General features: G+C 41.1%; 4 protein-coding genes across 7 annotated transcripts; 2 read left to right on the top strand and 2 right to left on the bottom strand.

The window, feature by feature from the left end:
* The first annotated feature begins 2,485 nt into the window (after nt 1-2,485).
* pofut1 (protein O-fucosyltransferase 1) lies at nt 2,486-9,667 on the top strand. The gene is made up of 7 exons (XM_062427381.1): nt 2,486-2,624; nt 3,074-3,195; nt 4,568-4,750; nt 5,276-5,388; nt 5,560-5,752; nt 7,117-7,359; nt 8,518-9,667. The coding sequence occupies exons 1-7, from the start codon at nt 2,486-2,488 to the stop codon at nt 8,710-8,712; spliced, it is 1,188 nt and encodes a 395-aa protein (XP_062283365.1). The 3' UTR covers nt 8,713-9,667.
* Nucleotides 9,668-9,998: 331 nt separating this feature from the next.
* kif3b (kinesin family member 3B) lies at nt 9,999-20,211 on the top strand. 3 transcript variants are annotated; one of them, XM_062426713.1, is made up of 9 exons: nt 9,999-10,122; nt 10,893-12,400; nt 12,524-12,625; nt 14,291-14,413; nt 14,751-14,869; nt 15,390-15,506; nt 16,610-16,715; nt 16,960-17,171; nt 17,318-20,211. In XM_062426713.1, the coding sequence occupies exons 2-9, from the start codon at nt 10,997-10,999 to the stop codon at nt 17,421-17,423; spliced, it is 2,289 nt and encodes a 762-aa protein (XP_062282697.1). In that variant the 5' UTR covers nt 9,999-10,122; nt 10,893-10,996; the 3' UTR covers nt 17,424-20,211. The 3 variants fall into 3 exon arrangements, with proteins under 3 accessions (XP_062282697.1, XP_062282695.1, XP_062282696.1); XM_062426711.1 differs by having other exon boundaries at nt 10,890-12,400; XM_062426712.1 differs by having other exon boundaries at nt 9,999-10,208.
* Nucleotides 20,212-24,451: 4,240 nt separating this feature from the next.
* On the bottom strand, nt 24,452-30,570 carry LOC133987371 (protein-L-isoaspartate O-methyltransferase domain-containing protein 2). Of its 2 annotated transcripts, none has more exons than XM_062426709.1 (7): nt 30,466-30,570; nt 28,083-28,243; nt 27,836-27,986; nt 26,991-27,093; nt 26,734-26,905; nt 26,379-26,502; nt 24,452-25,221 (listed from the first exon to the last, which is right to left on the bottom strand). In XM_062426709.1, exons 2-7 carry the CDS (start codon nt 28,236-28,238, stop codon nt 24,668-24,670), a joined length of 1,260 nt encoding a protein of 419 aa, XP_062282693.1. In that variant the 5' UTR covers nt 28,239-28,243; nt 30,466-30,570; the 3' UTR covers nt 24,452-24,667. The 2 variants fall into 2 exon arrangements, with proteins under 2 accessions (XP_062282693.1, XP_062282694.1); XM_062426710.1 differs by having other exon boundaries at nt 28,083-28,246; nt 30,466-30,498.
* Nucleotides 30,571-41,177: 10,607 nt separating this feature from the next.
* myt1b (myelin transcription factor 1b) lies at nt 41,178-66,397 on the bottom strand. The gene is made up of 21 exons (XM_062426899.1): nt 66,343-66,397; nt 63,654-63,684; nt 62,351-62,413; nt 60,929-61,329; nt 58,832-60,022; nt 56,152-56,286; nt 55,094-55,184; nt 54,734-54,850; nt 52,477-52,691; nt 52,169-52,356; nt 49,580-49,837; nt 48,836-48,993; nt 47,161-47,223; nt 46,671-46,739; nt 45,651-45,713; nt 45,133-45,213; nt 44,253-44,477; nt 43,460-43,551; nt 42,827-42,930; nt 41,466-41,609; nt 41,178-41,321 (listed from the first exon to the last, which is right to left on the bottom strand). Exons 1-21 carry the CDS (start codon nt 66,395-66,397, stop codon nt 41,178-41,180), a joined length of 3,888 nt encoding a protein of 1,295 aa, XP_062282883.1.
* Between the last annotated feature and the right edge of the window lie 3,500 nt (nt 66,398-69,897).

The raw sequence follows: 69,897 nt of genomic DNA, 5'->3' as shown, positions 1-69,897 counted from the left end.
AAGCAAAGGATAAGATGTTTCACTCATTCACTGATTGTGTTTTTAGTGCGTCCTTACATCCATCATTACTCATCTTTGAAGACTTTTGGTTAGTTCAGTGTATCACGTACATATAACATCAGTTTCATTTATGTATGTGCATTGCATTTAATTAAAAGCCTTAATTGTAATGAACTTGTGAGGCACTTGTAAGAGTTTTGTTCCTGCTGTCACGTTGCAGAAAATAAACGCAACACTCTACAGTCATTAAAAAAAAAACAATTTTAGTTCTCACATCCTCATTTTACTAAAGTTGTGTCAAGTTTTTCAACTGTGTGTGTCTCAGTTTGAATTGAAACACTGATGAAAAGTCACAAAATGACTCACATGATTTGAAAGAGTGTTTGTTTAGAAATCAATAATGTATTCATGAAGGTTTAGAATTCAAATGCAGCGTTTGTATCCCTGTATAATTTATTATAGGATTATTTTAGTTATGGTTATTCAAAGCAGGGCAAGTGATACCTTAAAGGAGAGTTTTTGTGTGTGTGTGTGTGTGTGTGTGTGTGTGTGTGTGTGTGTGTGTGTGTGTGTGTGTGTGTGTGTGTGTGTGTGTGTGTGTGTGTGTGTGTGGGTGGCCACTGAAGAGAGAAACAGTCAACTGATCAGAGGTTTGTATGAGTGTTAATGAATCAGGACATCTTCCTACATAACTAGCTACCAACCTTGCAACATCATTTATAAATAGTGAAAGAAAAGTGGTGATACGCGTGTAAGAGATTGACATAGCTGTGCAAGTCGTTGTTATAGTTGACTTACATATTCTTCTGATTAATGTGAAACTTCTCGGAAATCACATCCGCAGGACAGATCTGTCGCTCATTATTTCTGATTGGTTATTATGAACACAATGTGGGGCTGAATGAAAGGAGATGAAACCACACCCACGCAGTCCTGATGAGCGTGAGGCTTCAATCTGTAGTAACTGATCGGGGGCAGCTGTGAACACAACACTGACATGTTATCATCACTTAAGATGACAAAGTTGTAAACAAAAAGTTGCCTGTTTACATATCCTTGACCGAATTATCAACACATTGATTATAACTTCCAATAACTTCCAGGAAATAGCACCCTCACTATAACTTTAATCACAGCTTACTTAATCACTATTTAGACAATATTGGCATAGAGAAATAGTTAAAGCCCACCCGTCTCAGAAATATGTTTTTCTTCTTGTTCCTACAGTTGAATGTTTAAGCCCCAAAAAACGATAGAATACTAAAAAAATATATATATATATATTTTGAAATTAAGTCTAATGTGGATGGTTTGTGACATCACAACCAGTTTTAGAGTCAATCCTGGTCCAGTATTCAACTTACACAAGTGTGATGTGGAAACTTGAAGCTTCCAGTGCACAAACACTGAGAATGGACTTCACAGTGAAGCAGGAGACATCTTGTGTCGAGCAGTTCAAATTCTGAAATGAAAAAAACAACATAGTTAAGTTTATGGGATTTTTTTTTAATAAGGCAGAAGGAGTAGATGCAATTTTAAGGATTTGAACAATATAAAATTGAACTTTTTTATGGGAATGACCATATCAAACACACAGGCGGTTGTGGCTCAGGAGGAAGAGCGGTTGTCCACCAATTGGAAGATTGGTGGTTTGATTCCCAGCTCCTCTAGTCCACATGTCCATGTGTCCTTTGGGAAGATGCTTAACCCCAAATTGCTCCCGTTGCTGTGCCAACGGTGTATGAATGTGTATGAATGGTTAGTTTCCTCCTGATGAGCAGGTTGGCACCCTGTGTGGTAGCTCCTGCCATCAGTGAATGAATGTGTGTGAATGGGTGATTGAGACATAGTGTAAAAGTGCTTTGAGTGGTCAAAAGACTAGAAAAGCACTTTATAAGTATAGTCCATTTACCGTATAATCCATTTACATTATTCAAAATATTAAAAGTAGAGTATTTTATGTACATCTTAAAACATGGAGGAACCTCAAGATTACAAAATCATATCCAGTCTGCTTATATTTAGAGCATATATATATAGATATATATAAAACTATTTGAAATGTGTGGACATGTCTTCAGGAAATGATTCCTATCAAAAAAAATCTTCTGTAAGTTAGTTAGACTTGTTTATATGTAGTTTATATTTACTGTATGACAAATACTGTGCTTGTAATGGAGCTTAAAGACACATTACAACAAGAGCAAGTACACAGCTTTGGAAATAGTAAAAGCCAGTAGTAAAAGTTGAATAAATAATATTAAGTAAGCTTTAGTGTTCTTTAAACGACAAAATATTTAAAGTTTTGATAAAGAAAGGGAATGAATGTGACTTCTAATGTTACATCCACAAAGCAGCGAGCACATACCTCCAGCACTGCAGGCGGAGGTAGACGGTGTAAACGCGGGCTTCATGTCTTCTAGAGGGGAAGAAGAAGAAGGACACGGGCGGAAAGCCGGTTCATGCTGATGTCACATGAACCACAATGGCGGCTAAACAACAAACCGTCCCCTCTCTCACACTGACATGTTTACTCTCAACTCTTCTGCTACAAACTTGTCGGACTTTTGCAGGGGAGCTGAAGTGGGACGAGAATGGCTACGTGTTGTACTGCCCGTGTATGGGTAAATGAACCTACCGACATGAACGCTTCACATTGTGTCGTATGAAGAGAGCAGAGCTAGCGACTCCAAACTTTCACTCGTTCATTAGTAGAGAGTGCTGTTTTATATTCATACGTGGTTCATATTGTCTGTTCTTGAGTTAAGACCTGTCTGACAGCATGTTATATTCGGCAGTGAAAACGCTTTCGTCAATACTAATAAAAACTTAGAGAATACTTGAAAACTCACGCTAGAGGAGAAGCAACAGAAGCTAGCAGCTAGTGGAGTTTAGAAGCAACTGGGGTTAATAATAAAAGTGTAATAGCTTAAGCTATATGCTACACTGTTAGCAAGTCACTCGTTACTCTTTATCTCAAATTCCCGCCATTCACGCAAGTTCTCATTGATTGGTTATAAGTAGGAGTGTAATCTTTACTCAAAAGTGCCTGTTGCCTTCTGTTGTTGTTCAGGTCGCTTCGGAAACCAGGCAGACCACTTCTTGGGATCTTTGGCCTTTGCGAAGATGTTGAACCGAACCCTGGCAGTCCCTCCCTGGATTGTGTATCGCCACCACACACCCCCTTACACTAATGTAAGTACAGTCAGTGAGCCAGGTCCAAGCAGCTGCCACTGACTGCAGTGTATGATGATCACACACATCAATAAGATAAGATATTCCTTTATTAGTCCCACAATGGGGAAATTTGCAGTAATACAGCAGCAAGTGGGCAGTAAAAAAATAGAAGAGCATCAGAATCAGCATAAGAAGTAATGATCAATAAATAAGTACGAAAAACAATAATAGTAGAGTATATAATAAAAAATAATAATAATTGTGACATTTACAGCACAACAGTAATATTGGTATTGACTGGTAATGTACCAGAGATGATATTGTTAATGCACATATTAAAGTGAAACAAAGAGAAAAAAAGTATATTTTATATATATATATATATATATATATATATATATATATATATATATTGCGCAGTTGAATTGAAATTGGTGTTATACATGAAATACTTATATTGCACAACATTTGACATTAAAAGTGCAGTGTGTCAAATTGTCCAGGATGGGGGTTTGAGGTTTACTGGGAACAGTGCTGATTGTACAGTCTGACAGCTGCAGGGAGGAAGGACCTGCGATATCGCTCCTTCACACAAGAAATAAAGTGCTTCATTAAACTCAAAGGAAAATAACAGCGTTACAGCAGCCAAGTCATAAATATGTTAAAGGAAGTGTTTACAAGTTTTGAGGTTTCTCTTAAAACAATATTCATGAGACTAAATTAACAGTGAAAGCTGTTTTTCTTGCTGTAGTCCATCTTCCTATTCATACTGACCATTAGAAGATCCCCTCATAATGCACTTACAATGTAAGTGATGGAGGACAAAATCCACTGTATGCAGAAATATTCAGATACACCATTTTGTAGTGAAAATAGCACATTTATACTGCATGCAAATAACTGCATGTGTTTTTGCTCAAAACTGTATGCGATTAACTTAGGTGGGCATCTGTGTAAAGGGGAGACTTGTGGGTACCAATAGAACCCCTTTTCATTCAGATATTTTGAAGTGAGAGTTCAAGGGACCCCTGTAAAATGGCTATGCCAGTATTTCCTTGCCAAAGTTTAGCCTAACTTTGGAGCATTATTTAGCCCCCTACCTGACAAGCTATCAAGACATGGCTCTTAGGTCTTCTAGCTTCATAATATACAAGAATCTTCACATTCAAACTGAGCCCAGTACAGCCTCTGAAAGACAGTAATTGGGGAGTATAAAGAGGTTATGGGTATATCTGATGATATTCTATATTTTTCTTATTTGCAACATATTCCATGAAAAAGGATAAAACTCTTGTTCAAAATATAATTATTGGCTCTTTTTGCCAATAAAAAAAAACCTGAATTGGACAGTTATTTTCATTCCAATCTTTTCTATTCTATTTCTATTCAGGTCCATGTTTCCTACAGTGAGTTCTTCCAGCTGGAGCCCTTGTCAGCCTACCACCGTGTGGTCAGTTTGGAGGACTTCATGGAGAAGCTGGCTCCTAAACACTGGCCCACAGGACAGAGGAAAGCCTACTGCTTTGAGACTGCAGCACAGCGGAGTGCAGACAAGAAGTCCTGCCCCATGAAGGTGAGTGTCCAATGCAGCAGAACCTGGACTACAACGGATTGTGTTTATCTGCTTGTATTGATACATAAGCTGCTTTCAGATACAAATGTGTCAACTAACATTCCTAAAAGATGTGGTATAGTGAGCTTTATTTGAAAGCCAATATGCATGCATTGCTCAGTGTGTACATAAATGATGAGGAATAAGGGTGAAAGGCTGCCATCTGGTGGCCGATAGACCACCAATTGCACTGTGTAACAAATATTTACTTATTTATTTGTAGCTGTGTAGTAAATGTTATTTCCTAATTGCTTGTGTCTAAAAAGTACAGAAAATAGCACTTATTCCCTTCAAACTATGCTTTTGTGACAAGGACAGTGACTTTTTTTTATTATTATTTCTTTTACACATTATAGCCTATGCACTTAAGAAGTAACACTTAATACCCAGGAACAAAAATGATGTTACATAGTGTTATGAACCACAAGCTCACAGGGATCAGGCTTCTTTTTTTATTGTTGTGACATGGTTCTGGTTCACTTTCAGGATGGGAACCCGTTTGGTCCATTCTGGAACTACGCTGGTGTGGAATTTGACGAGTCTGTCTTGTTCGGTGGTATTTCCTTTAGTGCCTACTATCAGCCTCAGTGGATGATGAAGTGAGTACCTGTTTGAGGGTCACATACATGTAGGAACAGAAGACCATGTTGTTTAGCTCAGTGTTCTAAACTTCATAAGCCTTCAACATGATGATTAATTATACATTTATTTTTATGACAAAGGTAGTGCCTCCTCTGAAGATTTCCCTCATGCTTCCTCTAATGGAACAGGTTCCCTCCCTCTGAGCATCCAGTTTTAGCCATGCCCGGAGCTCCCGCACAGTTCCCAGTGATAGAGGAACACGTGGGCCTGCAGCGCTACATGGTGTGGTCCCACAAGATGGTGAAGGAGGGAGAAGAACTCATCTCCACCCTGCTGACCAGGCCTTATGTGGGCATTCACCTGAGGATCGGCATCGACTGGGTGAGTCTGTGATGCTCATATGGATACATATGGATGAATGCATCCATATGTTCAAATACAGACACTCCCATCTTTCCTGCATATTACCAAACACAATCATTATCTACAAGTTTGACCAGTTGTATTTTATAATGTGGAGTATAAATCATTGCGTCATGAGCATGTAGCTCTGACAAATCTTTAACTTTCACTACTACTAATAATAATATTTTTTATTTCTATAGCACCTTTCCAAACCAAGGTTACAAGGTGCTTCACATAATACAATACACACTATTTAAGCAAAATAAAATGAACAGAATATCATAACTAAAAACAGAACAAAAACCATAGTCAAGCATAGATAGATGAAACAAATATCAAATTGACACATTAAACAATTAAAAAACAATTATACAATATTACAGAAATGTCAGTCTGTACAGGGGAGTCTTTAAATGCTTTTTAAAATGAGGCGCTGACTCAGCTGATCTAAAACTACAGCGTTGGAGCTACAACGGTAATCTAACCACACTTCACGTTAGCAGCTAAGAGACTATTCATGTCACATTGGCTAAGTGAGTAGTGTCCTCCATTCCTCACTGTGTACGTCGAGTACGAGTGGAGACTGCAGAAGAATTACAGGTAAATAACTCTGTCCCCAACCATAATGACAGTCTGTGTTTTTACTGAAGTGAAGCAACCACTCTCCAATCCCACCCCTCCACCCCCCTTTACATTATTATGCTATTGTATTATCATTATATCAGTGGTAGAAAATGATCTTCAAATGACAATAATATTGTTTATCGTGATTATTTCTGGGACAATATATCGTCTGACAAAAGTAGTTATCGTCACAGGCCTACTTCATAGTTGGTTTTGGTCTTTTTATGGGATTGCAAACATTAAAACCACAAATCACACTAGAAATTTTGGTGTAGTAATAATCTCAGGCCTAAATTTGAATAGCCACATTAAGACGATCATAAAATGAACCTACTATCACCTTAAGAATATATTGAGGATTAAAGGACTTACATCTCAGCAGGATTTAGAAACACTTGTCCATGTGTTTATCTTTAGCCCACTTGACTACTGTGACAGAGTCTTTACAGGTCTCTCTAAAGAGTCAATCAGACAGCTGCTGCTCAAGTCCTCACTAAGACCAGGAGAGTACAGATCACATCACTGCACTTCTCGGGTCTTCACACTGACTTCCTGTCTGTCAAAGAACTGACTTTAAAATACTGCAGTCAATTTAATAAGCACTGATCTATTTACTACCACAAACCTTAAAGTCTGCTTTATGTTTATATGTTTTTTTTTTAACATATATATGTTGCATTGTGTTTAAACTCTCCTTGTCTAATCTACCCTTACAGCAAAATGCCTGCAAATTACTAAAGAGTGGTGACGCAGGCCCTCACTTCATGGCCTCTCCTCAGTGCGTCGGCTACAACCGCCAAACAACACTGCCCCTCACCATGACCATGTGCCTCCCCGACCTTTCCGAAATCCGCAGGGCCGTCAAGCTGTGGGTGAAGAAGACTTCGGCCCGCTCCATCTACATCGCCACCGACTCTGAGTCCCACAGCAGGGATATTGAAAAGCTATTCAAGGGCAAGGTGGGTTTGTCTGGCCTCTCGTATTGCATTCAAGAGAAAGTAATAAGATACTTAAGCTTTAAGGGGGTATATTACACCTCCACACAAGTTAACTCAGCCAGATTGAGTAATCCAGCTACCAAGGCAACTGTTGAGCATGAACTCTTGAGAAACAGGGCTGCTGGAGGAAACGTAGCAATGCAGAAAACACACCAAACACCTTGCATGACTGTATGATCATTTCCATGTATTCACATTACTTGTAAGAATTTCCCCACATGGTCTTTTTGTATTTATTTGCCTGAAACAGCCAGCGAGCAACAGCAGGCACCGACTAGTCCCCAAACAGTCTAGTGATGTTACTGAAGCCTGAGTAAAGGCAAAATAAATAAATATGATATATTTGCAGTAAACAGATGCTGAAATAAATACATTGTCAAGCTGATTTGTTAAAAGTCTAAACTTTTTCAAATAATTCTTTTTTGTAATGGAATTCAGACCAATTAGAGCTAAACTAACATTCTAGTTGCTCCATCCACACTTAAAATATCGCCATCTAAAGATATTAGTACATTTTATTTTTATTTTTATTTATCCTTTATTTAACCAGGCGAAGTCCCATTGAGATACTAAAATCTCTTTTACAAAGGAGCCCTGGGGCTCAGAGACCCAATATATACACAATATTTTTACACCCTGACCAGAATTACAATTCTCTGAAAAAACACTGAATACATATAGTAGTCATATTTAAACCATTCATATACTGAACATTATGCTAAATGTTGTCAATTAAGAAGCTTCTGTGCAAAATAATCTGAAAAAACAGACATAATATTGTTGAATTCTCACTTATTTTTCTTAAGTAAAAAATATGGTTTATTATAGTAAAGTTATCATATATAAATATTATATTATTTGTAGGTTATTATGTAATGGTTTTACTGGTCCAGCCCACTTGAGATCTAATTGGCCTATATGTGGCCCTTGAACTAAAATGAGTTTGACACCCCTGATGTAGCACATGGAATATGTCTGATATGGAAATTAGTGTTTTCCACACCAGCCATCTTTAGAATTGTCATGTCCATTGTCATGGATTGAAGTACAATAGCAGAGGAATACACCTTCTCATTTGTTAAAATATTATATTTCCCACCCTGGTTGTTTATTTTACAGGTAAAAGTGATCAGCCTCCAACCCGACTCAGCCCAAATGGACCTGTATATATTAGGCCGGGCCGACCACTTCATCGGCAACTGCGTCTCCTCCTTCTCCGCATTTGTGAAGAGGGAGCGGGACGTCCAACGGCTCCCATCCTCCTTTTTTGGCATGGACAAGCCCGGGAAAGTAAATGACAAAGAAGAACTCTGAATGTCACACGGTCACCCCTCTGGATGCTACTGCTGCTGCATGACTGTCATGAGGAGCCGAGAAAAGCAGACGTGGAAAGCAGAGAACACCATATGTGACGTGATGGTTAAATTAAGGCGCAGGCTGGTCCAATTTTAAAATGGGTTTGAATCTGTGAAACAGAGCTCATTGGAGAGGATATAGCAGGTCTGTAGTGATGATGTTCCTCAATGTTATAACGCTGCTGCTACCAAGAAACACTTTATTTTTGTCTGCTCCCTTCTTGAAACTCTATCAACATTAAAAGTATTTTATATGTTCCTTCTTTTTCCTACCTGATTGTTGTTCACCATAACTGAAACCAACTTTCCTTTCCAACAGGGAAGCATAATCATTTCCTTCAGCTGCAGTCATATTCTCTAGCTGCAGCCATGTCAGCAACACCTCCCTGGTTGACCTCAGTGAACCAGGGGAAAAGACTGATTGCAATGTCAGCGATCATGTTCTCCCTCTCCCTCTCACTTTTGCCCTTTTCCTCCTCTCTTTCTCTACCTACCTTTCCTCTCCCTTTCCTTTCACTCCCCTCATCTCTCTCCAGCTTGTTCTTTCCTTTCCTCTTTGCCCTCCATTCCAAGGAGAGCACAGTAACCGATCCTCACGTACATACTAATTATAGGGAGGAAAAAGCAGACAGTCTTTCCACCTCTCAATTTACCCAGGACCAAAAAACTGACATAATGTGTGGAACCCTGGACTGAATGTTTTGCGAACAGTATTTGTTACTCAGTGAATGTATGCAAATGTTTCAAGGGATGATTTAGAGGATACTAGAGACTATTTGCACTGGATGATTAAATGCTAGTCAAAAGTATTCCTTTGTGTGAAAGCAGTGAATGCGTTTTTGTAATTTGTATTTTTTAAGTTGAATGTTTTCCTATTATATTTTACACCAATAAAGTGATGCACACTAATTTTTCAAAAGAACCGACTGACTCTTGCCTGTTTACCTCCCTCTGTGGAAGCTCAGCTGTGAGTACAGTTGAATCAGCTGATATACTAAACTATGCTGGACAAGCGTATAGACTGGGTTGCCAGATATGCGGGAATACTTTGAATGAATATTGCTTATAATGTATGTACGCGAGCCACATCCTTACTCACAACTTAAGTATATAGTCGCAACGAAATGTTAGTATTTATTAATTGTATATACCTCTCTCTTAATGAAGTCTTTTATTTGAGTTAACGTGTTTTCCCACGTACCTCTTTTGCGGTCGGTTGTGCTCAAACCTGGCAACCCCGTGACCGTTGCGGGGATGAGCAGCGGCTAATGGCTGACTGGGAGTTTTTTGGATTAGCCAACTGCTTTTATTAATTATAAACGACGTCTCCGTGTGTCTTATGTAAAACTATGTTTGTATTACGCCGGTGGTAAGTCTTTTATGTGTTCTTTTTTCATTTTTCTACGGCGACATGGTGAATTTACGTGTGTCCTCCTCGCTACTCGCGTTAGCCAGGTAATGCTGCTATCAGACTTGTAGCTTGGGTTACCCGTGTGTTTGCCGTTGCTAGGCCGGGTCTTGTGGTCTCGTTGCGGGCTGCGTTTTGCACCAGATAACGGACGGTTAGCCGAGCCGCTAGTTGACCAATCTTTTTATCAACATGCTGCTGCTGGCAGAAGTCTCCATACAGCTGTCACTTCATCACCTGAAGGTCCAGCGTTGAGTAACGTTAGATAATCTAGCAGTTTGTAGTTGCCAGATAACAGGCTAACGTTAAATATAGTTAGCCCCGACCGGTTTATTACCTAACCTACACAACTGTGTAAATGCTGATTTCCGCTGTTGGCCAACTGTGAGCCGCTTTTTCATTTTGACCCACTAAATTGAACCTTATCAGTTCTCGTGTGTGTTTGCTGTGTTGTGTTATATGATCCTAGAAAGTCTTACTAAGCTCATCCAGTGTTTCCACGTACAAGAAATTGACAAGAGCAGGAGACGCAGATCTGCCACACAGGTGCCAGTGACAGGATAGATAGATTGTATCATTTTTAATGTCTAGCAGTAGCTCTGTGTTGTTTTAGATGTGAATGAATATCCCAGACTGTATGTAATGCATTAACCATCAAAGTGAGCTATGTGTTATAATGACAGTTGCCAGGTTTTTTACTAATCAATCATTTTATGTTTTTTTCCCAGTAGGTTCTGATGAGGGCATTTTTGCCTGCGAACTGTTCCTGAAGCTCCACTTGGAAGACAGAGAATACAAAGTGCTGAGCCGTGTGGGTTGGCAGCTGCTTTGAAACATGTCCAAGAGCAAGAGCTCCGAGGCAGTCAAGGTGGTGGTCCGTTGTCGCCCCATGAATGAGAAAGAGCGGGCAGCCAAGTTTGAGAGGATGGTCTCTGTCGATGTTAAACTAGGCCAAATACTTGTCAGGAACCCCAGGGAGGCTTCTGCCAATGATCACCCCAAAATCTTCACTTTTGACTCAGTCTATGACTCGAACTCTAAACAAATAGATCTGTATGATGAAACCTTCAGGCCTCTGGTGGATTCAGTTCTTCTGGGGTTCAATGGGACCATTTTCGCCTACGGACAGACGGGTACGGGGAAAACCTACACTATGGAGGGTGTTAGAAACGATCCGGAGAGGAGAGGAGTGATCCCCAACTCCTTTGAGCATGTCTTCACTCACATTTCACGCTCCCAGAATCAGCAGTATCTGGTCAGAGCGTCGTATCTAGAAATTTACCAAGAGGAGATCAGGGACTTGCTCTCCAAGGACCAGGCGCATCGTCTGGAGCTCAGGGAGAGGCCTGATACGGGTGTGTACGTTAAAGACCTTTCGTCGTTCGTCACCAAGAGCGTGCGGGAGATCGAACACGTCATGAACGTGGGCAACCAGAACCGTTCTGTGGGCTCCACCAACATGAACGAACACAGCTCTCGTTCTCACGCCATTTTTGTCATCACTGTTGAGTGCAGTGAGTTGGGTGTGGATGGAGAGAACCACATTAGGGTAGGCAAGCTGAACCTGGTCGATTTAGCTGGTAGTGAAAGGCAGACCAAGACCGGTGCTCAGGGTGAGAGGCTTAAAGAAGCCACGAAGATCAATCTGTCGCTTTCTGCTTTGGGAAATGTCATCTCGGCTCTGGTGGACGGCAGAAGCAGCCACATCCCCTACCGAGACTCCAAACTCACCCGTCTGCTGCAGGACTCTCTGGGAGGCAACGCCCGCACCGTCATGGTCGCCAACATCGGCCCGGCCTCCTACAACGTGGAGGAGACCCTAACCACACTGCGCTACTCCAACCGGGCCAAGAACATCAAGAACAAACCACGCATCAACGAGGACCCCAAAGACGCCCTTCTCAGGGAGTTCCAGGAGGAGATCGCCAGGCTGAAGGAGCAGCTGGAAAAGCGCTCTGGGAAAAAGAAGAAGAGGAGGCAGAGGAGGAGGGGCGGTGAAGGGAGCGACGGCGAAGACCTGGAAGAAGGAGAAACGGAGGATGACGATGAGGAAGGGGAGGACAAAGAGAATTACTGGCGGGAGCAGCAGGAGAAGCTGGAGAGGGAGAGGAGGGCCATCATGGAGGATCACAGTTTGGTGGCCGAGGAGAAAGTTCGGCTGCTGAAGGAGAAGGAGAGGAAGATGGAGGATCTGAAGAGGGAGCGGGAGGCTGGAGAGATGCTCACAGCTAAAGTTAAGGTAAGTTGACTTTCTTGCGTGTGCCCTGCCATGTGCTCCTGGTCTAATTCTTGGAATTTTTATCCAACCCAGCTGGTGGAAAGCACTGATTTTAAATTGGTTTCATCCTATTTTTTCCCCCAGGCAATGGAGAGCAAGCTGCTGGTAGGGGGCAAGAACATTGTGGATCACACCAATGAGCAACAGAAGATGTTGGAGATAAGGAGGCAGGAAATCGCTGAGCAGGTATAATATCAAATTAAAACTGTGCTGAAAAAAGTGTAGAAACTGGAGGTCACAGGTGAGAAAAATGTGATCAAAGCTTACATGATATTTGTTTTCAATGGAGACATCTGATATTTTATACACAAAACCCCTCAAATTGACATGGAATTTGGGTCACAGTTCAGTACGATTTCAGAACAGCAAAAAAAAAAAAAAATAATATTTTGATCCTTTTATTTTGAAAAATGCAAAAATCAGTAGCTCATTGGCCAAAACTAGTAAAAAACTTGCATCAGCCAGGACGCCTGCTGACAGCTGTTTTCTGCCGATCTGTGTGTTTAACCCTCACATACTGGTCATATTCTACACACTTGCAGTATGTTCTGGGTCAGTTTTGACCTGAATCCCCTCATAAAAAGTGTCTATACCAGATTTTGAATCACAGGTCTGTTTAGAAAGCATCATTAGCTGATCTGACTGATCCATAAATGTGTGACTAAACCTTGATTCATGTTTCAGAGAGCAGAGAGAGTGTATTTTTTTAGCTTTGACGCCACTGATTTTTGGAGGAAAAACACCAATATCATGTCCTATTTTACCTAAGACATGAAAATATAACATAGCAATAATGATTGAAATATATTTTATATTTATATTATATACATATATTAAGTGAAAAAGAACTTTATGGAACGGTGGGGTTTATTGTATAACCATTAGAGCCATCAGTCTTCACTGCTACATCATAAAAAGAAATCCTCATAACTACTATTCATTAACTAAAAGACATGTCAACAGATACGGGTCAAATCACAACAGGGGTCACATTTGACCCAAACAGTATGCAAGGGTTAACGTTGTTCTGAAGAGCTTCACTCGAGCCATTCAGAACAGAGAAGGGAGCAGTGGGACTGATGAGTCATAATATTGTTTAAATACAGAGATGATGGCACATATTTTAATAATGATAATAGAAATGATAGTGACAGTACATGAGCAGGTTAATTGGTTCCTGCATGCTACAGCTAAATGTTACAGGTGGAACTCAAGCCCTAGAATTATTGTTCCGCAAGTCCGAGTAATAGGGTTATGAAACTCATTTGACAGTAATTGTTTGGGTCAGGAAACGTCCTGTACTGAACAGTTTGGAATGAGTACGTGAACTGTTACACTTGTTTTAGTCCCAGAACACCAGAGCCAAATGAAAACAGTGCAGCACACACACATTTCTAATATTAATCCATTTCTGTAGATTATGGGTTAATTCTTGTTCTCTTCTCCACCACAACCTTTCTTGTGTCTTATGTAAATACCAGCACTGTTGGTTATAGTCAGCAGTTATGTTTGACCTGAAAATCTACAAAAATGTTCCCCACAGTAACTTTTCACATGATTTTGTTCAACACTGTGATCATTAGATTCAGTCTTTGATTTCTGTGATTTTGTAATCAGCAGCACAGCTATCATCCAAGCATTTATCTGTTGGTTTAAAGCAATTTCCCATCCATATTCTTTATCAGCCAATATTACACAACCTCCATTTCACATCCTAGTACTTGTTATGACTGATTTTCTGTACTCTGTCCTTTACTTGACCGACCTCGTGGCTCAATTTGTTTAGCCCGGTTTACAATCAGAGCATTGCGGTGTGAAGTTCTGAAAGGATGCGTTTGTGTGCGTTCCCAGAAACGGAGGGAGCGAGAGATGCAGCAGCAGATGGAGTGCCGGGACGAGGAGACTCTGGAGCTGAAGGAGACCTACAGTTCTCTCCAGCAGGAGGTCGACATCAAGACCAAGAAACTGAAAAAGGTAACGGCTCCGACCTCGGCCGTCTTTCCTGTCCCCCCATTCAAACAACGCTGTACACACAATGGACATATTCTGAGCACATGCCATCATAAATATGCATGTGATCCTGTAAAAGCATAGGTACATAGGTAGGACTGTTGTACTGGAAAAAGTCTGAGTGACAGCACTTCTAATGCTTTTTGTGTCTGGTGATGAATTGTTCAATACAGTAAGTAGGTCAGGTTATTTCAATTCAGGTTACATTACTGGAAAAGTCTATTATTCCTGACAGCGAAGTGTACCTGAGACCTTATCATCATGTTCTCCTGGTTCTCCTCTCTCCTTCTCTGTCCTCTAGCTGTTTGCCAAGCTGCAGGCAGTGAAGGCAGAAATCCACGACATCCAGGAGGCACACATCAACGAGCGCCAGGAGCTGGAACAGACCCAGAATGAGCTCACCAGGGACCTCAAACTCAAGTACGGAGCTCTGCTTCTAACACCGCTGGCTTGCCAGAGACACATCCATTCTAACTGTCAGTTAGGAACACAGTCTGGAGGATACTAATGATCACCTCCAAACTACAGCTGATGTCACACTGACTTTAACAGTCTGTGCAATAATTGGCTATGAAAAGTATGTGTGTGCATTATGAGCACACGCTTGATTTTATATGATAACACGATGCTTAAATTATGGGCATGATTTTCTGGATCTATTTTTATTTTCTTGGGATCAAGTTTAGATTGAGCTGCACCCAACGATAAGTTTCATTTTTAATTCATCTGCAAATGACTTTCTAAGTTAATCAATTAACAGTTTGGTCTCTAAAATGTAAGAATATAGTGAAACATCTGTTCTAAGGTGATCAGATTGTTAATGAGGTATTGTGTAGGGAAAGAGACACTAGACTGTCTATGTGTTTATATTCATTTAGTCTCTTCTGTCCATTTCTCTGCTTGTGCTGTTAGTTTGATGACCCGTCTGTTTGTCTTTCAGGCATCTGATCATTGAGAACTTCATCCCCTCAGAGGAGAAGAACAAAATAGTCAACAGAGCTTTCTTCGATGAGGAGGATGAATACTGGAAGATGAAGCCAATCACACGTATAGAGGAGTAAGTGACCCAATATTTATAGCACATTTATGCATTCCTCCTCTAGTTTAATAGATTTAATGCTCCAGTTTGAGAACAGATGTTGTGTTAAAGTGAACAGCTTGTATGATCAATTCTGTTTAATGTTTAAAAGATGAGGATCAGCAGGAGGTTCAAACCTGCACTGTTTTCTGCCATTGAAATAGTTTGTACCACAGCAGGCGATGCACAGTACATTCAGTGTTTACAGATGTAAACATATGTATCATTTGAGTATTCAGCACCAAATCCAATTATTCATTCTGAGGGATCAGTTACCTTGAAATCTACATTTATTTTTCACTACAGACGTTTTGACATATCAGGGGGGGAAAAATAAAGTGTTACTAAACTATTAATTATAGCTGCATTCCAGTGACATGTTTACAGTAACAGTATGTCCTGTTATGTAGAAGCAGTTTAATTTCTGTCTTTTACAAGTTTTATGAACATTTTTGATTATAAATGAATGTCAGTTGTTAGTACAACACTCAGTACAGACTGTTAACTGACTGGAAACTTGAGTATGGAAGTTGTGTTGGAAACATTAAGATCTAAGTTCTTTGATTTGATTGGATGATTAAAAGCTACGTTTTAGCTTTGAATACAGTGTGAGTTGGAGCTGTTGAGGACTCCATGTTGACTCAGCCAGAAAATGTTTTTGATAAAATTCCTTGATTGGAATTTCTGCTTTTTTAGGTAATTATGATTACTATAAATCTTTATATCATGAACCTGAGCAATGTTTAACATATTCAGTCACTGAGCAGTCTTTTAATAGAAAAGAAAACTTTTCAATATATGTAATAGTATGAATGTAAAGAACACTGATGCTTTTTTATTATACTGTTTCATTCCATTTACAGGATTTGCAGCTTTGAAATACTAGCAGGCTGAGATGGATAAAACAGAGTGGAGCATAGTGAATAAAGCATGATACAGATCTATTATAATAAGATCAGATCAGCATTCCAGATTCCAATCTTTAGGATCTCAGGTTCAGTTAGTACTGCAGTTAGACAAGACAGGTGTTTCCCCACAATACACACTGTCTCACTCTCAGTGTGTGTGTGTGTGTGTTTCAGTGACCATCAGATGATGACCAGGCCTCTGTCTGCAGTGGGCTACAGGAGACCTCTCAGTCAACACGCTCGCATGGCCATGATGATCAGACCTGACATGAGATACAAAGTAAGCCGCACGTCTTCCTCACCTTCCTCTTCATTCATGTTTTCACTCATAGAAACGTGAACAGTAAACACCACAAACAGGCTTTTGCATTCTTCATCTTCTTCCTGTTTCACTGATGATGATTTTCCCAGTTAACATTTTATATGCTACTTCTCAGCCTTTTGAAAGCGTTCGTTAACTTTTATTTTGTACACAAGAAAGATACCTATATTAACTCATTTGTCTCTCGTCCCGTTTTCTCCAGGCTGAAAACATCCTGATGCTGGACATGGACCTGCCGGCTCGGACCACCAAAGAGTATCAGGAGCCCGTTATCGCCCCAAAGGTGGCGGCAGCTCTGGAGGACGCTCTCAGGGACGAGGACGAGATCCAGGTAGACGCCTCGGGCTTTCACAGCAGCTTGGGACCGACCCCGCCAGCAAGCGCCAGCAGCAGCCTCAAGAAACCAAAGTCTGGGTGAGTCAAAACTACTGTCAGCTGTAGCTCTACTCCAGCTTCAGACTTCACTTATACTCATTCTTAATTGGTTAGACAGGAAACTTATGTTCAGCTGTCAATCACACAATGCATTTAATGACATCTCGTTGCCTTCTGTCACTCAGTCGACCAAGAACAGGCAAGAAGTCGAGCACCCCGACCTCTCCGTTCAGCCCCGCCAGTCCAGGATCCCCTGTTTACCCACAATCCCGCGGCCTGGTGCCTAAATGACAGCTTCCACTGACCTCTCTGCTGCACACATTTCCACTTTTGGGACTGAACCTTAGAGAGGACGGGGGGAGGGGGTTCATTTGGTCCGAGCCGGCAGAATCTCTTGGATAGAGCAAACTTTAAAGACTTTAATGCTGCTTCGTAGGTTTGAACTTTATAACTGTAACCACACCACTATTAAATGTTAAATATGAGCTTTTTAATCCCTGAGTGTGACTTAGTACAACACACAGGACAGCAGCCACGCATGACCCGAAGCCTCACATCACTCTGCACTGCTGTTACCTTCCTCCACAGCGATGTCTTACATGTTATTTCACAATGTTCTTAATGTACAGAAGAAAAAAAAATGAAGGTGGGGTCAGATCACCTGTTGATGGACTGCAGTATCCCCCCAATGCACTTCATATGTTCCCACATCTGTGCTGAGTGTCGATAGTCCTCCGTCTTACTGTAAGTGTGAAAACGGTGGGGACTCTACAGGCTGTGTGTGTGTGTGTGTGTGTGTGTGTGTGTGTGTGTGTGTGTGTGTGTGTGTGTGTGTGTGTGAGTGTGTTTCTGAATATTGAACGTAACGATTTATGTCGTGCTGCGCTGTTTTTCTTCCTGTGGTTGGGGAACTGAAATTCCCTGAATGTGTGTGTATGTTTGTGTATCTTAAAGGAATAGTTCAACATTTAGTGGAAATATGCTCATTGGCCTTCTTGGCAAGAGCTGGATGAGACAATAATACGCATGTGTCTGTACAGTAGATATGAAGCTTAGGGAGACTCTCGACTAACTGCTGTGAGGGAAGTGTCACATGACCGATGGCAGTAGCCTAGCAATACTACAGCTAGCGAGCTAATCTGCTGCCAGTTATGCTATCTAATGGATCACACTTTTCCAAAAATATTTAAATGAATACACTTCAGTAGAAATTGATTCTTAAAAAAAGGCATTTGTTTTCTATTTAATACACTGAGCTGTGCCCTTTCCATTATCAGATATTTCTTCAGACATTCTGAAAACTTCTGCTGACACATCAAAGAATTTGTGGGGGGAAATCCGTCATAATAAAAGTGTAATACAGAACTTGGAAAGTAGGCTAAATTCATATTGAAAGAATCCATAAATGTGCCTTTTAACATTTGATTTACTGTAAACTTTATTGGGTGTTTTTTCTCTTTGCACATTTATGTTATGCTACTTCACTGTTTACCTTCTACAGTACAAGTAGACAAGCTAGAAGGGCTGCCTGAAGTTCAAATAAAAGAAAAATACTGGCCCCCTCAGCTGTCCCATATTGGTCACGTGACCTTCGCCTTAGATGTTGTTAGAGATTGATTCTCCAGTGAAGCTAGAGGTGATTTGATTATGCAAGCAGTTTCCACTGGTTGCCCGGTAACGTCATAGCAACGACTAGACTCCAGGAAGTCACTGCTCCTCGCCAAGAAAGAGTTCCAGAACATAACACCCCCCAAAACACTAATTTGGGGTAATTTTTACCATTTCTGTTTGTGAACATATGCAAGAAACAAGATGCAATTCATTAGCTGATAGACAGAGCCAGGCTAGCTGTTTCCCCTCATTTCCAGTCTTTATGCTAAGCTAAGCTAATCTGTTGACCAAAGCTTCCATTTACTGTACAGACATGAGAGCGGTATCAATCTTCAAATCTATCCTCATCTCGGGGAATACATTTCCCAAGCACATTTCCCAAAAAGTCAAACTATTCCTTTAACTAACTGAATGATTGTAAACGCACAGACCAGAAAGTAAAAAGTACCCACGGCCTCGGCCACAAGTTGCTGTAATCAGTAGATGCTGTTCTTCCCAGGGCGCGCACGAGACAGAGGCGGGGAATGGCAGGAGAGAGCTCGACACCTTTTTACGCAGGGACACACTCTAGGTCGCACGACATTGAAAATCAAAGACACCAGATCTCCTTAGCTCGAGGTCGACGCTTTACCACAACCCTGGGTCACTCCAAAGTTACCATCCTGGTATATGTGCCTCAGATTCATCAGGGTTCCAAGGTGCCTTAACCTGTGTCTTTAATCTCTGCTCCTTCGTTTGAAGTGCTCACACGTGTATTTTTTCATCACTTCATCGACTTCATTCATTCTAGCAGCAGGCATGATTATTAGACGGAGAGGCAGAGCATTTGGACACAGCATTCAACCACCCACAGGTGTCTGGTTGAGAGCCAGGTGCGCTTCCGCCTTCTGTTTTACTTTACCTCATCTACCGTTTTATTGGTCAGTGTGGCCCTTGGAATGAACCTATTGGTCTAACAGAACATTCAAAAACCCCAGGGGGGAGTGCCGAGCTCTTGACAAGTACCGAGCCTGTTCCACGAAACAAAATAAATGGATCCAGATACACAAAGAATTCCATTTGTAATGCCTACATATGAATAATATGCAGTTTTAAACCTTCCTAGTTAAGCCTGCCTCTCTGCTGCTCTCTTTTCCCCGTACTCTAACTGTGAGGGGGTGTACTGTCCACTCGCTGCTACTGTGTAAGGGTTCTACATAACCCGCTGTGACATTTCAACAAGCCTGGCTCAAACGGCAAGACGAAATCCTCCTCGATACTCAGTGATGCGTGCAGTAGATGGCGTCCATTTAAATCAAGCCTGCGTCACTCAAACAGAACATTAACATAGTCTAACTAAAGGGATCTCAACTGCTGTTTGACCCAAGCCTGCATATGTATTAAGATATGTAACAATGAACATAGACTTGTTGATAGGCAATCCTCAGTCACTTTTGCAGATGTAAGAAAAAAAAACAAGGAAAAATGGGTTTCCATATTGAAAAAATTAACTTATTATAATCTTTCATTTTTATATACAGATGTAGATATAATTTTTCTATTCAGTTTTTCTTTTTAAAAAATAGAATATGGTTTTATTTTTTTGAGCTTTGTAATTTAACGTTGAAATTTTATTTTTTTGCATCGTACATGTACTATACGTGTCCTCTTTTTGTATTCAGCAAGGTACAAGGTTTTATTTTCTTTGTTTTTATACACTTTAAAAAAACGCGTTAGTCTTTAAGTTCTTCACTCGGAAAAGACGAAAGCTCAGCTGTCACCCGGCGTCGATTGTTGGAAAAGGCATAAAGACATTTCGTAGAGATCGATCGTCACGGTCGAGTATTTAACACGTTCACTGTACATTTTAACCTCATAAACAAAACAAAAAAACATAATCTTTAGGATAAGGCCTGATTGTCGTAACTAACATTGCAAATGCTGTTATAGCCGTCGCATGATGATTTTTTAGCACGCTTAAGTAAATACTTTTGGTTGAGTATTCATCAGTCATAGGAACTTCGGTGAGCAAAATGTGAATGTCTTAATTTAACTGAATACCTTTGCATCTGTATCCCACAGCTTCATCACTGGATTCAAACTCCACATGGAAGACTTTTAATGACCAACCTTTTATGTGCTGGTATTGTTTTCGTAGCCAAATGACGATTATGCTGGTGCACTTCTGTCTACGGCTGGATATGTCTTTTACTTGTTTAGTTTCTTTTGATTATTAAAGACAGTTCACTGATTACACAGTGGTAATGTGTTCTTTCTCTTTTGGGGGGTTATTTAAAAGGGTGTTTAATGATGTATGACACCATCACTACCAGTCTTACAGGACATTAAACCGATTTAGCATTGCACTTCTATAACATTGTTTTAAAGTTGTTTTTTTAAAGGTCCAAATTTGATGCAGCAGAACCACAGTCTTTTTTTATTTTACACATTGTTCTTTGTCCAAACCTGGCGTCTACATGACCCACGATTAGAGCTAGGTATTGTTTGATTTGCAAGTCCATACAAATAGTCATATTTTCTAACTCTGGGTGCTAAAAAGATCAATTGCAGGTGTCGTTTGACGAGAGACATTTTGATACTACTTGGTATCGATTTATTTCAGTACTGAGTGATACTGGGTATCGCATACCAATACATCAGTTTATTATACATCCACCATTGGACAAATAACACCAATCCAACTTGGCTAGAAATCGATAATTGTTTAGTTCAAGAGCTGAGCATCAAAAGTCTCCCATTTATAGATAAATCCTTAAAAACAACAGTACTAACAGTATCACTCTAACGCCATGTTTATGATCAATAAACTGTCTTTTCTCAACCTGGATTGTGACAAGAGCAACCAGTTACTCAGGTGGTGGTTTGCTCATGACCTTCCACCACATACAAAAAAACACAAACCAACTAGACCATTGCTACTTCCAGTATATCCAGTTAAAAGAAGCCATAAAGAAAAACATCAATATTTATCACTTAAACGTCCAATCCCAAATATACAAACTCCTAGCATCGGAAGACAGAACAATCCCTGCAGACAAATGGTTTAAACACACAAAAATAGAAAGATAAAGATATGAATTGGCAAATAACACTTTTTCTATGCCATGCAACTCCCAAACCCAACTAATACAGTATTAAGTCCTTCATAGAACCCACATTACTACCAACAAACTTTACCACATGGACTTTAGCCAAAGTAATACATTACGTTGGTGCCCTCTGGTGACACCCACGTGTCCAAAACTGGTCAGAGGTCATGACCAGACTATCTGAGATTCTTAGACTCAGCAACCCGTTTCTACATCACACACCCAAACCATTCATATTAATATCACTAACATTGCCAAAAAAGACTATTTTACGGAGATGGAAAGACAGAACCATGGTATCCATAATCTACTGAGGCATTCAAATGTGGAAAACGTACTGCATCTTTAAAACAATGTTGAATCCTCTGAAAACATCTAGTGCTTGTCCTGGTCCCCCTTTCTACAATACCTTCAACACTGATACCTCTCTCCACAAATGATTCCCAACATAAGTGTAAGTTTTATTGTTCTTTTCAACTTAGAAAACCTACAAGAAAACACAATGTGCAGTTTATCCCATCAACCCAGTTTGTCTTGTTGTATGTCTTGTTTCTCATTCTTTATACATGAGTACAAAGATAGAATATGATTTGTTTTAGTTACCGTGTTGCTTTGTTGTACTCTACTTCATTTTGTGTAATACTATTTTTTTTTTGTAAGGCGTTAACATTCAGCCAATGGAAATCAATACTTCCTTCATTCCCAGCTGGACTTTTCTTTCATATCATGGGCTTTATTAACAGCTGTCAATAATACAGCTCAATTTTTAAAAACAAGCATTCTCACCAAAACTTGATATTAAGTGAAAAAAAAAAAAAGATTATATACATTCAGCAGAGAAATCACAACTGCACAACAACCAAATATGAATCATGTCAGATAAAGGAATGGTCTACATATAGTACTCCAAAAAAGGTAGATCCAGCAGCAGCAGCAGCAGCAGAAGAAGAAGTGGTAGAACGGCCAAAACGGTGAAAGCATGACGTTACACTCGGCAGAAAAATCAGAAATCCTGGTCAGGTGAGGACCTACTTTTTTTTTTGGACACAATCCTCCCCAATTCAAAGCTGCACATGTATTAATTCCTCCTCATGTTGCCATCACGTCCCGTTATTGATCCAATGAGCTCATGAAGGCTGCTTCGATCACTTTGCTATCCAAATTCCAACTTTAAAAAATGAGAATCTATTGTTAACAACAACAAGTGTCAGTAGTTTTGTGAAATGATAAAACATCAATTGTCAGCTTCTTTTTTTTTTTGTTCTTCGGTCAAGCGATTCGCTGACGATCTACCGTTTCCTCTGAAGAATTCCTCGTCCATGCAACTCAAGTTTGGCACAGAGGGGGGGGGAGCAGAACGTTTGGTACAAAAGCAAGAAGTAAAAAGGAATAAAGCCCCATCAAACAATGTTTCTTTTTTCATCTCTTTTTCATTCAAACAATAAATTCATATATGTACACACCACTTCAAGTCTCATAAAGTCCCCCCCAAAAAACAAAGAAAGTTACAAGAACGAAAAGATGAGATCATGGTGAGATCAAAGCTGTACACTGTCAATCATCAGAAACAGTTATGTATTTTTATATCATGCTGGTTTATTTCTGTAAATTGGAATATTAGTAAGTATGTTTTTTTATGGTCATTCTCTTTTGGTTTGGAGAGATTATTATGGTATGTAAAGACAAACCCCTTTTGGATAAATGTAAAGAATTTCAGGGTCAGTTTCATCTCTGTGTGGTAACCCATGTAATGAAACATATGCGTAGAAAAAAAAGGGAAACTCAGCCTTTTTGTTAAATTAACAAGTTGCCTATAAACCCTTTGAAACACTTGGAAATCGCGACCAAACTTCAGTCAACTCCTCAGAAAAGCAGATTATTAAAGTTCAGTTATCTAATATACTGGTTCGAGGCATAGCTCCTGTTTTATTTTTATAAATCGGTGAAAATAATCACAAAATCATCCACCCGCGCCGTCTTGGGTCACTCTCTGTACACTTAGCTACAGTATCATTAAATATGATACAGTGAAAGAGGGAAAAAATATGCTTCTCACATCATCGAATCAGCAATGAGTGTGCGCTTTATTCACTCACACAGCTTCCTTTCTAAAAACAGCACCATCCCCGTTATGTGATATTACACCCTCTCTCTCTCACACACACACACACACACTCACACACACACAGCTTCCACATTAATCCAGTCCACTTCCACTCTCCAAACATGGGGCACAACTCTTTATTAGTGGCTGTAAAAAGAGCCGAGAAGGCCTGCTTGCTTTCTGCTCTCTCTTGCTTTTGTTGCTACGGTGATTAAAACTCTTGTTGTCAGGTCTGGTCCACTGCTGTAGACTAAACAGTGATGGTGCTCCTTCTTAAAACATGAAAATTCAATCGTGAAGCTTAAATAGTGTAAAGTGTAGAACTGTGGAGCTAGATTTGTTAGTTATACAGAGCTGTGAAGAAAAACTGTGGAATATAGATTATGTATCATTTCTTTGCACCTCATAGGAGACGGGTCGCTGACTGTTTGGTTGTCTAAAAAATTGGAGTGGATTGTTTCTGTTCCCAGAGAAGTGTAACCCCCACCCAACATCCCTCCCACCCCTCCCCTCCACTGGACAAACTGAGCGGACTCTGTACAGTTCCAGGTGAAACGAGTACAAGAACAGTGGGAGGCAGAGCAAAAAAGAGGGGAGCAGGAGAGAGAGGATGGATGATGGAGGTGAGAGAGAGTAAGAGAGAGAAAGAGAGAGAGAGAGTCATGGTGGAGCTGTGGAGTAAGGTAGGTGTCATGTAGTCCTGCCTTGTAGATTCTGGACCCGGGTGGAGCTCATTTCTCTCTGTAGTACAGCAGGTACATCTTCAGAGGCTCAGGCAGCGGCAGGCCCAGTATCCTCTCTCTCAGCACGTTAACGGCCGGCTGGGGTCGCAGCAGCTCCCCGGTCTCCTTCTCCTCCTCCTCCTCCTGCTCCTCCTCTTCGTCCTCCTCCTCCACCGTCTCCTCCTCTTCCACCACTCTCTCTCCCCTCCCCGCCCTCCTGCTCCCCCTCATCTGCCGCCTCGCCTCCCTCTCCCCCGCCTCTTCCTCGTCCTCCGCTCTCCCCCCCTGATTGTTGTTGTTGTCCAGGGGGGCGGCGCCGATGCCGCTGCTGGCCACCACCTGGCGGGTGGCGAGGACCAGGGCGTTGCAGTGGCGCCGGTGGACGCGCCGGCGTTTGAAGCGAGGGCCGTACTTGTGGAGGCCGGCCACCGCCAGACCCCTGCCCACGCTGAAGGAGGAACCCCTGCCGCGTGATTGGCTGTCTCCTCCGTCTGTGGTGACTCTGAGGGTGTGGCGGATGCAGATACGAGCCAGCTCCTGTAACGTCCGGACCTCGTACTTTGCTGCAAAATTGAAAAACCACAAGTCAGCAGAGCAGAGAGGACAATATGATGAGGAAACACAGGAGGAAGACAACAAAACTCAATAATTAAGCCTCATTCTGACTAGATTTATTCCTCTAGGGGAGGTGGATGATCTTATCATTACCTGCCCTGGTGGGTAATTCTTTACCCCCTACCCCTGTAATAATTACAGCTGCAATTATCTACTTTATTTCAGTGATCTCGCTGAGTTTTTTAACTTGCTTGTCCTTTTACATTTTTTAAACTCAGTGAAATTTAGCTTTTGTGCAAAAATTAAGTCAAAAATGTTTCTAATCTGATAGATGGAAAGATGCTATAACAACAACATACAGGCCGATTATGGGAACCAATATGACTAAAAACAATGGTGCATTCCAATTGTACTCAGAAGTCAGAATTTCTGAATTCCCAGTCGGAAATTTCAACTTGAACGCATTTTCCGACTCAGAAGGTCAGACAAACTTGACCAGCCCCGACCCCGAAATCCACGACAGCGTCAACGTGTATCAACAGTGTGAAAGTTGTAGTAATATCCTGTTTATCAGCACTTTTGTCTTATTTATGTCTCATTAAATCAGTCGTACACACAGCACTGTCTAACTTCTATCTGTGGACATGTTGCTACACAGTTTATACGATACAATATACAATACGATATATGATACAATACGATATACAATACGATATATGATACGATACGCCACTATATACGATACAATATACGATATACAATACAATATACGATACGATATATGATATACAATACGATACGAGATACGATATACGATACGATATACAATACGATGCGATATACAATACGATACACCACTATATATGATACGGTATACGATACGATACATGATACGATACGCCACTATATACGATACGATATACGATACGATATACGATACTATAAACGATACGATATACGATACGATACTACTGTACATATGAACCAAATGATGATATCATGACACCTTCCATTAGAGATGTCTCTGTCTATTACAAACCATATCCTGTTATTTCCTCATAGTTCAAATGTTATCTGTAAACAATGAGTTCAATTACTGAGGAGCACAGTGAATAGTTTAGCCTTTAGACACAGATCATGTGTTTTTGTTGTGTTTGAGACTCACGCAGCGGGGCGGTCTTGGGTTTGCCGTTGGTGCTGTGTTTGGGCAGCACAAGAGGAGCGAAGGACACAGAGATGATCTTTTTGGTCTCCCAGCTGTTTGGTCCTGTACGTGTGATCTTGGTCAACTGTGGAAAACACAGCAGGAAGAATTTTAAGAAGAGTTCTTGTCCTTGTATTTTGTGTCCAGATTTAATAATGTGCTACAATAAGTCCATTCACCCACGAGCATTGTTTCAAGTTACAAGCTGCTGTACACATAATAAAATAAATCAAAGCCAGTCATATATTCATGTTTCCAGACACTCGATAAAAAGAGATGCAGATGGATGGATGCAGATAAGAAGCACAGAACTGACCTTTTCCTCCAGAGGCATCACCAGGATGCCCCCCACCTTCAGCAGGTTCTTCATGTAGTCCTCGTGGTCCTTCTGCACCCCGGCCCCGCAGTACACCCGGTCATACTGACGGCTCTCTGGAGGAATCTCCAGACAGTTCCCCACCACAAAGGACGGCTCACAGAACTCAAATCTGAACGGAGAGACACAGAGATGAAAACTACTGCAGACTTGTGTAAAGAAACTAGAAACCATCACCGATACGTTCAGATACATACTTATCAAAGCTGTCGCTGGTTTTGATGAAGGAGTCGAGCTTCTGGTAGGCATAGTCTATGACATCTGCATGTAGCTCTATCCCATGATTCACCCCAAATGGTCCTGGAAGAGTCAGCATATTATCATTATCAATGGACCACATTAACATTAACATGTGATCGTTGTTATTCTCTTATTCAAACTGTCCGAGACACAACCTGCATTAATACAAGCCAGTCACAACTTAATACACATAATTACATTTCTATAGAATGTGTAGTTATAGCAGTGAATGGTGATGTACTGACAATACACACATCACATTTGACTGAGTGTGTGTGTTTTCCTGCCTGATTATTCAGAAACTTGTGTAATCAAACTGTGAAATTAAAGAAAAGAATCTGTGTTTTTGTGTCTTCAGTCTTTCAGCTGCATCTCATTTGCAGATGCTTCAAAATGTTGCTGCAACTCGTCTTCTATCAAAGTGCAAGGCAGCACATTCCTCTAGAACTGTTTAGTTATTACCTCTCAGCCCTCTACAATGTGAAATTGATTGTTGTGTCCATTTAGTAACTATAGCAACTCCCTCAGCTCATCTTGACTCATTTGGACGACTGAAGCTTCATATTAGCTTCAGATCAACGTGTTTACACAGAAGCAGGACTGTGGATTTAGTCCTCCATCACTTCCATTGTAAGTGCATTATGAAGGGATCTTCTAATGGTCAGTATGAACAGGAGGAATGATTACAGCTAGAAAAACAAGTTAAATGTTAATTTGGGATCCTGACTGTTGTTTTAAGACACGCTTGAAAAATAATGAACTGGTCCTTTTAAGTAAAAAGGTGCTGGATTACTGCTCTTACCCAATATGAGGCCGACCATGGTGCTGAGGTAGCCGGTCCCACTGCCAAGGTTGAGGAAGGAGAGACCGGGGTGGAGATCCAGAGCCTCCATCACCTCAGAGTAGATACACGGAGCAGACAGGTGGATGTTTCCATGCCGCCAAGCCAAGTCCTAAAAAACATTACATACACCCAAACATCTTTAAGCCTATCATCCACCATCATTTCACTCCAACACACTGTAATCGTGTTACGTTTACTTGCTCACCTTGTAAGCGTTATCTCTGTATTCATCCAGGTAATAGTCAGCGCGGTCTATAGCTCTGAAAGCCCGCTCCACCAGGTCAGAGCGGATGTAGTAAGCCTCCTTCAGGTTGTCAATCAAGTCGTCGTTGTCCTCACCGGCACTCACAGCTCCACCCATGTTGACTATTGACCAATAGAAACAGCTGGGTTACTATGATAAAACATTTTGAGTGAAGCTCATGCTACCTAAGATCCCAAGAGGATGAATTCCTTCAAAATAAAAGGCTTCAGTTGTACTTTTCTATGACTTTGCATTGACGAAAACACTCATAATGAATAAACTGTACAGAATTGAAACCAGTATTATAAACAGTGCATGGTTCAATGTTCAGAACAAATGAGGACTGAATCTCTCAGGTTCATTTGTCTCCATTTGCTGAGCCAGCACTGTGTGATATAATGAAACCTCACAAGTGAATTATTCTGATGACATTTTCATGATGACAACATGATGGACTCTTCTGACATTCACTGCCAAAGACCAACTATTACATTTACTTCACCTCGACTCATGAAGATAATAAACAATCCGTAGAGCTCAACTTTAATCCATCAAAAACCGTTTGATTTCCTTTACCGAAGAATTACAGACTCATCAGATCCTTTTTTTCTAACATTAATATTTAATTTCTTCACTTTCTTTAGATGCTGGGACACTTCAGTCTTCTCACTTTTATGAAAAGGCCTTCCTCTAGTTTTAACTGACTGTTCCTCACTCTCTCTGTGTTTTTAATTCTCTATTTTTGTCTCTATTTCATAGTTTTGTCTATTGTTGATTTGACTGTTTTGTGATCCGATGCTTTATCATCTTGACTACCTGTATTTTTATCACAACTATCAGTTTTGCCCTTTCTATGTTTTACTTGATTTTATGGAAAACACTTTGTGATATTGTTTTGAAAAGTGCTAAATCAATAAAGTTATTTTATCTTCATATTTTATTTTTTAGGAGTTAAATTATCGTGTTAAAATCCTGAAAACTACATCTCTTCTTTTAACACATTGAAAAATCCAGACTCTGTCAATACTTTAAATTCTAAAACTTTAACAGCTGGACACAAGATGTCTCCTGCTTCAGTGTGAAGTCCATTCTCAGTGTTTGTACACTGGAGGCTTCAATTTCCACATCATGCTTGTCTAAGTTGAATATTGGACCAGCGTTGACTCCAAAACTGCTTGTGATGTCACAAATCATCCTCATAAGCCCACCTCTTAAAAGCAAGTTGTGATGTCACAAATCCTGCTCCTAGGCCTGCCCCCTTAAAACCAGATTTTCAATGAGCTCAGAGAAACTTTCCACACATTTCTAATGTCAAACTCTGCACATACATCGTTCTGCACACTAAAGCTCAAACATTTAACCATTTAACTGTAGTAACAAGAATAAAAACTTAGTTTTGGCTCCTGTTTTTGGCTCATGAGCCTGGCCACCACCAAATTTAGAGGCCTAAATTAAGCTTTTGGCTGCAGAATGCAATGATAGGTGTGAACTCTGCTGCTGCTGCTGTGGTTCTGGGCAGTGTTGAAAACAACACCAGAGAGCAATGCCAGAGCAGTGGCCAGGAGGGACAGAGATCACAGGGTGCACTGGCTGCCAAATGCTGCTCATAGTCATGAGGACAAGAACAAAGAGCTGCGTGCATTTAAATATGACTGCAGCTCCTGCCTTTGATGGTGGAGCTGAAGTGGAGTGAAAGATAAACAGCAGGACTTGCATTAAATGAACAGGGAAGGAGACAATCCAGAATATTACTGAGGAGCTTCTTTAGGGTGTTTAGCAGAGGTGACCACAGGGGGGCGCTGCCACACATTCTTTAACAAACTATTTGGTTTAGTAGGCTAGTAGAGTACACACTTCCTGCCAAAACACTGTCGTCTTCGCCTCACTATTCATTCGCACATTCAATGAATTAGCTCCCACGTCTTCTCTGTTACCCACACGCTTTATAACAGGAGTCAAAAGTCAGCACACGACCTGTAGGCTAACTCCTGCTGCTTTCATTTCAGCGCAAACATCCACACACACACGCAGCCTACACGTTGTTGTTGCGGCTGCTGCTGTTTGCGCCACTCAGGTAATCCACTTTCAACACAACAAATAGATCCAAATCTCTCCCGCTCCTAGCAGCCACACGGTTTAAACTACTAAAAAACACGTTATTACACGAGGAAGAGACTGTCAGAGGCTGGCAAGGTCAACACAAAACAGAAATAACCGCAGTCTCGTCTTCGCTGGAAGAGAAGAAAGCGCGAGAGAAGAATGATAACGGCTAACAGCTGCTAGCTGTGGATAAACACACGCTAGCAAACACGATGTGCTCCCGCGGATGGAGACGACGGTATACCTGGTTAAATGGCGACTTCTAACTCTGTGTCTTTGTGATTTTCTTGGTGTTCAGTCTTTAGAGGAGATCCAGTCACTAACACACCACTGCTGGATGTAAACATTTGGCCAGCTGACGCTCTGACGTCAGACGTAAAGCACGTATGACGGCCTGCATGGACGCCGCGAGGCAGAAACATGAACAGACAGAGCTAATGTTACAGTTTCAATGTTACTTAAAGCTCACTAATGCTATTCAACTACTATAATGGAATATTTTACCAAGTTTGAGTGCCAGCATTGACTTACTTTTACCACACAGCCAATACTGTAATACTGAGCTGAAGCTATTTGTGTCTCAGTTGCTTCTAAGCTTCCTTTGCTCTAATTAGCTTCATTAGAGAGCTTGAATGGAGCTTACATTCAAAGTTAAATAAAGAAGGTTTGGTAGTTCACAGGTCAGCAGGTCAATGACCTACACTAAGTTAAATCTCTACAGGTCTTATTCATACATGTCATAGTTCACTGTAGGAAAAGCACAGGTGTAAATAATACATGTTTAAAAAGATAGATAGACTTTATTCATGCCCATAGGGGACATTCATTTTTCCATTAGCTCATACATATACATAAATAAACACATACATACATAAATAAGAGCAAATAATGAATACAAAAAATGAAGCAAAAATATTTAAGTTAATTATTTTCCTTTATTTCTATTGAAATTGTTTTATCTAGGCTACTTTAAACCTCTTTTTATTTATTTAATTTTACTTATGAACTGGAATGATTGGTTGCTTGTATATTTTTGTTTATTCTATTATATATTCTGTTCAATAAAGAATAAAAGGTGTAAATAATGGAATGAAAGATGGCTGAATTCCATTTAGCTGTTTCAGTTTCAGGGTCCCCGTTGTGTTCATGCTGGCTTGCTGTCATACTCCAACAACATACTTAAATAATAGATTGTTAATATTATTAATATACTTGTGCTTTGCTACTGTGACAAGTTCAAATGTCTGCTGTAGAAACAGAAATAGAAATATACATATGTCGATTCATTCATTACCTGTTCATCCAACTCGATGGTCGTTTTTGAGGCTGGGTTTGTGCTGTTGTTGCACTGGGTTAAATATTGTTAGCTCCTCCATAGGCAATGTCAATTAGGTGCATATAACATTATGCATATTGGAATGTGCATGAGTCTGTATTTGTCTGAAAACTTTGTTATATATCCAAAGGCAGTCATGTTCTCAAGTTATTAGTAGTCTAAAACAATGGTTCTTAACCGGGGGATCAGAACCCTCTTATGGGGTCTCAAGTTAAACCTGAGAGGTCACAAATAGACATTTCAAGACAAATAAATACTAATTAAAAATAAATAAATAAAAAACATTGTATTTTGACACAGGGCCTCCAGATGAGGTAATAAAGCAGGACCCTTCTGTAGATTCCCAAGAAGTCCCATGGCCCTGCAATCCAGCCTATTAGTGTGTGCAGTGACATGCAAGGTGGCTAAAAATGGTTAAGTGTAGCAGTCAATAGGAATTAAAATTACAATAAATATAACCATTAAAAAAGATAAAAGGAGGATTTTCCCACTGTGTAGATGGGCTGTATTTTTTTTTTAGTTTGTAACAATGTAAAATGTGCAAAGTCACAATTATAAGACAAATTATACAATAACATTTTGTACATGCTTTGGAGTAAATACACCACTTGCATCAGTATTATACACCAATTTTCAAGCCCATCTTACTCACATGTGTACGTACATTAAAAGAGTCACTACTTGTTGTAATCAGTCCTCCTCTCCATACTGGCTGTGAAGGAATCCCTCCAAAACACATTTTTATTGTAAGTAATGGTGGTCTCCATCCTGTGAAAAGATGTATAAGATTGACTGTGGATTTGGTACCCCCATCACTTACACTGGAAACACATTAGGAAGGGATCTCTTCAAGTCCAGTATTGAGAGGTGTCCCACATACAGTGACTAATTGCTCTTTCAATACACATGAGCATTTAAGTATTGCCTTGAGATAGACTTGAAAAATGTGAACCTGTCCTTTAAGATGCATACACTGCGATGGCAGCTAGTTCCATCCCTGCTTCGTTGTCTCAGAGGAGGCTCTACCGGGATACCACCTCTCATTATTAAATCTGTCACTTGAGAATTCATATTTATCATATTTATTGGATTTTTTTCCTTTGAAACCGTTGACCTTTAACCTCTGTAACAAATATAATAGCCAGGACCTACCTTAAAAATGCAAAGTCCTATAAAAGTAGATCCTCTGGTAACATATTTGGTGATGACAAGGGTCAATACTCCCAAACAAAAAAGATCATTCAGTATTGTGTTTGAAAGAATAAGTAATATCACACAACATTAATGTCTTAGTTACCTTTAAAGATCTTTTTTTTTAAAAGTTGATCTTTCAGGGATGTCACCTTGGATGTAGCAGATGCCACATGGTAAAAAGATCCTGCTAGACAATATGAGATTCTGCCTGGGTGACAGTTTCTCTAAAATGTCCATGAAGCACATTTTCTAAAACACTGTTACCATTCTCAGTTTACATGTGTGGCACCAAACAACATTTATCCATCCATCCAATCCATTAGCATCACCCCAAAAATCAACATACTGCAACTTAGAAGACACAACAGAAGCAAATAGAGGAAACATAATTTGACAGTATGATCAGCAGCATTTAAGAAAACAGCCAAACACAGAAAACACAACCCGATTCTACAAAAACAGAAAGTACAACCATAGTGTTCAGTCCAGTCAAAGGTTGTCTTGTAACTTATTTGCATTGTGTGACTTGCAGTATTAGGTTGTGATTTCCGTATTTGCATGTGTCATTTGGCTGTGGTTTTTATATTTTGCAACATTTCATCGCTGAAAGCTGCTCAATCATAGTCTGGTTTTCTGTATTTACATATGTTTTCTAAGCTGCAGTGCATTAAGCTCTCAGGGTCACTGTAATATCTTCTACAGACGGCTGAAAATAACCAAAAAAAACTTCGTCGCCGATTTCAGTTTCAGCTGTTTATCTCCAGGTTTCTCACTGTCACCTTTTCTGACAGGTCTCCAAATGAAAGCGAGAACTCTGTATGTGACTGTAATGTCAAAAGCAAAAATGAAGGTACAGAAAGTATCGATATAAATTGGAAACTATTTAGACATGGAAAACATATCTCAATGTTTCATGTGACACTGCAACTGAGAAACTCATGACTCATGGTAAGTAGTCAGTGTTAGTGAGGAAGAAATGATTGTAAAAACCAAAGAGATGATGGTGGAAGATCACACACACAGTCCTGTCCACATCCATACAGTACATAGGGCTGTGGAGAGAGTCCCTATAGCTTCAGGTTCTTGGAGGTCACCATCACAGAGGAGCGGTCCTGGACCGTGGTGGGTAAGTCACAACAACACCTGGATTTTCTGAGGACGCTAAGGAGAGCTAATCTACCTTACTTGTCAACAGGACATTGTTGGAATTGAGCATTTTTCACTGTGTAAGCAGTGTTAGGAACATCATAACAGACTTAACACCCTCTGGACACAATCAGTTGAAGCTCCTTCTATCAGACAGACACTATAGATCAATCTATACACACACAAATAGACTAAAAAACTGCCTGTGGCATTATTAAACTCAGACACCTCCTCAGTCAGACTAAAATGTTACCATCCTAGGGCACAAACAATATTTAATTACTTATATGTCAATTAAAGCCACTGATCATTCAACACCCCAATACACCATCACTCATTTCCATACACTGCCCCTTTACCGATTTTGTTTTATACTTTATATTGCTTATACGTTGTACTTATATTGCATAGATCCTGCACTCTTTATCGATAATATTTTATATTTCAGTCTTATTCTTGTGTAAAAGTGTGTGAAGTAAATATGTGTAAAGTCTTACATACACATGCATCATATGAGGCCGATGCAATTTCAATTTCATTGTGCTCACATAGCGATAATACAGATCTTGACTTGGAAAAAACAAACAAACAAACAAACAAACATGCAGATTCACCGAATGATCCACCAGATGTCAGTGCTGTTCAACATAAAAGCCACATGTAACTGCACATTAATAGAAACACACACAGAGGTCCCCCATTTTGTTCACCAGTCATGCAGCATGTGTATCTGACTGCAAGGCCATTTATACTGTGTATCAGTACACACGAGATCAACTTTAACATCCGGCATCCCAGTGTACTTATTCACAAGAGCTGGCGTTATAGCAATGTAAAGTTAACCATTTATCTATCTTATGGACACACACATACACACATGTTCATGTTTTCATCACTTCAGAGGACATTATGAATTGACTTACATTCATTTCCTGGAGGCTTACTCCATAACAACCATAACCACTACTTCTCTAAACCGAACCTAAAATATACTTAACTTTAGTAAAAGTACCAATACAGCAATGTAAAGATACTCCATACTAGTAAAAGTCCTGCATGAAAGATCCTGCTTAGATAACAGTACTGCAGTACTATGAGTGATGTAGTATGCAGTATTACAGTAAAAGTACTGCAGTATTATGAGCGATGTAGTATGCAGTATTACAGTAAAAGTACTGCAGTATTATGAGCGATGTAGTATGCAGTATTACAGTAAAAGTACTGCAGTATTATGAGTGATGTAGTATGCAGTATTACAGTAAAAGTACTGCAGTATTATGAGTGATGTAGTATGCAGTATTACAGTAAAAGTACTGCAGTATTATGTATAGTAAGATGAAAGTACAATATTGGAAGGTACAAATACCTAAAAATTGTACTTAGATACAGTACTTTAGTAAATGTACTTAGTTACTTTCCACCACTGCTGATTTACATTATGAGGACTTTGAGGTTTTTCCCCAAAAGAGAGATGAGTCCCCACAGTGTGACTGTGTGAAGAGATTTATGTCCCAACAACACACATACACACACACACACACACACACACACACAAGTAAACACATGTACACTGACACAACAGAGTCATCCTTGTCTATGATTCTTTATTTGTGTTTTTCATAGAGAACATTTAAAATGGTTCATACCCCCACAATAACTGACATCACTCTGGTTTATAACACTGACACAGGAACAGGGAAACATGTACACAAGTACACAAACACACAATCACAAATTCGGCCCATCTACAGTGTTTTACTTCCCAAAGAAACGCAATAAAAGAAAAACAAAAAAACAAACAAACAAATCTTTAAAAAAAAACATGAGACCCCAAGGACACACAGCCAAGGCCTGTCCCACTTTACAAAATGGTGCAGTAGCAAAGGAACAACCACATCTACAAAAGTAACAAAAATGACCATACAATCTATCGTTGTGGAAGTGCTTGTAATTTTGGAAGTTTTGTACTTTTTTAAAAGGATATCAATATCAATGCCTAGAAAATCACCAGTAAAAATAGCTCATCTCTGTAAAAATGTGCTAGCAGGACAACCCTTGGCTGTGGATGTAATAGTATTATTATTATTTTTTGTCACAAACTATTCTTTTTTTTTTTTTTTTTTTTTTTTTTCATAATTTTTTGAAACCATTTTCAACTCATCTTCAATACAACAACAATAACACTGTTTTTTTTTCTTCTGAATACAAATATGTACAGAGACTTCCACTTGTTTCAAAATAATGCCCTGCACACTGATGCATTATCTATGGGGGGATGATGGCAATGTTCTTCAAATTCCTTTCACAGAAACTGTCCGTGCAGTTTGGTACCTGAATCGACTTGAATGAGATCACAGTTTCTTTGACTCGGAAACGAAAAAAAAGAGCTTGTTTTGCATCTTCTGTCACACGCAAAAAAAACTGCCCTCTAACATGACCTCTGCATGTAAAAGACACATTTGTTTTATTCCCCTCCACATACTGTAAGTAAAACCCCCCCCCCCCTCCCAAAAAGTATTGGTTAAGAGATCTAGATCCAGTGTTTTTAAGCAGTATTTGATCCAGGTTTGCCAAGTGTAAACATACCATATCTTGAAATGAGTGGAGTGAGAAAGGCACACATGATAAGACCATACAGCTACAGCAAGGGGGCGAGGGGGGGAGAAGGAAAGGGGCTGGGGGGGGGGGGAGAAATGGGGGAGGGGGCTTTTGGTTTTTTTTGCTCAGCTTGATGAAAAAGTGCCACTCAACTTGACATTTCTTTCTCAATAGTATGTGTGCGTGCGTGTGTGTGTGTGTGTGTGTGTGTGTGTGTGTGTGTGTGTGTGTGTGTGACACATATGCAGACACACACACACACACACACACATCTGTACATTAATAAAAATATTTAAAAAAAAAAAAAAAGAATCCAGGATGTAAAGGTGTGCCCCCCCCCCCCCTTCTTAAACTCACAGCTCGGGTTTTGGTCTGGGCTGCTTTCCCTGAAACTGTCATCATGTTAAATTCATTTTTTTTTTTATTAAGGGTGCTTTAAGGGAAGAAGAAAAACACTTGACCCTGACCAGTTTGCTTTTTTAATTTACTTTCCTATTTAGAATAATACAACTCCTCACTCCATCACTCACTACTTTCATGTAAATAAGAAAACATACAGTGCGTGGGCGCAGAACCAACCGTAGGCTGCGTTTGCTTTCTCAGCTGACATGTTGGTTGGTTTTTTTTTATGCTTTCATGGCCTCAGTGTTATTCATTTACATACCTCAGTAGACAATTTCATCAAGCAGTTTAAAATGGGTCATGCCATATCAAATAAGTTAGGAGAAATATTCACACTTAGGAGTCTTAACACTCTCGGGTAGTGTTCTCGTGCATGTCAAGAGAGGAAGAAATATACTACTTTGTTAACCAAATGCATCAAAAAAACTCTCTCTCCTGAGGAAAAGGTTACACAAGACATGAAGATGGGAGGGGGGTGAAGGGGGTTGGGTGGGCGAAAGAGGTGTGTGTGTGTGGGGAGGGGGTGGGGGGGGGCGGTTTAAAAAAGTCATAAAAAGCTTTGACATTCTTTTGAGTGACGGAGACACATATTTATGCAACAAACGCCTCCTCCTAAAACAAAGGGGAGATTGTGAAGCCTGGCAAATCAATTTCCCACTCCCACGCACACTCATCTCGTTTCACACGAGGCCTCGATCCAGCCGCCGCTATCGCCTCTAGCCTGAGCTGACTGGCTTGACCTACGGCATTGCTCTGTTCTGCTTTTAGCAGCTCGCTCCAGTCACCTGAGAACCAAACTCTTGCTTCCTGTCAATCTCTTTTGGTTTTTTTTGTTGTTTGTTTTTGGAAAGGAGAGCATCGCTTCCTTTATTTTTATTTTTTTTGTACATCCCCCCCCCCTTCTTGACGTCTCCATCTGACATAATCTACAAGTCGGTTTTTCTCTATATATGAATGGCGACAAGCAGGTGCGGCAATGCTTTGTAATGCGCCCTCCGGTGGTTGGTTGGGTGGGTGATAGGGGATGGATGTTAGGAGCAGGAAGGGGGAGGGGGGGGTACTCGCTATTGCCCGTGATCTATTGGCTTTGTACAAGTCAAGACTCAAATGCTGGCATTTTCAACAGTTATTCAGAAAGTGCACAAAGGAGTTTTTTTCATTCTACATTGGCTAAAAAGCACATTAACAACAGGCCTTTGACATCAGAGTTACACACGGGTATCATACTGTACACCACAGTAGCTGCAACAGATCACTCAAAGGCAGGTTTACACTAAAGTGTCCTACTCGCTTGTATCGACAATAGCTTTTTACCATTAACAATACAATAACTGCACAACGTAGCCAAACACTATGTGCAGAACATTATTCAGAGGCATCATCATCATCATCATCTTGTTTTTTTGTAGGGTTTTTTTTACTTCTTTTTTTTTTCTCGTTGTAACTATACATTAACTCACATGACACTTAGAAACAAAGAGCCAACCATCTAGTTTCAAATTGACAGTCTCAGATTCAGTAGTACAACATACAGTAGATGTTTCTGACACTTCTGGGGACAGACAAATAAAGAAAGAGAGAGAGAGAGAGAGAGAGAGAGAGAGAGAGAGAGAGAGAGGGAATGGGGGGAAGGGGGAAGAGGAAAGAAAAAAAGGAAACACATCCAAAGTATTGTACTGTATCATCAACAATGCCTACTTGTCTTCAGCTTGACTGAATGGTATGTTTAAAGCCACAGTTGAGTAGGTCTTAGTGATATTAAATAAGGTGTAACTGCCTCCTTATTGATAACGCCCCCTCACATCTCTTCTAGACAGCTAGTGATCCTTTTCCATAAGGTAATACAAGAGAAGAAGAAGAGCAAGTCAACAATTACACTGGAAAAATATATGTATGTTTATATTCTTATATATAGCATCTTTAAAATCTATTTATACAGAATGTATATATAGTGTACTTATGGCCATCTTGGCAGAGAAATAAAGGCATCTGAAACAATCACCACTCTCTCGATGCCGCCCGTCGTTTTCCGGCACCGGACATTGTTACATTGCAGAAAATGCGAAGGATCAGGAAAGAAAGTGAGTTTTTTTTTGTTTTGTTTTTTTTTGTTGTTTGTTTTTCTTTTTTTTAGTGGCACTTTGTGCATCAAAAAATTAAAATCTAGAGTAAGGCTACAAGGGTGTGTATGTTTATCTGATAGAAGTTTGTCAAAGGAGGCCATCCTACAGTATCTTCGAGGGTTGGATATGTCCCTATGTGTGTATGTGTGTATATGTGTATGTGTGTGCGTGTGTTTTAAACCATTCATCCAGCCTACAAACACTGCTGGAATAGAGCTCTATATATGTACCATTTTACAGATGAAAAGAATCAAAAAAGCATTACTTTAACATCTATGGTACATTACAGAGGTTTTGGGTGAGCCAGTACTGGCCGCTACAAAGCGCTTGGGAGAGGTAACATTTTTTAACTGTACTCTTTCTATCGTTTTTTTTTTCCAATTTTCTTGGTTTTCTTTCACCTGACAAAAGCAAACACGAGATGGCTCAAAACGACAAAGAGACCAGATACCAACAGAACAGGTGCTTGCTTTTGCTGGGTTATGGTTTTTTTTTGTTTGATGTTGTTGTTATATGTCTTTACAATCAGCTGCTGGTATGTCTAGGTATAAGCCTAAGTAATCAAACAGTATTTGTTATCGATTTTTCCGTTTCTTTATTTAAATATTAGCAGTGGATCTTTAAGACTACTCAGACTCAACCGTCACATCACGCACATAAATAACAAAATAAATATAATACAGCCATATCAGTCAATTTCTTTCAATATTAAATAAATAATAAATACATACTTTCTTTTTTTTTCAGCAGTGGGTTTTCTGAATGTACCAGTAACAGAAAAAAACACAAACAATAGGGAGAAGAGAAAAAAAACAAGAACCCAAAAAAATATTTTTTTTGTAAAATTATCAAAAAATGCTTTTTTTTTGTCAGTTATAAAACATCTGCACTTAAAAGGTTTTTAAAAAGTACTCAAAAACAAAATATGCCTTGTCAGTCATCTATATAGATTCTTAAAATATTGACGTAAGACATCTGCAAATCGCTGCGACCATGATAATCAGTAAAGATGCATTCTTTTGTGTGTGTGTGTGTGTGTGTGTGTGTGTGTTACAAAACAAAGTTAATAAATAGATTGCTTCAAATAAATAAACCTCAATAACATAAATGGCAATAAGTTACAATTTAAAAGTTCACAAATTTAAATAATTCATATATAACAATAATTATCGTACCACAAAACTATTCATTGAAATGAAGTGCAATTCCTATTTTTGATAAATACTATTAGACTAAACTGAATTTGAAATGTGTGCACGCTATCACTATCATCATTTCAGCTTTTCAAAATAAAAGAAAAAAAAAAAGAGAGGAGAAAAAAAAAAAAAAAGGTTTTATCTGCTGCTTTTCAAAAACATGTCATGGTTGTCCCGTGAAAAAAAAAAACAACACATCTTCACTGTTCCTGGATCTGTCTCGACACCTCGCTTGGAGAATTTCCTGCTTAAACTGAGTCAACATTGCGCTGTTGACGTCTCAGTAACACACATTCAGTTTTAGTGCCTCGCCTCCTATTGCTGGGGTGTGTGTGTATGTGTGTGTGTGTGCGGTCGTGGATCGGGAAAACCCTTTGGAGTCGATGAACGGACGCGCACACACGCACGCATGCGGGCTTACACACACACACACACTCGCCACAGTGAATGCTACAGGACAGCACTGAGAGTCTTCACGTTGAACTCGTCTCGTGTTCTTCCTGTGAAAAGCCGATCCTCCAAGTTTCAAACCAGGCAAAAACATTGAAAAACCTTCTCCGACGACAGTTCAGGACACAAAAGAGACAACAGGTAAACATACAGCATATTTAAAACCCCCCCAGATACAGTTTATAGTAACATTATTCTTCTCTTCCATCCATTCTGACTGAAGGATTTGTCTCCTCCTGCTTCCTCCTACAATCCCAGCAGCAGCATGGTGTGGATTTTGGTCCGCGTCACTTTTTCTTCTAACAGAGTGCTCCCTGGGTTGATTTTTTTTTTTTTTTTTTTAAGTTGCCGTTTATTTAAATAACCTGAATTCCCTTTTTGTTTTTTTGAATCGTATTTCAATATATTGTAGAGTATTTCAACATCCTCTCCTTCATCTCTTTCCGGCTCTGTCACGCTCCCGCGCTTCGGGACAGCTTCGCTCTTCCGTGTGTGTGTGCGTGTGCAGGCCTCAGACTTTGATGCCCTTCACGGCTTTGTTGATGCTCTCCAGCAGAGCCTTGTTCTCCGGGCTCTGGAAGCAGTCCTTGTTGGTGTACATGTCGGTCAGGGTGCTCACGTAGCTGTCAAAGTTCTGCTCTGTGATTGGCTCCTGCTGTGGTGCAAACAACAACCAATCTCAACTGAAAAAAATCGCCACGAAAACAAAATAGAAAGATTCTCCTACATTTTGAAGGTGTGTGAGTGGGTCCAGCCCTGCATGTGTGGTGTGTGTGTGTGTGCGTGGATATTAACTCACCATGTGCGGAAGTCGTATGTTAGTCAGGCTGCGGATGAGGGCGCGACTGAGACCTGACAGCTCCATGAACAGAGCCTCGTTCTGCTCCTCGATCATCTTGTTCTCGTGCTCAATGGTCTTCAGGTTCTTCTCCATGGATGAGATCTGCAACATGAAGCCACAGTTAGCTCAACAACACCAGCTGCTGACCACGCAGGAATTAGAAGTAAAGGATTTCTATTCTTGAGGCGTTAGGTTGAAACATTTATTTTTTCTGCAACTAAGAACTGACATATAAAGAGTGATTGTGGTGATTTTCTACATTATTCTTCATATCGACAAATCCTTAAAAAGACCAAACCAGTCATGAACTGACTGTACTAGCAAATAATGTGTTTATTGTGTCTCATGTATCTTATTCCTCTGTGCTGTAGAGCTTCATTGTTGTCAGAAAAACCTATTAAAAACACAATGATTCAATGTAGTCACTGAGTCCCTTGCAGTCTGTTTTAAAGGAGCAAGTGTGTAGGATTTAGTGACATCTAGTGGTGAGGTTGAAGATTGCAGCTGGAATGAATACCCCTCCCACTCCACATCTCCCCCTCCAAGTGTGTAGGAGAACCTACAGTGGCCGAGAAACTAACAAAAAACATGAAGGGTCTTCTGGAGCAAGTGTTTTGGTTTGTCCGTTCTGGGCTACTGTAGAAACATGGCGGAAAGACAGCCATAGATATAAAAGGCTCATTCTAAGGTAACGAAAACACAATAACTTTTATTTTCTGGTGATTATACACTAATTAAAACATACTTATATTTCATTTCTGCCTAATCTGTTCAGCTAGATGCCGCTAAATTCGACACACTGCACCTTAAACTCAATGCTACACACACTACTGAACCAAATCCATGTCAATCCGCTGCTGAAAATATTCCTCAATAAAAGCTGTATTTCTTCCTGTTTGAGTCATGTTTGCTAAAAACTACAATGACCAGTTGATTCAGGACTGGGTGACTCAACTTGATTCAGTCGACTACAGATTTGTTATGCTAGTAGCATATGCTAATAGCTAATGTAGCTAATATAGCCTCTAGCAGATGAGGAACTACAGAGGTCTGGTAACCTCACTTATTTTCTATCTCCACACCTACAGATATTTGTCATTCACAAACTTGTAGTCTTCATCTTTAACTCACGCTGACTCAAGTGACATCACTCGAGGTAGTTTACCAGATTCTACACAGCTCGCTCTGGAGACATAAAAAAAGCTTTATACCACTTTTTTCCACATGTGCCGTAGAACTCCCCCAACAGCAGGAAACACTGTGATTCCCATATCATAATTTCTGCCCTGTAAGGATTAATAACACACAGAAACACACACCTGAGTCTGCAGGTTGACCATGTCAGCCTCCATTTCATTGTTGGATTCGTTGAGGTCGTTAATCTCTTTGTTGAGCTGCTTGATGTCCTCGTCGTTGTCCAGAACTAAAGAGGAGAACCAGATACATTAGAAGAGAAGAGCAGCTGTGTATCTGGTCAGCATTTGTGTTTAGTTTACCTGTGCATTTCACATTTTATATCTCTATTTCAAATGTCATATTCACAGTATACTGCTTTTGTTTACATGATGTTTTGAATTATAGGCATATTCTGCATGTATATGATCATGACCCTTCCATGAACCTGGTATTGTTCCTGTATGTAGGTGGTGCTGAATGATAGGAATAAAATCTCATATCCCGATAACAATACTTAATCTGAAAACGCTACTTATCCCAATAAAAATACTAATCCCAATAGCAATACTTATACAAATACAGTACATTTTAATTGAATTAATAAACAGATAGTCCATGTGTCCAATTGAGGAAAAATATTGACGCAAAAACGATAGAGCGTAATATGTATCGACAGGTGTTTTTCTAACATCATATGATATATATCATCATATCACACACACCTAGTACACACACAGGCCCACACAGGCTATACATTTATTAATTGAGGGTCTTACCATCACTGGCTCTGAACTTGGTGCTCAGGTATTCGTCCCCGGGAAACTTAGCCTTCTTCTTGGCAAACAAGGCTCTAGGGCATCCTGAGAGGCTGCATGAACAAGTGATATATATACAGGAGAGAGTCAGTGGTCTGTTCTGTCATCCAGTGTTATACCAAAATAGCAAATTTGTCATTGTTAGAACGTGATGACAATGTAGCATTGACAAAAATAATAGTGCAAAGTGTTTGCTGTGCTCAGAAAGTTAATAAGCATGTATTTTCCAAATGTATTTTTGAATTTGAATTTTGTATGAATTTTAATACATTTTAATATATTTAATACAAAAATAAACTTTAATGCACATTTCCGGGTTGGAAGTTTACTTTGGAAATGTAATAGATTACAGATTACTAGTTACCAATTATTCAAAATGTAATAACTATTTCAATGACTTAATCAAAGTAATGTAACTTATTACATTTGATGACATTTCTAATTTTCTAACAAATGTTTTCAGCTGTTAGGGTAAATGTTCCCATTAAGCACCAAAATCTAAGTTCAGCTCTGACTTCAGATGTAACCTCCTCCTTTGATTTCATCAGTAACTGTAATTTAATGACACATTTTTTGTCAGTAACTGGAACAGATTACACTTACATTTATTTTGTCATTCAATAACAGGTGTAACTAGTTACTCCCCAACACTGGTTATTTCCCAACTATCTCACAACGCCATCAATCTCGCTTTGAGATCTACAAACAGGCAAATAAGCAACTCTAAACTGAACATCACTTCAAACAAAGCTACCTGCGGTGTGTGAGGAAGCTTCCGTTGGCGTGTCCGGAGCCGTCGCATCCAGGCGTGGGGCATGTGGGCCCTTCTGTCTTGAAGGCTTTCCAGTTGAAGGGAGTGCCGTTAAGCAGACCCTCCTTCTGTCTGCGGGCGGCCAGAGGACACCCGTAGGCGCTACGGTGCGTGGCGTACTTCCCGCTGATGTGACCCAGGCTGTCGCAACCCGGCACGGGGCATCTGAAGGGGGGAGCAGAGAAGGAGGAAAAAAAGAGGAGAAGATAGTTGCGAAGCAGGAAAAGTGAGAAGAAGAAGAGTTGAAGCCAGGCAGTGGTGAAAAGAAAAGAAGAGAAGAAGAGTGAGAAGGCACAAAGGTTAGACATGGAGATCTAAATACATAAACTGTAGAGAAAGTTGAGAATATTTTACTTGAAAAAATTGAAGTTATACACTTTCTCTACTGAGCCAAATTCATTTTCTTAAGACTGGAACTGACAGATTATTTATGCAGTGAATATATTATATATTACTGGATAGAGCTATGAAGGTTTACCACATGCTGTTGAATTTACTGTCTTGTGTGCAAATGCAAATATGAAGCCCATGTATTTCTTATGTATTGACAATCTACTCTATGATACTCTAACATGAACTGCATTCAGAATCAGTATCTGGAATCAAGTGTCTTTTCCCATCAGTAAAGGCCTGATTGTTTGATTCAATTACGGTGGGGGTGGGGGGGGCAGGTCACTACCTCTGCATATGAATGATTCACAGTGACTTTCCCTCTCTCTCTCTCTCTCTTTCTCTTCCTCTCTCTCTCTCTTTTTTATTGCATTTTACTTTTACCGTCAGTCTCGCTAAAAGAAGACATTATGGCTTTCTGAGCGGTACGAACTTTAAAAGCTCGGAGTCCTCCTGGTTGTCCTTGGTAGGAGTTTTAATTCCACTTTTCTTGGCACGCGGGCACCCAGAGAGACTGAAAACAGAAAGTACGGAGTTGATAACATAGGGTTGAAAAAAGTTTTCCGGTGAAGTGATTAGCTTGATAAAGGGAAGAACATTATTTATAAAAAAAGTAAGAATATTAAATCAAATTTACAAACCAAATTAACTCAAAACGCCTAACATGGCCCAAAAATAGGAGCAATGGAAAGGTGTGGAAAATGTGTGAGTATGTGGTCCCTGTCTAATTCTATCATGAACTGTCACTAGGCCTCTCTGACTGACTGTGTATATCTGTGTGTGTGTGTGTGTGTGTGTGTGTGTGTGTGAGCGTGTGTGTTCATGTCATGATTTTGTGTGTGTCAGTGTGTGTGTGTGTGTGTGTGTGTATGTGTGTGTGTATGTGTGTGTGTGTGTCAGTGTGCATGTGTACGCGTGTGTGTGTGATGTTTTTTCATTTGTTATTGTTACCTTCTGTGCGAGGTGTAGTTTCCTGTGATATGACCTGAGCCGTCGCATCCTGGAGTGGGACATCTGAGGGGGAAAGATGCAGCAATATTTAATACATGAAAGACAGAGATCAGGGCAGATGTTTCACAGTGGAGGGTCTTAATGAAAATGGCATCATGCAGATGAGAGAAACTGTCTGTGTTCACCCTTCAACATAATGTCTCCTTTAAATCTTAAGGCTCATTTCAACACTTCTTCTATCTGTCTATAGTGAGCCGTCAAAGTCTTACGTGGGCCAGTGACAAATAAGTGTTGGCAAGATGATCAATTCAAAAATATGTTTAAAAAAATAGTCTTAAAAGCAGCATCAGGTTTGTTAACATGTACATTTAGTATTTTTGTTGGTTTTATATCATTTGAAATGACATATGCACCATTTTTTAAATCAAAAGTAAGACTGAATGCTCCTGAAAATGTCAAATGGTGTAACCACAAAAGAATGGTAAATATTACATATTCTATCCACCTACAGTGTATTTAAGTGGACTTATACAATTACTTGTACAAAGTTTTTATGGTTACACCACTTAGACATTTTTGCCATAATCCTCTAATATATTCTCTCAAAATAGATTAAAAGCAGGGTTAGGGTTAGGGTTAGAAATTTGATGCTGGGTCCACAAAAAGAAAAATGTGTGCAAATTATTCATACGTTAATTTTCACATTTTAACCCCTTTAAATTTGACTAAACCACATGGACACAAAAAAACGTCATTGACCCATTTTCTATAAAAGTGCCTTTATATACACTACAGAATGACACTTTCCTTTTTTACATTTACATGAACTGATTGAAGTGCAGGCAAGCAAAGTCTAAGCCAGATGCAGCAGAGGCAGCAGCCAGCGACAAAAGCCCAGCAACAAAAGTGCACGTCAGCAGAATAAAGCATTGTGGCGTTTTTTTTGGACGGTGTCAGTAGCAAGTGCATTGAAAAAAAAAGTGGCAGCGAAAAGACAGTGGAAGTGTAGAGCAGACATACTTGAGTTCAGGGGTGTGGGCTGCCATGAGGGACCGAAGGCTCTTATCAGCGAGAGGACACCCAGACAGACTGAAGGGAGAGGAGAGGAGAGAAAGAAAGAGAGAGAGAGAGAGCGAAGGACAGGTAGAAGAGAACAGAAGGACGGGAAAAGAGAGGGCGAGGAGGCGAGTGAAAGGAGAGGGGGAGAAAGAAATGAGTGAAAGGAAATCAAGAATGCAAGGCATACCAAGGTCATTTAGGAAGAAGAGGACAGACGGCAAGAAGTAAATTACTGATGCATATCAAAGTCAATGACCGTCTTTGCTTCCTGGGCTCACGGTACATTATTGCCTCTGGCATGTCAAGATCAAATACAATATTTGAATTAGTTGTGGTGCGCCCACTTTGGACTCAGGTGCAGCGTGGGCAGCATGAAGCTCTCAAACTGTAACATTTTCATATGAGAGATAATATATATAGAGCAGCAGCATAAGCCTGCGGTGGTGCATACCTGCGATGGGATGCATAGTTTCCAGTGATGTGGCCGCTGCCATCACAACCGGGTGTAGGGCACCTGGAGGGGGAGAGGAGGAGGAGGAGGAGGAAAGAGAGAGAGAGAGAGAGAGAGAGAGAGAGAGATGCCGAGTTAATGACAAGAATTGTTCATCTCTGTTTATTAATTGCTGAGTTTAGCCATGCTAGTGGTGAGGCTTTATGGATGCTCTGTTTTCATTCTGTCCACCACTTTGTTCCAAACTGTAATATCTCAATTAGTCATGTGCCTCACAGCTCCCAGTACCTCCCACTGATAAGACTGAGGCTTTCCTTACTGTTTGATCCAAGGAACATTGCAGATTATTTTAGGGATTGAAAAAACTAATGACATTACCATTAGCCTCAGCTGGACTTTAATGCTAACACATTAAAGTAAGATGGTGTACAGGCTAATCATTATATCTGCTAAACATCAGCATGTTAGTTCTGATGTTAGCATTTAGCTCGAACCCCTCACACAGCTGCTAGCATGGCTGTGAATTCACAACAGAATTGTGGGTTCCTTTGTGGCATTCTGCGCCTGCTAAAGCTGCACAAAAGAGACAAAAAGAAACTGTGTGATTTACAAAGCACACGCAAAGTGTCTCTGTGCTCCTTTGCTATTCGCACATATGTAAATGAGGTAATGTGAATACATCTGGCGCAAAATTGGCCCCTTTCTGTGCAAATGGGCCTCATTGCAAAAAACAGAGCAATTCAGACCAGCACTAATAGTCTCACACTGAGTGAAATTACAAACGTCTTCAGCAAGTTGGTGTTAACTGAAGCACAATCACTCTCTCTCTCTCTCTTTCTCTCTCTCTCTCTCTCTCTCTCTCTCTCTCTTCAAATCTTCATGTTTGTAAGGCAGAGAATGATGTTGGATAGCAAAATCTTCAGTCAGACATTGGGGGTGGGTCAAGTGGGTTTGGGTGTTAGGCTTATCTCGGACTTTCAGCTACTTAAATAAAAAAATATCCTGACAGCTCTGATGGAGCTCAGGATCCATCCATAACTTCTGCTTTATTACAAACAAACACACATATTAACCTTAAATCTTAGTGTCAGCAGCTGACCTGTGTAGATGTGTGGAAATACACAAAATATTCATTATTGTCAAATCCTGACCGATACGGTGTTAATGATGTCATTACTACTGTGCTGCTGTGTCGTTTGCATAAATGTGCACAGTCTCTTTCTCACACTTATGGTTTCAGCTGCTGTGTGATGCTGCAGCTGTGACACACAGCCAGCTGTGGACAACAAACAGAACATCTGTACTGATGTTTCCCCTGGATACATTCAGTAAGACCTGAACCTGACATTAATCTAACACGTCGACTCATTCCTGCGTGAGTCACATTACTGGCTGTATTTTGATATTTCAGTAGATTATGTTAAATATGGGAAATAGTAGGTGGGAAATAGTAGGGATTTAAAAAAAAAGAAGAAAAAAAAAGTACAACTTTATGAAAGTTGCGTGGGGAAAGTTTAGTGCTCTTTTCATTATGGAACACTCTGGAAACAGCTCAGCTCACTCAAACAGACACAAAACAAGGGCAAATTTCACTCAGCTACAGAACTTTATGGCAATGATTGCACCATCATGTAATTAGCACAATATCTTTTGCGAACTGAACCTCGTTACTTACGCGAGCAGCTCTTTCTTGCTGTCTAGCTTGGGCTGGAACTTGACCTTGAAGCTTGGGGTTGTGACCTCTCCTGGGTACTTCCTGTCCTCATTACAGTCCTGCATCATGTCACAGTCCTCCGGGTCGGACGAGACGAACGACTGACCGGTGTGGTCCATCTGAAGAAATGCAGAAACCGAATGAATGATGACAAATGGACCGTGTCGACTTTTTCAGACAACTTTTTTTTAAAGTCGTACCCTTCCTCTCAACAGTTTGCTTGTTTGTTCACAAGAAGAGAAACTTTGCAAACCACTGTGAACAAACTCTCATGATCCGTTTTTATTCTTTTGTAGACAAGTGATGTTTCCAAATGCAGAATGTCCTCATAAAAAATTAACATTCAAGGCCCTTTATATTTCTTTTGAAAAAGTTCAAAGGAGTAAAATTTGCATATGCCAAAGACAGGATGGTGCAATGCACCTGACACACCACCTCTGTTACACAGTGCAATGTTTTAACTGTACAGTAACTCCAGCATTTCACTGAAATAAATGAATAATAGAAAGAGGAAAAGGCGACAGGAAATAAGGCAAAGGGGATTAGAGAAAGTGATGTAAACAATTATGAGTTTTTTGTTCAAAAAGCTTAGGGGGGATTTTGTCGGTTGTTTTTTTTATGTTGCAATACTTCCTCTGTGACTAATATCACAGGAAATACTGCATGTTTATAACTGGTGCCTTTCTTCAGTCTCATTGTACTGACCTCGTCCATTTCCTCCTCCCTTTGGCGGTTGGGTTTGGTGTAATCTAGAGGTCCCTCCCACTCCTCCTGCTTGTAGGTGTGTAGGTTGGGTGATGTCATCCCACTGCTGCCACCGTGATGGAGCGAGGACGAGGATGAGGAAGAAGGGTCTGGGGACCGAACCCCGGGGCTGGTGCCTGACAGACTGCCCTCTCGTTTGATGGGCTTCTTCATACTGAGGTCCAAAGTGCCGTTCTCATCCACCTCTATGTCCATTTCCTGGGAAAAAAAACACATGAGATATTCAGTATTCATATATGTTGTTTAATGTCTTCTACAGATTCATATGTATGGAGTCCCAAAGTGGTCAATAGACATGATGAAATAAATAAACATAGGTATAAGTCATGAAATCATTCAATGAATATTAAAACTTGACTCATTCTTATGAAAATGTTAATATCAGGAGTTTGTTTTTTATTTCAATTAACATCAGAGGGTCAGATCATTGTGTTATAGCTTTGTTGTCACTTTAGCCAGCAGGCGTGAGCTGGCTAAATGTTGTAGCATCTACTGAGTCTGCGGAGAAACACTATCGGGGCATGTGATTGGCTGATAGGTGAGTGAATGGAAACTGGTGGCAACTCCACATTATGAAATTCAAATAATACAATCTTATAAAAATAAATATTATTAACAGCCTTTTATATTAATGAGCTGAATAATTTTTGTATTAATGAGTAAGTAACCTGCTTGAATGCGAAAAGTACCTTGGGATAACTTTTGTCGTGATTTGGTGCTATATGAATAAAGACTGATTGATTGATTGATTGATTGATTGATTGATTGATTTAGTATAATTATTTTTAACAATTTATTGGTTCATAATTTTATAACATTTTTTTTTTTAATACTGGCCACATTCAGCCTCCATACATACTTGGAAAGTGGGAGAAAATGAATACAGACGCATAGTTAACTAATCCATCTAATTAAGTATTCTCCAATATAAATTACTAATGCAGTCTCCTCTGGTGCACTTCAGTATATATGAGAGGCGTTCCTGTATGATCATGATTATGATTAATTTAATTACCCTCTTGAGCAGATTCAGTTGCAGCACTACATGTACATTAACATACCTATATTTTTACTGAGTCATAACTTCAAATAACCCACGGACACACACTCAGAGAGGGTTTACATTCAGATGTTCATCCCACCTTCACCTGCTTGTAGAATTCCCCTCAAGCTTTTACCAAACAGGCATTTACATAGGCCTAAGCAGCGTGATGTACTTTACTACACGTTTGAGTTCAGAACACCACCTTCCTCGCTTTAACCGTGTTAGTAATGATACCTAATGTACCGCGATGGCGCTTGCCAACAGCACAGACACCGCTTGCTCATCTCTCTCCTTGCTGTGTTATAGCGCCTGGCAGGTGAACAGAAACAGAGGGGTGAGATGAGCCATGTTTTTCCAGCATTCATCTAAAATGGCGCTCGTATGAGCTGGTCAAGGGCCAGAAAAATCAAAGGGTTAGCAGAAGAGGAGAGAAAACGGGAACAGTTCCCAGAAATGTCCCTGGCTGATGAGCTCAGTGTTCCAATGTTTCAATATTGGATTTCAACTGGCTCCGACTCTGATTCCAGATCAGTCCCCAGGTTGATGCGCGGCGTAATACCGCGCAGCTAAGTCCTGCTCTTGGATCAGTGCCTGGCTGAACATCACCTTGCGCCGCTGTGCTGCCAGAGACATTAATCTTTTATCTTCCTAAAACCATGTCAGGAAATCGAAAAATGATGAAGCAGTCACTTTCTCTCCTCTGTGAGGCAAAAAAGGCTTTTAAGAATCACAATATGGGGGAAAGTGGTGTTCCAATTACACCTCCTGTGCACAGGGAGGGGAAAGACGGAGCGAGAGAGAAAGGGGGAGAGAGAGAAAGAGAGAGAGAGAGAGAGAGAGTGACAGTGAGGAGACGGAGACAGAGGGAGAAAATGGTGAGACGTTCACGGGAGGGAAGAGAGGACGATAAAAGAGAAGGAAGGAAAAGAAAACGTGAAAAGAAAATGAAAGAAAGAGTGGCGGGGGTGGAGAGAAAGAGAGAGAGAGAGGGAGAGAGAGAGAGAGAGAGAGAGAGTAGGAGATCTGTCCGGCAGATAATGAAAAAAAGGCTACCTGGTGGAAAACTAATCCAGGGAACTGGCAGTCAGCCAAATTCAATAACAACATGAAAAGTGTGTGGGACGGAGGGATGAAAGGATGAAAGAGGATGGTAGAGGTGATGCAACTGCGTCTCAACACCATCCTGTTGCTGTAAGCTAATGCCTCCTGATGATATATTCATGCAGAGTTGATGGAGAGGGGGAGAATGAGCAACAGAGAGAAGAGGAGAGGAGGGGAGTGAGGAGAGGCACACCCACTATCTCTCCTCTCATCTCATCAGCTGTGGTCTGCGACGTTTCAATCGGCACTACAATGAGCTCATAATCTCTTTCTTTGAGTGCTACTCTTAATCTTTAATTACAATCCTCAATCAGTGCTAATTAACCTTAAAAAAAACAACAACCCATGTATAATAAAAAAAGAGCCAGCTGCAGTGTGTTTACCTTGTTTTGGGGTTTGGTACTGAGGTTCTCGGGTTTCTCCCAGCAGCGCGTGGACAGGTTGAGGATGGCGGTGGCGGCCATGTGAGCGGCCTCTGCGTCGTGGGAGTAGTCGTAGGCCAAGGAGGTGCTCTTCCCGTAACCGTGGAGACTCAGGCTAGGCGACGATGACTTGGGGAATGAGGGCTTAGCTGCAGGAAGGGAAGAAAAAAAAAACAGTCAATTCTAGATCAGATGATAAAAAGTGTGGTAAAATCATTAAAAGTGATGAAAGAGAGACAAAAACAGTACTTCCTCTCTCTCTCTCTTACTTTTGAAGGCTTTGGGTGAGGTTTCGCTGGTGGTCATCTTTGGAGCAAGCATGCGCTTCCCGAACACTTGAGCGTCAAAGCTTGCATAATCGAAGGACACCTTGGAGTACTTCTCCAGCTCCCTGGCCAGGTTGGCGCGAGGCGTGGTGGGTCCCATGTTGGGCCTGTAGCTGCCGTATTGGGGCACCTCGAGCTGCTTGACAAAGCACATGGGCCTGTGAGGAGGAGGAGAGGGAGAGAGAGAGAGAGAGAAGACGTCAGGGTGGGTTTGCTGGAGGTCAGGAAGGAGGGAGGTTTAAGATGCAAAAAAAACCCCACAATGAGTAAAGTATAATAGAATAGAATAACTAAAGAGAGATGGAAATAAAAGAGGATTGATGGCATAAAGAGTCGCACAATCATCGCAAAAACAAAGCGAGAGGGAGAAGCAGAGAATAAGAGAATAAGAGAGGGAGGCAGACTGACATAGAGAGAGTGTGAAGATAGGGGCAACGGTGTATTTAGCACGAGTGCAGCAGGATTAAAAGCTCTCTTATCAGCAGAGGGCACATTTGCATGTTGTACAGCATGGAATTTATGAGCTTTAAGCCCTCTCGTTTTCCTGGAGAGCTCGGGCTTTTGTCAGACCTGTTGGCGTAAATCCACTGATAGACCGGGGAGAGGCGGATGGGCGTGGAAGAAAGAAAGAAAGAAAAGAGAGGAGGAGGAGGAGGAGGAGGAGGAGGAGGAGGAGGAGGAGGAGGAGGAGGAGGAGGAGGAGGAGGAGTGGGAAAGTAAAAAGAGGGAGTGGTGAATGAGGAAAAGGAGGGAGACTGGGTTTATCTTTTTTATTTTATTTTATCCAAAACTCCCCCCCCCCTCCTTCTTTTTGGTCCTCTTTCTCCTCCCCTGAATCCCATATCATAGTCTCCTCTCTCCAAACACACGCTCATTAATAACCTAAATGACCTGGCCTGTAGTCACACTGCTGTCAGGAGGATTTTCATGAGAGAGCAAAAAACTTTCTAGCATTGATCACAGGGGGATTTAAAAAAAAAAAAATTCAAACAACATGGATTCCATTAGAAAAGAAAGGATTGCATGAAGAATTCACATAACAGACAAGCAGGCTCATTTTAATAACAATCCGAGTGGCAAAAAAACAAGGCAAGGCTTATTATGTTTTAATCCTGGATGCTTTGTCCAACCACTGATGAGGTTTTCCTCAAGGAAAGCAATTATTTTTCCTATCCCCCCGCAATGCCCCTATAACTTGCATAATTAGCTTATCAGCTGCATTATTAATTAAAATACCAATGAAGAAGAGCGTGGACTTTGCATAATACCGATGTCTGCCTGGTGTTAATTATCATTCTTTTGGCCATGATCGCGGTGCCTGGCCGGGTTGAGGGATGTGAATGGGAGAAAAAGAGATGTGGGTGTTTGAGGTGACAGTAATGATGAGACCGCCAGACTGGATGCTTCCAGACTTTTTCTTGTGATATTCAGCGGTTCACAAGCCGCGGCTCCACCTCTCGTGAGGGGCCCCGCAGCCAAGGTCAGGATTGTCTCTGTGGTTTTCTGTGTGGTTAGTAGCTAACCTTGAGAAGGACTCGGTTTGAACTGGAGTTTTTTTTTGTATGTAGGGGAGAGATTCACCCAGCATGCTGCTTTGTTTTGACAATGTATTATAATAACAAAGGTGAGCGTCCTCTGTGGATGCACAATCTAAAATAAACACCATTTATTCCTCATATTGTGTCTTTTTGAATGTTATAACAATTCATAGCGTTGTCTACCTTAGTTCTTACCCTTTACCATTTTACATACGGAGTCCCAAAGATGACAAAAAAAAGATATAATTGAATGAATCAGTCTTATAAATGTATTATTTATTTATGTTGTTTTTTTTGGGTATATATCAGTATAAATTAAAAATTAAAACTTTTAATTGAGTTTGAATTAACCTTGAATTGCTTTTATCTCCTTTACATATGATTTGTCTGTTCTTTCTTCTTCTACATGGAAATGGTTTTTACTCATCAAATTGTTTTTATTTGCTCTCTTTTATAATGCAGGTTTTTTATGATTTGTGTATTTTGCTGCCTTGTGAAGCACTTTATAACTTGGATTTTGAAAAGTGCCTTTACAAATAAAGTTTGTTATATTATGATGATTATTATTATTATTATTATTAGTGGGTAGTAGTAGTAGTAGTAGTAGTAGTAGTAGTAGTAGTATCATTTTTGTATGATTTGACACTTTTTCGATCACTGACCTTAACACTCTGTCGTTGGGACTTCCTTTGAGGTGCTCGCTGCCCGGCGGAGAGAGATGCGGCTTATCGTGGCCCTTGGACAGCTTGTCCGCGGCTGCGATGGGGCATCCGGAAAGACTGAAAGGTTGGAGGGAGGAAGGCAGGAAGGGAGGAAGGAAAAGATAAATATTCAAGGGGAGCATGTTGCTGACCATGTAAATCTGATGTGGACTGACACATTCGCTGTCCTGCATACATGAATGTACGAGCTTGCAAATACACAGAGGGGAAAACACTCCCTGTCTGCAGGAATAAACACACACTCAAACACATACACACACACATAAAAAACAGATAATGTATACTTTTTGTATGTATTACCTGCGGTGTGTGTTACGGTTGCTGTTAACATGGCCCTGTCCGGTACAGCCGGGAGTGGGACACTTCAGCACATTCTCATGCATGGCCAGAACTGAGGAGAAAATATAATATATATAAACACACATACACAAACAATAACTCAGTCAATGGGCTGCAGTTTAAAGAGAAAAACCACAACTCTCTTCTCAAGTAAGGGACTGTATGAAATTTACTTGAGTGGGGGAGGGCGTGCTAAATCTTATATCTCCTTTTATTAAAAAACACTAATGGAGTTAAGCAATGTTATTTTTTTTAATGTCTGACTTTTATCAAAACTAAATCAATCGAAAGAGCTTGTCAATAATTGTTGGCAAAGAAATTTAAGTTGTTTTTTTTCTTGTACAATAAATAATAGATACAATATAAATGTGCAATGAGAAATAAATTAAAGACCATTTCCTGCTCTCCCTAAAGGAACTTGACAACCCCTACAGTCAGCAAAAAAAAACAACCCCTCCACCCCTTCATCTGTCACTCTTAATAATTTCCACACAGTCCCTAAGTGTAAATACCAGCAGAATATGAAATGAACCTTAATCAGAGAATAGCAGGGAACTGGACATTTAATAGACCTGTAGTCATGGCTACTGTCAAATGGCCTCTAATATGAATTATATGTAAGAAGCATCTTTTCAATCACTATGGAGAGACGAGGCTAAGCAGGAAAAACACACACACCAACAATGCTGATTCTAAAGAGCATATTTTAAGCGAATAAAACCAGTCAACCAAATCCTAACATCTATTTAGAATTTTGGTCGCCAGTCGATCTTTTTTCACCTGTCAGCGTTTCCATATTTGACCCTATCTATAATGGTAAAAGTGAATATCTCAGTGAGTTAATATGCATTAAATCAGTACGCCTGGATCACAAAAACCATCTCCTGAAATCATTTACTACTTGTGAATATACATGTGATGTCTAACTGTCTCCATCACTGTCACGCTGTTCTGTAGCTGTCATTTTTTCTTCTTCTTCTCTGTGCTTTTTTCATTTTTCATCTCAGAGAAAAACTCACTCTCGGGGGGGATCCTGTCCTTGTGAGGACAGCCTGACAGGCTGCGATGGTGGGGGTAAAGACCGGTCACGTGACCCGTCCCATCACACCCCGGGGTGGGACACTTGATCTCCCTCTTCTCTGGCCTGCTGCTCTCTGGGATAGAGGAGGGATAGGGAAGGTAGGAAGAGAAGAGAAGAGAAGAGAGGAGGGGAGATAAGAGGAGAGAGAGAGAGCGGGGAAGGTGGGATGAATAAGGAGGACAAAAGCAAGTGGTTAATGCCATCAGACAGTCTGCTCGGCTAAGCATAAAATCTAGACATATTTCAGACAACTGTACAAAAGCGACACCATCTGTATCTGCTCCTCGTGTCTTATGTATCTCTGTAAATGCACAATGTGATTTGTGTGTTTCCGTTAATGCTTTCAAGGGTGAAATACTATATGTTTCAATATGTTGTATGAAATATCACTGCTTTTTCAGAGCCGACAGACTCCACCTGTACCCTCTGATCACTTCCCCTCTGCTTTGATACACTTGTCTGACATTTTCAAGGATCTCGTTCAGACAGAAAACACCTGAAAATACATCAGGAGGAAATCATCCCCACTATAATTTACACACAATTAAAGGTGCCTACTCATCTTCTCTGCTATTGGAGGTAGGCCAGCCAGTATCGCTTGGTGCTGGAGAGAGGGAAAAAAGGCGCAAAGAGGGTGGTGTGATGCTCTGTTGGCCTTCAAATTGAATGTTAACGAGACATGCATCTCCTAATTAGCGTCGAGCGGAACAGGAACGTAACCGCAGGAGGGAGTCGAGGCCAAGGAGAGGGCAGCACTACCAGGCATGTAATCACACTACCCGCTATACTGTGAGGAGCATGACAAGTGGGCAGCATGCCAACTGTGAAATACAAGGCTGGAAACACGCGCGGCACGTAAACAAACACTCGAGCGCTGACTGCGGAACAACCTGCACTGTTTCTCCTCTTAGTCAGTTCTCTCTGCTTCTCCCTGACACGCTATTGTCTCTCTTGTGCTTCTCTCTCTCTCTCTCTCTCTCTCTCTCTGTCTGTTGTCCCCTTCTCGATCTCTCTTCAAGCACTTCCTCTCCACTCTTCATGGAAGTCTATTCAGCTGGAACCACTTCATCCCCATCACAATGGAGAGGGGAGGATCTAAACACAGCTCTGTGACTCATCGCTGTTTATTCGGTACACTGTGTTTATTTGTGAGCTTGGCGCACAGTGTTAAGTTCAGCACATGACACCTTGTGCTGGTTTTGTACACACACTGTTCACATACTGTGAACAAAACGTGCAGTTGGGATTTATTTTGAAAAACCCTCAACACTCACTGACATTGAAAGTTTTAAAGAGAAACGCAATAATTAGATATCTTGGATTGACACCACTCGCACATCTCTCTGTTTAGTATGAAGCCACAGCTGGAAAACGATTAGCTCAGTTTAGCATACAGACTAGATGCGAGGGAGAACAGCTGGCCCGGCTCAAAAATCAACCCAACTAACACCTCTAAAGGTTGCTAATATATCTTATTTATTTGGGGCGGCTGTGGCTCAGGTGGCTCAGGTAGTCCACTAATTGAAAGATCAGCGGTTTCGATCCCCAGCTTCTCTAGTCCACATGTTGAAGTGTTCTTGGGGAAGATGCCGGACGGACCTCAAATTGCTCTCGAGGGCTGTACCATCAGTATGTGTGTGTCTGAGTGTGTGTGTGTGTGTGGTCCAGGTATTCCTCACATTGTGGGGATGTACATCTATTTACATTATTGTGGGCTGTGGAAAAAAAAAGCAGGTCCCTTTAATGTAATGCATTACGTTATGTTAAGGTTAGGATAATGGTTAGGGTAAGGCATGTGTTGGTTATGGTTAAAGTTAGGGTAAGTCCCCAGGAAATCAATGCAAGTCAATGTAATGTCCTCTGAAGTCATAGAAACATGATATTGTGTGTGCATGTGTGTGTATGAATGCATTAGCTTCTCCTCCTGATAAGCAAGTTGGCACCTTGCATGGTAGCTTCTGCCATTAGCGTATAAATGTGGGTGTGAATGAATGAATGAAAATGTTTTGAATGGTCAGAAGATTAGAAAGGTGCTCTATAAGTGCAGTCCACTCCATTTACCATATCTATAAGTACATATCTTCTTGTTTTTACTTTCTTGTTGGTGTATAAGATATAATATTTTTATACAGTCTAGCTTTTGCCCCTGTTTCCAGTCTTTAAGCTAAGCTAAGCTAAGCTAACCACCTGCTGGCTCCAGCTTCATTCTGAACAGACAGACATTTGGAGCCGACTGCCACATAACCTCAGTATTGTTGTCCGAGTCCGGCAACAGACCTTTGATGCATGTCATACCCACCTCTCTTTCTCCTTATGTTTCCTTTCATCTCTCCACTGTCAGTATAATAACAGATTAAAACGCCACCAGATATATAAAGAATAAGTGTTGAACTACTTTTTAATTGCATTAAGCAACCAATTCAGTCATAACTTTTTTTTGCTTATTGTTTCAAGCTTCAGATGTTGGAGAACCCTTGAATTCCTCACCATGTTCAGGTAGCTAAAAAAATAAAGTGGGCTAAATGTTCATGATGTATTGCCTAACTAAAGCAAGTTTCTTGTCCCAGTACATGCTGTAACTGCCCCCTCCCCCTGTTTATTCCTTCACTCTGCCCTACCTTTGCTGAAGTAGCTCTTGCGGAGGACGTCCAGGTGCTTGGGCCTGTCATCCATGGTGAAGTATCGCTGGTGGTGGATATCCGGGGCGCGGAGCAGCTCCCTGGGCCCGACTGGTTTCACCTGCTCTGCCTTCAGGGCGATGGCTTGCTCCAGCAGGCCCAGGTTCCCTCGGGTCATGTCGAACATCTCCGACTCGTCTGTCACGTTGGAACGCTGGGAAAGGCTGTCTTCGTCGTCGTGCTCGTCGTCCCCGTCGATGTCATCGAAGTCCTTCTCTTCGGCGTTATCGGAACGCACCTCGATAATGTCGGGAGATGCCGTGTGGATTTTATAGTTCTCGTTTCTGGTGTTGGGGTAGTAGTCCTCCAGTGGACTGGCCCTGTGGGAGCTGTAGCTTAAAGGAGGACTGGCCTTGTAGTTCTGAAGCGGGCTCGGTTTATGAGAGTCATATTTGTCGAGCGAACTGGCTCTGTTGGCGTTGTAGTTTTCGAGGGGACTTGCTCTGTGTGAGTTGTAGTCCTCCAGAGGACTGGCCCTGTGGTCTTCAGACTTGATGTGTGTTCCCTGAGCTGCTGCAGTGCTGGTGATGGTGCGGATGGCAGTTGGCGCATCAGAAACGGGCAGAATGTGGTTCACCTCCCTGTGCTCCTCCTCATCTTTCTCCTCATCCTCCTCCTCTGGTGGAGAGTTCTGCCTCTGCTGTGCCTGCACCGCCATCTCCTCCTCCTCCTCTTCCTCCTCTTCATCTGTGATCTGTTGATGGTGGACATCTTCATTGATAAACTGGTGGTTCTCCTGGCTCACGTGGTCGCTCCTGTCTTCTCCTCGCTCCTCTTCCACCTCCTCTTCAGCTGCCTCCTTCTGCAGAACAGATGACTCTTCCGATACTTGAACTCTCCGCGCCACCTCCTCCTCCTCCTCCTCTGCTCCCTCATTCATTTCCCCCTCCCGCTCGTCCTTTACTTCTTCACCCCGCTCGGCTGCCGTGATGACATCCCCCTGAGTCGCCATAGCAACAGGCTGCTGAATGGCCACAGTCGGAGCATTGTCGCTGGCAGCGGAATCGGAGACTCGTCCGAGGTGGAGGAGAGAGTTGGCCACCTCTTCTGCGCTCTGAGAAGGAGACTGACACTCCTCGGCCACAGGTGGCGCCACGCCAGGCTTGGGCTCGATGATCACGCACTCCTCCTCTGTGGAAACAGAGATGAAGAGGTCAGAGTGGTGACACAGAGGAAAGAGTGAGTCACACAGTGAGCTAAAGCTGTTGTCAGCAATATCTTTATTATCGCTGGCATCACTTCCCAGCCTGCCAAGTCACCGACTGTGAATTCACAATGAGGTAAAAACACCTGCTGTGACGGAGGATGTAGATGTAAAGCAGCACTAAGTCCTATTGCCCCTACTGGTTGATAGGAGGCATTGCAACTTATCACCATCACTTTTTTGTAACTCAGTGTTTTGTGTGTGTGTGTGTGTTGCTGGATGTGGATTGATATCAACCACATTCCTGTAATTTAATCTATGGGTTTTTTTGGGACCATTTAGCTTCACTCTAACTACATCTTAGTGTAGCTGGATTGTAAATTATGTGTTTAAATCTTGCCAATTTAGCAGACAAGGAGGGTTTAATGAAAGATGCTATTGGGTTGCATTATGGGAAATGTAGGATCCAGCATTTCTGGATTCATACAAGGGACAAAAATCAGGATATCTCAGTTTCTGTTGATTTGATTTGACCATGCTTCTTTCTAATCTGTATCTTGTGATTCCCCTAACTTTGTGGAAGTGAAATCTCATTCAACTCACAATTATTTTTAACCCTTGAATCTGCACAATGTCTTCAAGTTGCTTGTTTTGTTCAATTAACAGTCCAAAACCCAAAAGCTTCACAATATAAAACTGAGGAAAAGCAACAAATCTTCACATTTAAGATACTGGAACCAGTGAATGTTTGATTATTGACTTATTGTTTGGAATTAGATGCTTATTTTTCAAAATCATGTTTAGTTGGAGTTTGGTTGGAGTCGACAGCAAATAAGAGACAAATATGTCTCTGGTCAATATTAGCTGCCATGTCTCAATGAGAAGAAGCCCACCTTCATCAGCTGCAAATGTCTTCTCCTCCTTCTGATATGTTTCTTCTTCTTCCCGCTCCTCCTCTTCCTGCTTCTGCTGACTGTGCATCTCCTCCTTCTCTCCGTTCGTCTGTCCATCCCGCGTCAGGTCTTCTGTCATCTCTTCTGTCATATCTTCTGTTTCATCCTCTACAGCTGCCTCCGTCTCCTCCTCCTCCTTAGCCTCTCCTCCTTTCTCTCCATCCTTCTCTCCCTCTCCCTCGGCCTCGCTGCTGGCGTCGCTCTCTGCGCTGAAGCCCTCGTCCATGGTAAGTTTCAGAGGGTGGGACTTCCTCTTGGAGGCCGGCCGCTCCGTTTCCTGTTCCTGCTCCTGCTCGGCTTCTTCTAGGCGGCGTTTTCTGGCTATGGGGCAACCCAGAACGCTGATAGAGGGGAAAGAGAAGAAGAAAGAAGTGTGAATACCAAACATGGAAGCAATGGGAAATCAACAAAGTCACTCTAACATGTCCAATTAAAACCTCATGCACCTCATCATATCTATGAGTGAGTTGATGGAGGTTGGGTGTGTGAGTGTGTGTTTTTTTAACATGAAGAGCATATGAGAGTATGAGGCGACGCACACGGCCTGAGGGGGGCGCCATGCTCACTCACTCACACACATCACAACAAATCTCAGCCAATTGACTGGAACGTTTAATGAACAACTTGTATGGAGAGAGCGGCGGGCGACGCAGCGGAGGGTGAAATCCAATAAACTCCCTCTTACTCTCACCTGGGAGACAGCGAGGGAGATTGAGGGAGGATCTATAAACAAAGTGCATCTGAAATTGCCTGCTGAATGAATACACATGTAAACAGATAGCTAATATCTGCCCCTCAATAAAGAGGAGTCACAAGCCAGTGAGCTGCCCCCGAGTCCCATGGGGGATTCTGGGAGGGGGCGAGCGACACAGACGAGGAACGGAGGGAGGGAGTTAGAGGAAGGATTACAGCTGCCGTGTAAAACCTGAGCAAATGACTTTTCACTGCTGCCTACGAACATCTTTACATTTTAAGTTTATATTACAACTGTATATCTTGTGTGCTTATACTGGTTTTTACAGTAGATTTAGACTCTTTTTTGGCAGGAGCAGCTGATTTAAAGGGGTTTTTACAGTTTCTTTGTATGGATTAACCAAACAAGCCATATCATTTTAATTATATAGCTTTAGAGTGGGTGAATTTAGGGGGTTGTATGGATAGTCTCATATAATTCTTGGCAAGATAGCAATGAGTGCATCTTTAAAAAAAAAAAAAAAAAAGTCCAACTACACCTTTAAAAAAAAGTGAGCTGGACTTTTTTTTTTTTCATGGAGTGGAAAGGACAAGGAGGACAGACAGACAAAGAAGCAGGACAGACAGAGGGTGTTTTTTTTTTTTTCTTTTTTTTTTAATCTGCCCTACCTTCTGTGTCGTGAGTATCTCCCACTGATATGGCCGGAGCCATTGCATCCAGGGGTGGGGCAGCTGGATGGGATGGATGAAGGTTAGAGATATGTTTTTAAGACATGGTGCATTAAGTCCCTACTCAGAAGCAATGATAACCACAAGCAGTAAAAAAAAATTTAAAAAAAAGAAGGAAAAAAAAAGTAATTTAAGATAAACAAAACAAAGAAAGCAAAGACATGCAAACTGAGCACACACGTCACACGAAATGCGCATGCACAAAGACGAACATAGCTCACAGATATGTAGCCCACACCCCTCCTCATCCACACCCGCCCCACCTCCTTCCAGTAGACACACACAATGCATGAATGCAGGTGGCATCAAGCCGGGGGAGAACATAATATTGTGTGTCGTACATCAACCCTGGCCTATATCCTGTTACTATGAGAGATAAGGATCAGCCAAGACCTGCTGTAATTTCCCCTTGCTCTTCTCTCCTCACCAGTCATCATCATCAGACCCCCACCCCACCCTACCCCACGTCTCTCTCTCTCTCTCTCTCTCACTCTCTCTTCTCTCTCTCCTATGATCCAGGTTGCTATGACCCCTCAGGACGGCTCATTTCAATTCTCATTAACTTCCCCCAGCAATTGCCCTTTATTACTCCAATTATCCTTATTATTAATTTCACTTATTAAAAAATGCTGCATTTGCATTTTAAATGAGATGCTCTCTGGCCCTCCTACTGTTTTCTTTTTTTCCCCTCCTGTAATCCATGCACCCTAAGGTTTTTTTTTCTTTTTTTTTTTCTGGAGTGCTGAGCACAAATCAATGCTCAAAGGTGAAGTGTGACAAAATGAGAGAGGATGGAGAGAATAATTTAGAGAAGAGAGAGGGACAATGGGCTCTGTGTGACCAGAGAGGCCTTGAAAGCTGCTGCCTGGGTGGGAAAAGTAAAAGATGAGGATAAACCTTGAAGGTAGAATGAAATAATCGCCCCCCCTCTTCTCTCTACTTCCGCTGTATCCTTCGATTGGATTGCAAAAAGATCATAGGCCCCTTTCATTGCCTCTACTGTATGTGTTCATAGCAGGAAATAGCAAAAAGGCTTCGAGTAATCAATAGCAGCCAGCTGGAGGTACTGACCACGGGCTGAGAAGTGACGATAAGAAATAAAAAAATAATACTAATATACAACATCATCTAAAGAAGCGCTGATAGTGAGTCCACAAGTGCCCGAGGGGGGGGGGTATATCTGCGGTGCACATAAAAGAACTTTATGAAAGGGATTTCAACAAAGATGAAGGTGTTTCCTTACCTCAGCTCTTGTCCTACGAGCTCAATAGGAACTGAGAGTAGGGAGAAAAGGGGGGAGAGAAAGAAAGAGAGAGAGAAAGAGAGAGTGGTGGTGGGGTACAGAGAGGCAGAACAAAGGTGAACGACTGCTCAGAAAGCCGTGCTGCTAAAAGAAACTCAGATCAATAAATCACAAATGCATACGAATCCCATGAGGCTTCCTCATACAGGCTTACACACTGCTGACTGCAAAAAAAAAAACACCTACACACTCCCGAGCTCACACACAAACACACACACACACACACACACAAACACACAGATTTATATCTACATGCAAGCATACACACATACAAACACACGCTCGCAAAGCACAAAACAAACAGTAGTGTAAGGGCTGGCCTGCACAAACATACTGTATAAATAGGGCACACACACACACACACACACACACACACACAAAGGCAAACAAAAGCGTAGAAGAAAAAAAACCTAAATCAGGCAGATTGCATTTTGCTGCTCAGGAAAGAAAAAGTGACAATTACATGCAGACTTCAGCAATAAAACATGATTAATTGTTGCACTTTATTTATCATAATGGGGAAAATGAAATTAAAAGTAAAACTGCATTCATCAGTAGAAAACAGCATTTCTTTCAGGGACAACTAATAGTAATTGCCTTCAAAACATAAATCAAGCTCTGCTCACAAACAACACAAGCGCACGCACACACACACACACACACACACACACATTGCTCTGGGCCGGCTGTGGGCATCGATTGGGAGTTGAGCGATAGAACGAGTGGGGAGAAATATCCTATTTTCATTTGGAGCAAACGAGAAAACGATACGATCCTTGAGAATTCAGTTTAGGCTCCGATATCAGATGCATTAATCACGTGTCAGAAAGATCCCTGCATATAAAGATACACCAAGCGCATGAGAAACACGCACACAAACACATACACCCACACACACACATATCAGCAATGTGTGTGTGTGTGTGTGTGTGTGTGTGTGTGTGTGTGTGTGTATAGTGTATCTCAGTTTCTCAGTCTTTCATCATGCAGTTGGATGACTGGACGCCTTCCTGCTCTCTGAACACCCTGTGAACTGTTGCTGTGCTGCCGCGCATCTAAACATCAAACACACACACACACACACACAAACACTCACACACACACACACACACACACTCACACACACATACACACTTCTACACAAACACACGAAGAAAGACACATGTATCAATATGTACATATGCACACGCACACACACACATATTCATAAGCACACACACTGAAATGTTTATGTATTCAAACATGCGCATACACACTAACACACACTGACAGACACATTATTCATGGTAGATTGGAGCTCCACTGATTGTTTTTATTATTGATTCATCTGTCTGTTATTTTCTTAAAGGAACAGAGAGACGTTTGATGAAATACTCTTATTATTTTTGTTGCTTCAGAATTAGATTACAAGAATTATACCACTCTTGTTGCTATCTGTGCACTAAATATGAGGCTACAGCTAGCAGACGGTTAGCATAGCTGAGAATAAAGACTGGAAACAAGAGGGGAAACAGCTAGCAGACGGTTAGCATAGGTGAGAATAAAGACTGGAAACAAGAGGGGAAACAGCTAGCAGACGGTTAGCCTAGGTGAGAATAAAGACTGGAAACAAGAGGGGTAACAGCTAGCAGACGGTTAGCATAGCTGAGAATAAAGACTGGAAACAAGAGGGGAAACAGCTAGCAGACCGTTAGCCTAGGTGAGAATAAAGACTGGAAACAAGAGGGGAAACAGCTAACAGACGGTTAGCCTAGGTGAGAATAAAGACTGGAAAAAAGAGGGGAAACAGCTAGCAGACGGTTAGCCTAGGTGAGAATAAAGACTGGAAACAGAAGGAAACAGCTAGCAGACGGTTAGCCTAGGTGAGAATAAAGACTGGAAACAGAAGGAAACAGCTAGCCTGGCTCTGTCTGAAGTTAATAAAAATACATTTAAAATACACTCACTAATAAACATGTTATATATTGTTTGTCTAATCTGCATAAAAAGTATAAATGACAAGTTTGTTATGCTTAGCTACCAGACTACTAGCAGTAACTTCATATTTATCACACTGTCATGCAAGTGGTATCAAATAAGTGTTGTTTTTTGAAAACAATTTTAACTGTATTTAATGAATAGATTCATGGTTTAGTCTATGAAATGTCAGAAAAGAGTTTAAAAATAGTCTAAATTGATGTCTTCAAATGTAGCTTGTATTGTCAGATAGCCAAAAACCCTGAAATAGCCATTGTTACTATCATAGAAGACACATGACAAGTGTTGCCATCATAGAAGCTGGAACCCACTTTTATTATACTTACGATTCATTTACTGACTATTGATTAATTGTTTTAGCTCTACTAAATTACACACAAACATTCATTCATATATATATACACACATATAGGCATGTACACACACACACACACACACACACACACACACACACACACACACACACACACACTCACTCACACCTTGCTTTAGAGTATAAAGAAGTTCACGCTGCTGACAACTGATGTTTTCATGTGAAGAATTCTGATTGAATCTGTGTGTGTGTGTGTGTGTGTGTGTGTGTGCGTGTGCGTGTTGCAGCACCTCTGACAGGCATGACCTGACATGATGCAGAGAAATGACAAACACTCACCTCTGATTCCCTTGGACCGAGTGCGAGTTCGCTTGTCATCACCCTCTACACTCATCTGGGATAGAGAACAGAGAGAGAAAACAGACAGAAAGAGGAGAAGAAAAAACAACATAGCAGGAGGTAAAGAGTGAGTGAGGCAAGAAAAAGAAAGGAAAAGAAAAGAGAGATAGGGAGAGAAAAAAAAGACACCGTCAGTGGTGATTTATCAATGCTTTCAATATATTCCACCACACATCCAGAGTTAACCGTCCTTGCCTACCTGCGCTTCAAAAGATCTGCTGTAATAACCCTCAATCAAAATGTTCCCACTGAAACACACCAAAGGTAACCGTGACACAAAGAGATGATCATATCTTTAATTCTCACCCCCCACCCCCCCACCCCCTCTCACCAATCACTTCTTCCTCTCACCACACAGGGGGAAAAAAACCCAACATAAACCTACTGATGATACCGTCCTGCTCACTTCATCAGTAGAGAGACAGAAATACAGGCTACCCCTCCCCAACCCTCGCCCTCATCCCCAACTCCCATCTCTCTCCCCCCTGTAATTTCTTGCACCTGAGTGGTGTGTATGATTGCACGCTGTGCGGAGGCAACAGGCGGCACCGGCGCAGGGGCCACAGCCTCGGTAAGCGGAGGGACTGACAATCATAACTGTGCTGAATATAATAATAAAGCAAAAACACGGCCACTAAAAAGCCACTGTAATAACCCTTTTAAGAAGAGATGTTAATGTGTGTGTGTGTGTGTGTGTGTGTGTGTGTGTGTGTGTGTGTGTGTGTGTGTGTGTGTGTGTGTGTGTGTGTGTGTGTGTGTGTATGCATGCAGAGGATGCTTAGTCCTGGCTCGGCTTTTATGCCACAAAGGAGCAGGTGTTAACCTTGCTCCCTCCAACACACACACACACATACACACACACACGCACACACACACACTATATTGACCCTCAGCCACACCTCCTCAGCACTACCTCTCCATGCCCAGCGCTGCTCTCGGTGCACTCTAAAGCTATCAGATGTTTTTTAGTCACAATGGAGCCATTAGCTTTGATTACTGGACTCTGTTTTTTTTAATCACAGGTCTCCCCTCTTTTCTCTCTCTCTCTCTCACACACACTTCCTCCCTCCTGTAAACCCTCCCTTCCAAATCTCCCCCTTTATCCCTCCCCGTTCTCCTTGCCCAGGCACTTAGCAGCTTTGTTGCCTCTCTATAGTGAAGTTGGCACTGCCACAGTGGGATTCAAACACAGGCTCCCTGTTTCTCTTCTTCTTTTTTCCCCCCTCCTCACCCTCTCTCTATTTGGCAATGCCTCTTTCCTGCTAATAGACTACTTATGAAAAGAAGGAGGGAAAGAGGGATGAGAGGAAGATGAAGCACGCTGTTGTTGTTGTTGTTAAGGGCTTTTCTTTTTTTTTTCCTTCTTCTTTTTTTCCTCTCAGAGGAGGGTGCGCTTCATTCATTAGTGTCTAGTGTTTGGCCGGAGGTACAGGTGCAGGGATAAGCCCCTCCCTTCCTGTGTGCAGCCTCCAACGCCTCTGCCTGCTGTCTCTCTCTCTCTCTCTCTCTCTCTCTCTCTCTCTCTCTCTCTCTCTCTCTCTCGCCACTCTGGCCTCAACTCTTTTGATCAAGCACTGTTAATGTGGAAGTCGTGCAACAAGCAGCAGCTTTGTGCCCTGCCTGAAGGGAGCAGTTGACTCCTTCTGCACTGCACTCACAGCGCTGTGTGGGAAGAGTAGTGGATGAGTGTGCAGTGAAGAGTTTTCTGTGAATGTGTGTGTGTGTGTGTGTGTGTGTGTGTGTGTGTGTGTGTGTGTGTGTGTGTGTGTGTGTGATGGGTCAACATACACTTCCTTACACTCCTCTGTATGCAGAGGAAAAGAGTTTATGGTACTTCTTTTTATGCTTACTTTAGTTACTATAACTTCACACATTACAATTTTACATGATCACATGATAAAAATGGATGCATTGTTACAGATTTAACAGCCTCACAATATATAACACATTCCAAGTGTATATAATAATATAACTTTTAAAATTAGTTTTTTTTCTCCATATCAAGTACTTTTGATGTACTTTTACTGTACTTTTATTTAAGTAACATTTCAATCCCACTCCATGATAAAGAAAAGCATTAAAAACTCTAATTTCAGGAGCTGGAATTTTTTTTTTTTTGCTTGGAAAACTATTAATTAATGAGCAATCTTGCTGTGGATTCATTTTCTGTCAATCATCTTACTAATCAATCAAGGATTTGTCAGTTCTAATTGCTATTTTTTTTACTCAAGTAAAAGATCCGATTACTTCTTCCACCAGTGTGAAGTAGTGTGGCCCAGTTAAGAGATTTAAGTGGCCGTAACTCAAAGAAAAAAAGGGTTTAGTTATGAATTTAAAATATTCAAAACTGACTTGTGAATATGATTAAAAGCTGGAATGAAGGCTAAAAGTTGATGAATCACACGCTAAAGTAGGTGGAAGTGCAGATAAATAAAAGATGCAACACTAAACGACTGAGTGTAACCAGGGAGGTAAGAAGAACTAGGGAGAGTATCCGTGTGTGTGTGTGTGCGTGTGCGCATGTGTGTGTGAATGAGACTGAAGCGCGCTCCTCCTTCAGGAAGAGATTACATTCTATTCTATTACTCCTGTACTTTTTATTTCATCCTCCTTCCTTCGCCTCCTCCTTACATTGATAGTCATGGAGGGATGAAAACCTGGCCTGAAAAGGGCCCCTATTGCTTTCATGTTTGCGTAACCATAGTTACGCACATTTAAATAGGTAAGCACATCTGAGTTCTCCTCTTGTTCCTGTCCTTTTTCTCAATTCCAGCTCATTAAATTTGTATGAACACAAAGTCACAGCGAGTGAATCCAGATGCGACGAGGCAGCCATTCACCTGATTTTCATAATCTCTTTCAAAGGGACCTTTATAATGTATGTTCAAAACTTGTCCTTTACCTTGTCTTTTAATTAGACTCCTTCAACGATGCACAGGTGGACTCGCACTGTACCAGCTTGTGCATATCAGAGAGAAAGAAGGAGTGTGTGAAAGTGTGTGTGTGTGTGTGTGTGTGTTTGTGTGTGAGTGTGTCAGAGGTTTAACTAGTGTGAAATGTGATGTGGAGCAGTGGTAGAAAAAGAAGAAAAAAAGGAGGCGGAGGAGGAGGAAGAGGAGGAGGAAGGAAGGAAGGCGAGGCTCATCCCTACAGGCTGTGTTGTACATTATCAATTATGTCCTTCTTTGTGTGCGACGGTCGGTGCAGGAGGGTCCGCGGCTCTGCTCTGCATTCTGACAGCTCTATGTAAATGGCTGGCTAGGGGCAATGACTTCAGAGAGAAGGTCACCCTCCGTCCCCCGGCGCACATAAATGACTCTTTTATTCATTTTCAGGTTTACAAGAGTAGATGAGGGGAAAGGAGGGGGTTAAAGGAGGAGGATGAGGAGGTGGGGGGAGTTGGAGTGTTGGCAAACCGGTGACGGAAGACTGACAACCCCCCCACCCCCCCCCCCCCAAAAAAAAAAGGAGAAAAAATTACCTTGCGGACAGCAG

This window comes from Scomber scombrus, chromosome 10, assembly GCF_963691925.1.
Source record: "Scomber scombrus chromosome 10, fScoSco1.1, whole genome shotgun sequence".
In the NCBI taxonomy this organism is placed as follows: Eukaryota; Metazoa; Chordata; class Actinopteri; order Scombriformes; family Scombridae; genus Scomber; species Scomber scombrus.
The sequence above is the reverse complement of the archived record's forward strand: the minus strand, read 5'-3'. Positions and strand labels throughout refer to the sequence as shown.

Coding starts and splice junctions, on each gene's coding strand:
- pofut1 (XM_062427381.1), top strand. CDS start 2,486: ATGGCGGCTAAACAACAAACCGTCCCCTCTCTCACACTGACATGTTTA. Junction 2,625..3,073: donor GTTGTACTGCCCGTGTATGG/GTAAATGAACCT, acceptor GTTGTTGTTCAG/GTCGCTTCGGAAACCAGGCA. Junction 5,389..5,559: donor CAGCCTCAGTGGATGATGAA/GTGAGTACCTGT, acceptor CTAATGGAACAG/GTTCCCTCCCTCTGAGCATC.
- kif3b (XM_062426713.1), top strand. CDS start 10,997: ATGTCCAAGAGCAAGAGCTCCGAGGCAGTCAAGGTGGTGGTCCGTTGT. Junction 12,401..12,523: donor TGCTCACAGCTAAAGTTAAG/GTAAGTTGACTT, acceptor TTTTTCCCCCAG/GCAATGGAGAGCAAGCTGCT. Junction 12,626..14,290: donor GGCAGGAAATCGCTGAGCAG/GTATAATATCAA, acceptor GTGCGTTCCCAG/AAACGGAGGGAGCGAGAGAT.
- LOC133987371 (XM_062426709.1), bottom strand. CDS start 28,238: ATGGGTGGAGCTGTGAGTGCCGGTGAGGACAACGACGACTTGATTGAC. Junction 27,987..28,082: donor ACAGAGATAACGCTTACAAG/GTGAGCAAGTAA, acceptor AATGTTTTTTAG/GACTTGGCTTGGCGGCATGG. Junction 26,503..26,733: donor TGATGCCTCTGGAGGAAAAG/GTCAGTTCTGTG, acceptor TGTTTTCCACAG/TTGACCAAGATCACACGTAC.
- myt1b (XM_062426899.1), bottom strand. CDS start 66,397: ATGAGTGTAGAGGGTGATGACAAGCGAACTCGCACTCGGTCCAAGGGA. Junction 62,414..63,653: donor CTCGTAGGACAAGAGCTGAG/GTAAGGAAACAC, acceptor CATCCCATCCAG/CTGCCCCACCCCTGGATGCA. Junction 44,478..45,132: donor GAGGACTCCGAGCTTTTAAA/GTTCGTACCGCT, acceptor TGCTCCCCCCTT/CAGATGCCCCGTGCCGGGTT.